This window comes from Nomascus leucogenys, chromosome X (genome assembly GCF_006542625.1).
Source record: "Nomascus leucogenys isolate Asia chromosome X, Asia_NLE_v1, whole genome shotgun sequence".
NCBI classification, from domain to species: Eukaryota; Metazoa; Chordata; class Mammalia; order Primates; family Hylobatidae; genus Nomascus; species Nomascus leucogenys.
The window spans coordinates 122,534,683-122,606,771 of record NC_044406.1 but is presented as its reverse complement, the minus strand read 5'-3'; the positions used below and the strand labels follow the sequence as shown (position 1 = coordinate 122,606,771).

General features: G+C 42.9%; 1 protein-coding gene across 1 annotated transcript; it reads left to right on the top strand.

Moving 5' to 3' along the window:
* The first annotated feature begins 49,648 nt into the window (after positions 1 to 49,648).
* Positions 49,649 to 51,208, top strand: GPR101 (G protein-coupled receptor 101). The gene has a single exon (XM_003272579.1). The coding sequence runs from the start codon at positions 49,649 to 49,651 to the stop codon at positions 51,206 to 51,208; it is 1,560 nt and encodes a 519-aa protein (XP_003272627.1).
* The last annotated feature ends 20,881 nt before the right edge of the window (positions 51,209 to 72,089 follow it).

Sequence of the window (72,089 nt, the reverse complement as noted above, 5' to 3'; positions counted from 1 at the left end):
AACAGTGCTCCAAACTTTCTGCTGCACTTTTTGTCACAACTTCCTCCAAAACTCACTTTTAAGCCACACAGGAAAGTCATTCCCAGAGAGACACAGCTCATTTCTAAATCCAAAACATTCATCACCGAGCATGATTACCCACCTTATCCACCAGTGTGGGCTCTGATGACTTCTAGCTGTTTGTTCAAATATAGCCTATTCTGAGGACAAAGATTTGTCACCACTGAGGAGATTCAAAGGAATGTGCGACAGGCTCTGAAGGCAATTTGACAATTGGGTTTCTTCCTCCTTTTCAACATTTAGCATTTGGTTTGCCTTTTCAAAATTTTGTGGTGAACAGACAATGAGAAATCAGGTTTCTTTCTGAATTGAAAAACTTTTCCTGAAAAATTCCTCAAAGTGTAATGATAAGTTCCAGAAAGTGTGCACTCTCCAAGAGACATTCATAGACCCTGGAAGGGCTATAAGTGGAAACCAGTTGCTATCTGGCCTTTGATTTGGAGTGGCCAGAATCCAGCTGGCTTCCTGGGGGTTATTCACAGTGAAACAGGAAAAAACTACTTCTCACTGCAACTCTCCTTCACTTTTTACTCCAGTAACAAGTTAATTTATGGTATAAAACTCTATTCATAATCTGTCTGATGTATGTCTGTGAGAGGAGAGAACAAGCTCCTTTGCTAGGTGGCCTCTTGGAAACAAATGGGCACTGGCAAACTGATTGCCAATTGGCCGTCTTTGCCACCACCTTTAAATACATCTTTCAAGCTGTCTCTCCTGCCCGTACTGATAAAATATTCTAGCATATTTATTGCTCAGGAAGTAGTCATCTCAATGTAAGCTTGATGTACCAAACCACATTGCTAAGTAAGATATATGTTTCATGGATCAATTACCTTCATGCAAATAGCACATCACTTTAATTTAACACTCTCATTAAGTGTCGAGCTTTTTGCATTTGAGTGCGACAAAGGACACAAGGAAAAATTGTTTTTTGGTGCTGGGCATATTATGCCAACCTAACATCCCCGGGCCAAACAATGAGACTTTCTGGATGTGGGAGTCGCAAAAAAAAAAAGAAAAAGGCAGGGAGGGACTTCAAAATAGCCTGAGCAAGCAATGGCCAACCTATGGCTAACCCTTGAGCAAGTGTGGAAGAAAACCAAAAGCCATTCTGAATGGGATTGATGCTATAATTAAACGTCATGTCATATCCCTTGGATTATATATTGCCTTTGAAATTCTGGGAGCACTATAATCAACAAGCAATGGAGAAAAAGGGTTTCATGATCTTTCTTTCCAGTAAAGCAAACAGTGGATTGAACCATTTGTCAAAGGCACTAGTGATGTCTAGCATTTGCCTGTAGATTCTATTGAAAATCTCACTCTGAATAATCCAGGAAACAATATTTTTGGCAATTTACTGTGGGGCTTACTGAACTCTTGAACTTTTCTACCACCTTTCTCTTCTCACTTTTCATTCCCAGCCTCCCACGTTTCTCTCTATCTCTGATAGCCAACTGAGTTAACTCTTATAGACCTCAAGAAGTTGGTCTAAGATGCTACTCTGTGTTAATATGCAGTCTTTTGTGACTGTCTTAAACCTGTGTTTAACTTTGTAAGGTGACAAATTGAAGTGAAACCCAGATGAGATACCCAACTGAGGATCTGGTGTGAAAAGCACATTATCAACTAAATGTGTCTATAATAGTCTCGTTAGTGAGTAAAATTCACGTCCCTATATAAACTGGAAATGTTCAATTTCTTCCCCAGGGATTTCCCTCTTGCTAGGTTGCCTTCAGCAAAGTTAAGGCACAGTAAAATATCTCTTATTTCTGCGTGTGAGTATGCAAGCCCCTAAGAGCTGTTTAGTCATTCTCCTCCTCAGTCTGGCTTTTAATATTCCTCAAGAGAGAGAAACTTGTTTCACATGTAACCTGAGAACATGACAATGTCCAGATCATTTTATATGCCAGTGAAATGTTGTAATAAGCACTGTTAGAAAGTTAGCAAGGTCCATAAACGTCACCCATGCTTGCTGCACATTTGCTCTATTTCCACGATCCATCTGCATCAAGAAAAGTTTTAGAATAGGTGCAGTGGCTCAGGCTTGTAATCCCAGTGCTTTAGGAGGCCAAATCAGGAGGATCATTTGAGCCCAGGAGTTCAAGACCAGCCTGGGCAACATAGTAAGACCTTGCCTATGAAAAAAAAAAATTTAGTTGAGCATGGCGGCGCATGCCTGTGGCCCCAGCTATTCAGGAGCCTAAGGTGGCAGGATCACTTGAGTCTGCAAGGTCAAGACTGCAGTGAGCCGTGATTGCACTGCTGCACTCTAGCCTGGGTGACAGAATGAGACCCTGTGACAAAACAAACAAAGAATGAAAGAAAAGTTTTAGCAATATTAATGTGGCATTATAACCCTGAATGCATTTGGTTTTCTTTGTTTATAAATAGAAACAGGAAGACCTAGGTTATAAGGCTGAATGCCTGGCTGTGGAAGCAGGTCCTTCTTTTTCTGCCGTGTTATTTTCTTCCCATAAAGACTGTTGGTTCTTGGGAAATTTGCTTCTTGGTGAGCCACATGAAAACTCAAATTGATAATGAGGAATTTGCATTTGCCCTAGCTCCCAGGAGACTGTCAGCCAGAGAGAGAGCATTCCCAGTTTGCCATTTTTCAGGCCAGCATGTGGTCTGCCACTAGTGAATCACAGATCATGAGTACAATTCCTCTCAACAGCTGCATTTGCTGCGGTGGAAGTTTGTGGAAACACCACATTTGGCAAAGAGTAATTCTACATAAAGTTCCCTGGTACTGAGACCAGATATTTTTCCCTGCACCTCTCTTCAAAATGTCTCATATTAGTTTAGAAATTCAAGTAGTGAAACAGCTTCTAATGGCATTCCCATAACCTGTCAGTGGCCCCAAAGTCAAGTTATAAGAGCCACTCGCAGAGCCCTTGTAGACTTGTTTAGAGAATTCCTTTCCTTTGTACTACAGCAGAGACCTAATCCCCATTTAGGTAAATTGCTTCCCCAGTTCAATATCCTGCCTGGATATTGCTGCAAATTCTCCCCGTGCCATTCTTTAGGAGGAGTAAGAAATTTATAAATATCAACTGGTAACCATTTAAAGCATGTATTGATGAAAGACTTTGTGAGTAATGGCTATGGGTACAGCCCTGGGAGGGTTGCTGAATACACACTTTGACTTGATGAAGTCTTTATGATTGTGAGACAAACCAGAAATCTATTCCCAGCCCGGAACCATTGAGAAGATGTGAGTACATCTTCAGTAAAGTCAATATAAAGTAATATAGTCTCGCTTTTTTAGTTGTTGCTAAGAGATTTCTCAGCCTGATGACATTCCTAATACTACTATTCATTGTCAGTTTAGAAATGAACTTGGCAAACATTTCTCCCTTTACTTGCAGAGAAGGCATCCAACTACTTATTGATGATAAAACTCACTGGTCAAAGAAAGTGCTCAATTTGGCTTTTTTTCTTCTCCCATTTTTGGGACTATGTCAAATGCCACATGGACCAGCATTAGCAGCTGTCTACAACTATAATCATTTTTCTCTAATAATACCTGCACCTACTCTTAGAGAAGAGGGGGCTGAGCAGGGAGGCAGGCAGGGAGAAGGGGAGGAGGAATGGAGTGACTTACATTATCACTACATTTTAGTGATGGTGTAAAAATGGAGAGCTTAGAGAAGCCCCTTGGAATAATGGTAATAGTGCTTACTCAACTCCTAGTATTGGCCCACATGTCAAAACCAAGAAAAATTAATTATTTCCTCTGTTCTTTAGGAAAATATGTGTTATTTTAAGTACTGAGATAGGTTTTCCACAGCCTGTAATATAGCTGAAATTGGCTTGTTCTGCACACTAGACCCCAGGACTCCTGTCACTTGGGTTTAAGTCCTAGTTCTTCTCCTTTCTAGTTGTATAATCCTGAGGAAAGTCATTTCACCTCTCTGAACTGTTTTCTATCAGGAGAATGTAGAAAATCACAGTACCTACTGCACAGGGCTGTTGTGACCTCAAAATCGTGATGAGAGGATAGGACACCGTAAAGTGCTCTATGCTGCATGCAGACACTAAAGCAGCCTATAAATGTAAAGTGGCATTATCTACAATGTAGTGGTAACCTCAGTTCATGTGGCTGCTGAGAGAAGCTGCAAGATCCCAAAGTGCTTTTTGAATCAACAAAGGCACATTCGATTGTATGGAATATAATTTTGCCATAAGAAGTTTGCTGTGTTCTTGTGCCTTTATGCATGTGCCATCCATTCATGTGGCACATATCCATTAAGCAAAGCACTTGGTTAACCAGAAACCCCACCTCCCAATCGGTCTGGGTAGAAGAGTTAACCAACTCTTTTTGACACAAAGCTGGATGCACCCCCTCATCTTCGTGCGTCTCTTACCCTTCCCAGGCGTCAGACACCTCCTGTTTTAACATGCAGGCTTCTGCAAGTAGCTCTGGCTTCCCAGGAGGAAATTGCATCTTTACCAACATGCACAAGAGAGATGGAGTGAAATCTATGCGTGGTATGACCCCTTTACTACATGCAAAGAACCAACTGGCAGCTACTTGGCTATTGGCCACTCAAACTCTAGAGACCATCTGGCAATGAGATTGCATTTACCCCTCCTGGGGCTTACAGATATATACTGGACAGCAATTAGCTCAATCCATGGCTATACAATTTCACTCCAGCTATCTTCCACAAAAATATTTATGCCTAATTCCAGCATGAATAACCAACGAACAACCCATTGTCATTGGTTGGTCACGTAAGTACTGTGTATGAGACAAGCATTTCACAGATATGATACTGGGTGTATTTGTATTATATTCTCGTGAAGTACTTTGCCTCACATTATTCTACGTTTCTCCTGGCAATAATCCTGGGGAGAGGGCTAGGCATAAATAGGTGCTACCCTCCACACTTTCTAAATGATGAGATTAAGACATAGGATGTTACATGACTTCCTTCAAGTAATACAGCTGGTTAATGAGAGGCCCAAGCCTCAAACTCAGGCTTCCTGACTCCCTGTGCTTTCTCTAGATGCTGATTTGTAAACATTTATGATATGGCTTAATGAGAAAATCAGTTGGAGTCAATGTAAGTGATGAGAAACAGAGAGGAGCTATCAGAACAGCCACATCACGACTACCATCTTTGTTGGCTCATCAACATGCGGCACTTCCAAGGCAAGCTCTTTGATTTTTTTCAATGCAAACCCTGACTACCTGCTTCAAGAAAGGAGAAGTACTCTATGTTAACAGGCACATTTCTTTGCATTCATCAAAAAATGCTGGCTGTAACGCAGCATCTTTTTCTCCCCAGAAACCCAGCTTCTGCTGACTCCTATCTGAAATTCACCAGCCTAACTTCCAGAATCACGTTGCATAACCCCTACAATTTTACTGTGACATCATTAATTCCTCGGCTTCTTGGCTTCTCTTTAGGAACAAGCAGGAGAAAAATCACACTGCGACACGAACATCTTGGATCATTCATTAGCAGTCATGGCAGGAAAAAAATCTCAAAGAAAAACAGGGCTGTCCTTAAACAGGTTGCATTTTCTTTCCTTTACCCTGGACTGGATCTCTGCTGAGCCTACGAAAAAAAAAAGAAAAAAAGAAAAGAAAAGCTATTTTGTTGTTTTTACAAACAGTAGTCCCCCCTTATCTGTGATTTTCCTTTCCACAGTTTCAGTTACTCGCAACCATGGTCTGAAAATATCATATACAATAAGATATTTTGAGAGAGAAAGGGAGCTCAAACACATTTGCACAACTTTTGTCACAGTATATTGTTATAATTGTTCCATTGTATTATTATTGTTGTTAGTCTCTTACTCTGCCTAATTTATAAATTTAAATTTATCAATAGATATGTCTGTATAGGGAAAAACATAATGTATACATGGTTTGATGCTATCTGTGGTTTCAGGCATCCACTGGGGGTCTTGAAACAGATCCACTGTGGATAAGGGGGGACTAATATAATGAGCATGCCTGTGGGACTGCAAACTTTTGCACTGGAGAAAAGTTGCAAAGAAAACAGAGTCATGCTATTAAGCCACAAACATTGGAAGTCATTTCCATACTCCCCAGCTCTACTAATCACCGAAAATAATTATGCAACAGTAAGAGCTTTCCCACTCATTGTGTCTGGGCTGATCATAATAGACCATCCTCAGGCAAATTTGAAGCCCAACAACTGCTTTGTTCCAAGTGGGAGACAACAGTAAACTGCGAGGAGGAGAGCATAGGGGCACAGCCAAGAACTGGAGCGATTCAGGTTCACTCAGAAACTTCTCACATCAGAAATAGAATCAATTTCCTAATGGTTCTTCTTGCATGTTAAGTGCAAAACAATAACAGCTCTTGTGTACCCCAATTGACTCTTAGGCTCTATCTGAGCTGGAATAGGTAACTCTTTGGTCAGGTAGATAAAGGTGATTTTCTTGCCAGAGAGAGACCACTCACTTTGGTGGCAATTCCCCACGAGGAATCTCAGAAGTCAGTTGCAACCAATGAATCCAAGCTGCTGCTTTCAGGGAGGGGCTTACCTAGACTCTACCATGCCCAACTCATTGCAATTGCTTATGGCGGGTCTCATCCTGGTACCTATATCCCATCCGTTGTTTGCTCCTTTACAATTGTTACAAGTAAAATTTATAGAAAAATGCACAAATCTTAAGTGCAATATTCAGTAAGTTTTGACAAACGCATATACTGGGATAGCCCAAACTCCTATCAAGACATAGAACATTTCAATCACCCCAGAAAGTTCCCTCATGCCCCATTATGGTGAGGACAAACATACTCAGAGGCAACCACTGGTCTGATTGTTTGCAACGTGGTCTGTTTCAACTGCTAAGGCAATTGGAAGCCTTTGTCAGGCAGTGCCATGATCTCCTTAGTGATTCAGAATGGGAACTGTGGTGGTTTTAAAATATGGCTGCAAATTCTTTGACACACTTCCCATTGAAAGGTGGAGTCTACGTCCCCTCCTGCTGAATCTGTGTGTCATGACTGCTTTGACCAGTAAAGTACAAGGGAAGTGATGCCATGTGATTTCCAAAACTACACATAGAAGGCCATTCAGTTTCCACTATGTTCATTTAAGTATTCATTATTGGGCACTGACCAGCATGTAAGAAGTCTGATTACCCTGAGGATACCAAGCTGTGAGGAAGCCCAAGCCACATGGAGAGGCCACATATAGAGATTTATCTGTTCAGTTGTTCATTCCTTTGTATTGCCGAGTAGAACGCCAATACATGACTGTACCACAGTTTGTTTATCCCTTCACCAGTTCACAGACATTTAGGTTGTTCCCATTTGGAGGTTATGACAAATAGAGATGCTATGAGCATGCTGTTACAAGTGTTTGTGTGGATGTATGCTTCCATTTCTTTTCTGTTGGGTAAATGCCCAAAAGCAGCATTGCTGGGATAGAGGGTAAAGTATGCATAGTTAAATATAAAACTGCTAGATTTTTTTCAAAGTGGTTGTACCATTTTACGCTCCCACCAACAGTGTATAAATATTCCAATTGTGCCACACCTTTGCCAACACCTGGTATTGTCAGTCTTTTTATTTTTGCCATTTCAGTGGTTGTGTAGTAGTATCTAGAGGCTTTGATTTGTATTTTCCTAATAAGTAATGATGTTGAGCACTTTTTCATGTGTTTATTAGCCATTTATTATATCTCTCTTGGGAAGTATCTGTTCAAATCACTTTCCCATTTTAAATTGGATTATTTGTCTTTTTATTATCAAGTTATAAGCATTCTCTATACATTATAGATATAAATCTTTTGTTATATGTATTGTAAATATTTTCTCTCAGTCTGTGGCTTACTTATCCATTTTCTGAATGGTGTCACTTGGTGAGAAGAAATTACAAATTTTGATAAAATCTAGTTTATCATTTTTTTCTTTTATAATCTTTGTTTTCTGTGTCCTAAGGATGTAATCCATTTTTAAGCTTACCTCTTTAGCTGATCTCAAATCTAGCCCCTCTTCTCCTCTCTTTCCCTTTTGCAAATGACCAACTCCAAGCTACCATCATCTTTTGTCAGGACCACTGTGAGAGCTCCTTAGAGATCCAAAATAGAACTCATAATATCCAACCCTCCATCCCTGTCCCTACCTGTCCCTCCCTCACTCTTCCCCACCTCTTTAAAAGCACTGCCATATAACTGGTCACTCAAGACAAAACCTAGAAGTCATCCTGGGCTTCTCTCTCCCTCACTCCCTACGTTCAGCTCATCACTAAGTCCTTTGGATTGTACCTCCTACTTATCTCTAAAATGCATGGGCATTTCTTCATCTCCTCTTCCACAACCTTAGCCCAGGCCACCCTGACTACGGCAGCAACTTATAATTTTTTTTTTTTTTTTCTGAGATGGAGTCTCACTCTCTCACCAAGGCTGCAGTGCAGTGGCACGATCTTGGCTCACTGCAACCTCGGCCTCCCATATTCAAGCAATTCTCCTGCCTCAGCTTCCCAAGTAGCTGGGATTACAGGTGCCAACCACCTCGCCCAGCTAATTTTTGTATTTTCAGTAGAGAAGGGGTTTCACCATGTTGGCCAGGCTGGTTTCAAACTCCTGATCTCAAGTGATCCACCCACCTCAGCCTCCCAAAGTGCTGGGACTACAAGCGTCAGCCACCACGTCAGGCCTACAGCAGCAACTCTTAACCACTCTCTCCAATTCCACTCTTGCTCCTTCCAAGCCATTCTCCATTGAGAAGCAAGAATGATTTTTCCATTTATCTACTCCTGCCTAACAAAGCACCCCAAAACACTTAGCAGTGTAAAACAACCACCATATTTTGTGCCCCGAGAGTCCAGGGGTCAGGAGTTTGGAAAAAGCACAGCAGGGAAGGCTTTTCTCTTCTCCTTGATGTCTGAGGCCTCAGCTGAGAAGAGATGAACAGCTAAGGACTCAAATTATCTGGAGGCTTCTTCACTCATAGGTCTGGCTCCTGGCCTGAGATCACTTAAAAACTGGGTTCAGCTGGGACTGTCTGCCAGAGTGCCTATATGTGGCCTTTCCATGTGGCTTGGGCTTCCTTACAGCTTGGTATCTCAGAGTAACCAGACTTCTTACATGCTGGTTCAGTTTCCAAGAATGAATATTTAAATGAATATAGTGGAAACTGAATGGCCTTCTATGTGTAGTTTTGGAAATCACATAGCATCACTTCCCTCATACTTTACTGGTCAAAGCAGTCATGACACACAGATTCAGTAGAAGGGGACATAGATCCCACCTCTCAATGGGAAGTGCGTCAAAGAATTTGCAGCCATATTTTAAAACCACCACAGTTCCCATTCTGAATCACTAAGGAGATCATGGCACTGCCTGACAAAGCCTTCCACTTGCCTTAGCAGTGACTCTCAGGTGAACATAGTCCCATCTTAATGGTGGCTCAGGATCTCCTGAGGAGCAGTGCAGCCTTCCAGAAGTTTATGTTCTTCAAAGTTCATGAGCTTATCCAACCAGGTAATTTTTATTCATGAGCACCAGAGAACATTAAAATCAAGTCATTTAAGACCTTAAAAGGATTTCTTTATGAAGGTTAAGCAGGAGGAAGAGAGAATGGCCTAACGAAGATGATGGAAAACTTTCTGAAAAGCAATTTAGCTCTCTGCATCATAAGCTTTTGACCTACCAATGTCTCTTTTAGAATTCAGTCTGGTAGGAGCTGGGGGAATCCAGAAAAAAATTATGTACTGTAATTTTCATTTATAATAGTAAAAAATGGACAACTGAAATGTCCAACAATTAGGGACTAGATGAGTACTATAAGGGAATACTATACAGTCAGTGAAAGTGGTTATTTTTAAGACATTTAATGACATGGGGAAATGCTCATTTAAGTTGGTAAAGCAAAACTCAGAAGTACATATGCAGTATGCATATTTTTGTTTTTTACTGCAGTATACACAGTGCCTAGAACAGTCCCTGGCAAATAATAATGCCTGGCTTAATAAATAATCACTAAATATATTATGTATATATATATACAATATCTGGTTATGTATAATATATAACATGTATATATAATTTAATATTTATAATACAGTAATTGAATAACTAAAATGATTGAGTGCCCACAATGTGTCAAGCTTTATGCTAAAGCTATATATGGTGTAACATAACATTTAATCTCATAATCCTTGTGAGACAGTTACTGACATCGTCCCAGTTTTTTCATTTTGTAGAGATGGAGACTCATTCTGTCATCCAGGCTAGAGTGCAGTGGTATGGCCATAGCTCACTGCAGCCTCAAATTCCTGAGCTCAAGTGATTCTCCCACCTCAGCCTTCTGTGTAGCTGGGATTACAGACACAAGCCACCATGACCAGCCACCCTCAGTTTTTCCAGATGAGGAAATTGAAAATCTGAAAGGATAAATGATTTTGCTTAAGGGCACATAGTTACTAAATGCCAGAACCAGGATTCAAACCCAGGCAGCCTGACTCCAGAGGCCAAGCTCTTTAACAATATAGTATTACTGGCCAGGCGCAGTGGCTCACGCTTGTAATCCCAGCACTTTGGGAGGCCGAGGCGGGTGGATCACGAGGTCAGGAGATCGAGACCACGGTGAAACCCCGTCTCTACTAAAAATACAAAAAAATTAGCTGGGCGTGGTGGCGGGCGCCTGTAGTCTCAGCTACTCCGAGAGGCTGAGGCAGGAGAATGGCGTGAACCCGGGAGGCGGAGCTTGCAGTGAGCCAAGATTGCGCCACTGCACTCCAGCCTGGGCAACAGAGCGAGACTCCGTCTCAAAAAAAAAAAATATATATATATATATGTATAGTATTACTTTATGCACAGTTTTGAACATGTAAGGAACAAGGACTGGGAGGAAAAACACCAGTGTGTTACCAGGGCCTTATCTCTAAGTGGTAGGATATGAGGGAATTGGTATTTTCTTCTTTTGCTCTTCTTTATTTTCCAAATCCTTTACAATAATTATGTGTTGTTTTTGTGTTCAGATTTGCAAAATAATTTTGCTTTTAACCAACCAGAGATTTTGGAGTTCTCAGTAATCATCCCCAGTCCTTGGGAGCTCGCCACTTGGAACAGATTCGCCCCCTCTGCAGTCCTAACCTGACAATATGCTCTGCTTCTCCCTCAGCAAACCTACCTTGACTGCAAGCTGCCAGTGTAAACAGCACTTCTGGCTGATGTTTGAGTTAACTGTGTCCCTTTGCAGCTTTCCTGCCTAGTCTCTGCTCTAAGTACCCTGTTCTGCCTTTGCCACCTAGGTGCTCTGCCTCCTGGCAAATCATATTCCTCATGCTCTATCCTCATCTTTCATTCTCTCAGAGCCTATAGGCTCAGGATGATGTCATAGCAACACCCAGTGCAATAGTTAGGGGATGAGAAGGGAGTCTGTGTACAGAGTCCTTGCAGCACACAGTATTCAGGGACAAGCCACGACAGCCTTCTCTTTCCTCTGACTTCTTCACATCTCTCTTCAATTACAGACCCCAAGCTAATCACACTACTCTAATAAGGCCCTGATCAATGCTAAAGGTTATTTTATGATTCCTGTAGGTTGTATTTCTGTTATTATTACACATCACGGCATTGCATTAGCTTTCAAAAAACAACCAGCATTGATTTGCTGACTCACTCTATGTCCTCCTGTGATGCCCAGATCTTTCCATTATGCTTGCATCTCTAGGCAAAGAGAGAATTGATTTCCTCTCTAGTCCTTTGTAAGAGGTTCCTGTTCACTAGCCACTCCCAATCTTCCTTCCAGCCTCAGTACTACAATTGGAGAAGTATGGAAAGCAACAAAACCCTGAGTCCATTTATCAAACCCCCAAACCACAAGAAAACAAAGCAAAACAAAAGCATCATAAGTAAACTAAAGACTCTGGCCTACTTTCCACCAGGTCTCTCCAACTTTTGTTTTAAAAACTTGGGTAGCCAAAAGTACCATTTATTTTATAGGTTGTAAACTAACGGAGTAGGATAGTCAAGAGTTTAAGCTATGGAGTCAGGGAGATCTGGATTCAAAATCCAGCTCTATAGCCCCATAGTCAAGTCACTTTTCCTCTTAAGCTCTGTTTTGCCACATGCAAAATGGGAGTAATTACAGTAAGCTAGTTCTGCTAAACTGTGACATATGTGTTCCTAAAAATTTCCACACTGTGCAGAATTGTGCATTAAAAGTCAGAGGGCTTATGGGGAAAAATGGCTTTAGAAGTACAACACTCAAAAACTTCATCAAAATATTTCAAAAGATAAGAACCTAATGAAAACAGCATCACAGTTTTGCAGACAAATTCACAATAAATATGGAACTTTAAAAAGACCTGAAGTTTGCTTGTGGAAGTGACTCTTGGAAGAGTCACAATTTGTGAGTTCTTGTGAAGTAGTGAAAGGATGGTGATCTGAAATCAAATAGAAGTTTTAACAGCAGATGTGGCCCAGTGTGGTTCATCCCACACATCTTGGTGAACCGAGGTAGCTGGTAAATGTTGGATGTGTGAGTATGTGTGTGTATGCACGCAGGAATGCCCATGATTTGTGTTTTCCTGTGTGGTTCAGTTCAGCTGGGTACAGTTTCTTGTGTTCACTTAGTGTTTCTTGTGTTCGCTTAGTGTTTCTTGTGGAAGAAATTGCCCATAAGCAAACAAAAAGTTCATGTTATGCTCAAATTGTTCCCAAATATTGTCAATCACATAAAGCAAATTCACATTTTTCAAAACAAGAGTTATAGCAGAACTAACTGTACCAACCTTCCCGGCTAGAGAAAATTACATGAAATAATGCCTTGGATAATGCTTTTAGCAAAAGGCCTGGCGCACAGTAAGCTCTCAATAAATGATAGCTGCAGGTATCAAAAGCAGCAGTAGAATGTTCAAACATATGGAACCCTCCAGTGCCTGCAGGTGGAACCTGGAACTGCCTTGATATGAGTTTTCCTTCACACATCTGATGAGAGGCAATGGAAGCCCTGTAAAGGTCAGCTCTGTTAGGAGTCACCTCTCTTCACACCCCGCCTGCCAGTCAAGTGCCTGTGACATTTGCAACGAATTCTGTGACTCTCTCCTTACGGCCCTAGTGTGCCAGACAGTGGCTAGGCAGTGTGGGACCTACAAGAGGAGTCAAGGGCTCAGCTTATTCTCTAATGATTGGTGAGAAGGATAAGGCATGATCAAGACCAGAGTGGGCTGGCTGGAGGGTCTCCAATAAACAATAGAGAGATGCTGTAGGTTCTGGAGCAGGGCAGTGACAGGATTAAAGCCATGTTTTACAGCAGATGTCAGCAAGCATTTTCTGTTAAAGGCCAGATAGCAAGTTTTTAGGCTTTGTGAGCCATCTGATCTCTGTCAAAAGCAATCAAATGTGCCACTGTAATGTGAAAACAGCAACACATACACCAGTGAACATGGCTGTGATCCAGTAAAACTTCATTTACAACACAGACAGTGGGCAGGTGTGCAGGCTGTAGTTTGCCAACCTTTGTTTTAGCAATCCTGTCTAATAGAAGTAGAATTTGTGCCACAAATGCAAGCCACATAATTAATTATAAACTTTTCTAGTAGCCACACTTTAAAAAGTCAAAAGAGACCTAGTGCAGTAGCTCATGCCTGGAATCCCAACACTTTGGGAGGCCGAGGCGGGCGGATCACCTGAGGTCAGGAGCTCAAAACCAGCCTCACCAACATGGTGAAATCCTGTCTCTACTAAAAATACAAACATTAGCCAGGTGTGGTGGAGGGTGCCTGTAGTCCCAACCACTCAGGAGGCTGAGGCAGGAGAATTGCTTGAACCTGGGAGGCGGAAGTTGCAGTGAGCCGAGATCATGCCACTGCACTCCAGCCTGGGCGACAAAGTGAGACTTTGTTTCAAAAAATAAATAAATAAATAAATAAAGTAGTCAAAAGAAAGAGGTGAAATTAATTTTAACAATATATTATATTTAAACCAATGTAGTTGACCCTTGAACAATGAATGCGGTGCTTAGGGGAACTGACCCTAACCACGTATAACTTTTGACTCTTCCAGAACATTACTAATAGCACACTTTTGATTGGAAGGCTTACCAATAACACTGACAGTCGATTAACCCATATTTTGTATGTTATGTGTATTATATGCCATATTCTTACAATAAAGTAAGCTAGAGAAAAGAAAAATTATGAATATAATCATTAAGAAAAAGAAAGTATATTTACTATTCCCTAAGTGGAAATGGATCATCATAAAGGTCTTCATCCTTATTGTCTTCACATTGAGTAGGCTGAGGAGGAGGAGAAAGAAGAGGGGTTGGTTTTGTCTCATAGGTGGCAGAGATGGAAGAAAATCTATGTGTAAGTGGACCTGTGCAGTTCAAATCAGTATTGTTCAAGGGTTAACTGTATACCCAAAATGTTATCACTTCAATGTGTAATGAACAAAAAATTATTAATAAGATGTTTTACATTTTTTATCATACTAGGTCATCAAAATCTGTTATGAATTGAATTGTGTCACCCCAGTAGATGTTGAAGTCTTAACCTCTAGTACCTGTGAATGGATTTTATTTGGAAATAGGATCTTTGCAGATGATCAAGATGAAATCATTAGGGTGGGCTCTAATCTAATATGACATGTGTCCTTATAAAAAGGGGAAATTTGGACACAGATACAGACATGCACACGGGCAGAACACCATGTGAAAATGAAAGCGGAGATCAGTGTAATGTTTCTACAAGCCAAAGAATGCCAAAGATTGCCAGCAAACCACCAGAGGCTACAGGAGAAGCATTAAACAGATTCTCCCTCACACCCCTCAGATGGAACCAATCCTGTCAACTCCTTGACCTTGGACTTCTAAGCCTGCAGGACTGTGAGACAATATATTTCTCCTGTTTTAAGTCACACAGTGTGTGGTACTTTGTTATGGCAACTCTAACAAATTAATACAAAATCTGAGTCTGTGTATTTTACACTTCCAGCACAACTTAATTCATCCTAACCACATTATAAGTGCTCAACGCCATCCGTGGCTAGCAGTCACCAGATTGGACAATGATGTAGCTTGAGAAAGAGCAATTTGGTTACCCCAAAAGCGGTGATTAGCATGAGAAGAAAAACGAGACAGAGATATGGGGAGCTTAGGTTTAAGTGTAGACAAAGGACTTTTTTAAAGCCTTAAATTTCCTTGAAAACCTATTAAATGAGATGGTGCTAGGAGTTTACTTTCTCTCATCTCTTTGGGAGCGCTCAGGAAGTGACCATGGCACAGGCAAAGAATGCTCTATTTTCTTTGGCCAAAATCATCTCATCTCGGAGCTCTGTTTTTGCTTCTGTGGTATGTGATCATTTTTGTATCCCAACTGATTTCCTGTGGACTTAATATGTGATTTTTTCTCTTGAAGTAATTTGGCAGTTTCATCATTTTATTCATCTTACATTCCCCTTTAACTGTACTAGTGCATGTAATACATCACCCAAAGTGACAGGGAGATTGTAACAAGAAGTCCAGCTCCATCTTTTATATTTAACCGCTGACAGCTTTTGAACTCCCCACTCCCCTTTTCCCCTTTTGCCCCACAACTAGACAAGTCAATAAGAAAGCCCAAACATTCCCTCCCTTTTCCTTTGTGCCAGTGAGGAAGCTCAAACCAAAAAAAAAAAAAAAAAAAAAAAACTCTGGCCCACATGCACGGAACTTCCCTCTGACTCCACTCCTAATCACACTAAAAACCAGAGCCATTCATCCCTCTTTTACTTCGGCCCAATGGACAGGCTTGAGTGCTTTCCCTAATCTCTCCAGAAAACCTCATGATGTGAATAATAAACCTTTTCATACCCTCGTGGTACATGTGTGGCATCATCAGTCTCAAGATCTAAACTCTTGGGTAGGGGTAAGGGACTTAGCCTTCCCCTCTGAGAAGAAACCTCAAGACCATTGGTGCTGAGAGCTGGATGGTCTAAGAGATGACTATTGCCTCCTAGAGGGCTTTCTTCTCTTGCTTTCAGTTTACTAACTGGCTCTGCAGCCTGCTGGCAAGCATGCACTCAGAGCTGCTGCCTGAGTGTGCTCTTTGAGCTGTGCTCCTGCCTGCTAGTAAGTTTGTGTTAGAGTTGTTGCCCTAATTCGGAAGTTTTGCATTTAGGGACAAGAGTACAGGATTGCAGCCCTCCTTAAAATGGCCCCAGTTTTGGTATCTCAGCCCAAACCTATCTGTTTCAGATTGAATCATGTGTCTCAATTTCAGCACGAACTGTGACTGATGCTAGACTCAGAGAGAGGACTCTTACCCTATGTTTATTGGTTGTGTGTTTCAGCCAGGCATTGGTCTCATTCTATAGAGTGTTCAAGAAAAAGATTGATATCATGTGCAATATGCAGGCCCATCAGGTGGTCATGGGTGATTGCTGGTGTGAAGAAGAAAATAGGCAGTCCCCATGTCCAGTGCTGAGGTCACATTCTTAAAAGAAGATGGCTCATTAGGACCCTAAGTGCTTCTAGTGCAAAAAAGATCCTGATCCTCAGAATTATGAGGAGAAACACCCATGACACCCCCATGACAGAAACCCTTATGAAAAGCACTCTAAATGTTTTTCCCCTACCCCTCTTAAAGAGCCAGAGGACACCATCATCCTATTGGATAATTGTAAAATGGACCGATGAAGACTCTAGGTCCTATTGAGAGCCACAGCTGATCAACATGCCAAGGAGTTAATTCAAACTTGACTTAAGTTTAGTGTACCTTTACCCAGTGAAACAATAATTGCCATATTAAAGGCCCTTAACCCTGATAATACTGATTTGGGACTCTCTGGAGGAAGAAATTTATAAACATGGTCAGAGACAACCCCTTTCCCCTCATAAGGTATATCTGGTAACCACCAAAACAAAAACAACAACAAAACAAAAAATTAATACAAGGCGAGGAAAGAGTAGCTGAAGCAGAGGTTTGCAATTTGACCAAATTGTATATCCAAAATTTACTAAAATAATTTATGCAATAGAAAAATGAGAGTGCTGATTGGCTTTTGCACCTGTAACACATAGGTTCTAAATTAACTTTAACATCTGCTGAAATGCACCAATTGGCAAACTTTCATGGCCTTAATTGATACTAGGGCTCAAATCACAGTTATACGTGGAGGTCCACTAAATTTAAATGTGGGATCTTCTATTCACTTACGGAAGTTACCAGATATAAAAATAGAAAACAAACAGGTATGTCTCACCTTAACCATCAAGAACTACTGCCCTAACTAAATTCCCCATGGTCATAGTGCCCATTGCCCTACATAGCTGGACCCTCTCAGCACCCACATCATTAAATGAAGCCCAACATCTTTCAGACATTTTTGGTTCTGTAGGTAACATTTTCTTTGTTTAAAATTTTTGCTTATGCTCACTTATACAATTTTTGCTTAAGCTCAGCCCATCTTGTATGGGACCTCCTGCTACAAAAGTCACCGGAATCTGTCTAAACTGCAATGGCAGTTCCATTAGTGCCCTCCAAAGAGTTCTTCACTGTAAAGGTTTTAGCAACCTCTTGTGTCTTGTGGAGTCTCTGGACCACCTATAACGACCATAAGTTGTCTGTGGGCTGCTGATGCGAAAGAAAAACCTACTCTCCTCAGCCCCACACTACATACCATTAGAGCAACAACTGCTGGCTGCATACTATGCTGTTTTGGAGACAGAGACTCTGACAGGGGGCTCTCTGCACCCAGCTGCCCATTATGCTTTTGATCGTGAAGGCCACACCCCTCCTTATTGAAATGAAAATGATACTTACATGATGGAGCCAAACCTGGGCCCTCTGGCATATTCCACTGAAAGGAAGGGGTGGCCTTTCCTGTCCCCAGTCCCTTAAGAGATGCAAAGGAGATTACCCATGTCTCAGATGCAATGACCACATGGGGAACCCCTTGGGATCAACTGGATGATCAGAAAAGGGAGTCTGTACACCTTCCACATGGCAGTGTTGCTGGAGAGCTGCTGCTGTCTATCTCCTACCCTGGATGTCCCTGATCAAGGATGTTACCAACAATCTGGCCATCTGGTCTAACCAATGGCACCTACGATCCCTTATCCAAGGTTTCCCCCTTTAAGGCAAAGAATTCTGGAAATTTATTCCCTCACAAATAACCAAAATACAAATCAAGCATGTATTTAACACCATAATACAAGGCCTCACCAAGGAACTAATTATCCCCTTCAGAGTTCCAGACATCATTGACAGTGACCAAGGCACTCATTTCACTTCTCAGAATCCACAATGCTGGTATCTTAAACAAGATATTCAAAGAAACATTCACCTCCCTTACTGGTCTCAGGCTGCAGGCCTCATAGAGCACCATAATGGCTTACTTAAACAAGTTCAAATTCAATTAAATAAAACGTAGCACAATTCAGTCATCAGTGAAACATCAGAGGTGAATTGCAACAGAGTCTCACTTCGATTTTGATGTTTGACTGCTAACAGCTTTCAATCCCAACTATCCCCTTTCCCTTTTTCCCCATATTTGAGCAAGCCCATAAGAAAGTCTAGGTAATACTTCCCTTGGAGCCCATGGGGAGGTTCAAACCATGCAAACTTCAGCCCATGCATGTGAACTCTCACCCCAACCCCATGCCCTAACTGCAATAAAATCAAAGCCACTGGCCCCTTCCTTCACTCAGCCTTTGGTGTCTGCTTTTGGACCTGTTTGGGGGCCTGCCCTGCCCTCCCAAGAAAGCCTCATGATGCAAGTATGCCTTTTCATACTTCTTGGTGCATGTGTGACATCATCAGCCTCAGCTTCCAAACCAGTTAGGGGTAAAGGGTTGATCCCACCCTCCTTAAGGCAACCACTAGACAGACATTCTAATTAACAAGCATTATAAAGCATACCATCATGTTTCTAATGAAAGCTAACCCCACCTCCAGCAGAAATTGACTTTTAGTTACAAAGGGGATTTTCTCAATTGTATTTGTGAAGGAAGAAGACATTTTGGAAGCTTACATAACATGTCACATAGCTCCCCCACTCCCACTTAGCTACAGATTAATTTCCCCTTAAATGTATTCCCAAAAGCTGACTTTTCCAGTCAGGCAGAAAAGAATACAAGATTCAAAGTCGTCATCTGTGCAGAAATCCTGATAAAGACTTTAAAGAACTGCAATGTCACAGCTCCCCTCAGATTGTTAATCCTTGAAAAAGGGAGTCTACGTTGTCCAAGCAAGCTTTGTTAATACTATAACCATCACACATTTGACCAACAACAACAACAACAAAAAGAAGCAGCATTAAGATTGAAGTTCTAAGTAGGTTTTATAGAACAGAAGGCTCTGTAAGACGTTGTATAGTGAAAATGATACTGACAAATGCCATAGCAACCAAAACTGCTTGTTGCCTTGTGAAAATTAAAATCTTCCTGATAGTCAGGCATTCGGTGTGTGCCCATAAATGAGTATGTGAATAAAAAGGCTCCCTTGGAATAAAAATCCATTCCATCATTGCTAACACTGTTCAGGAAAGGGGAAACTTTGATTCTAAAAATCTCTTTTTCTCAGACCAATCCTGCACAGAAGATATCAATTTTGGCTTTCACTGAAAACAGTAAGAAGAAATCTATTTATGCGAGAATGTGAAGCAGAACGATGCCTTCAGAAGCATCCACTTAACTGCCTGCCCATCAGCAGGGTTGTGCTCCCAGGCAAGGCTCTTTAGAAATACTGTGTTTCCACAGAATGGGATTTCATTTTCTCCCTTTGCTAAACACTGATTACAGCCCTCACTCACAGAGTTCTTTCTGAGTCTAACTTTCATTCTTCTTGCTTCTTCTGTCAGTGCTTCTCATTCTTTTGGAGATTGTTTTCCTTATACCCAATTGGTAGATTTGATGATGGTTTATCATCAGGATGATGACTTATCCTGTCAGTTTTGGGATAAGTCCTCAGCTCTTTAATCCAGCCTGGTCCATAGGTTAACAAACTCAGAAACATTCCTATTCAATCACCATGCTCACCCTAGCACTAGTCCCCTTGAACATGAATCCTCCTCTCTCTCTTTCCTAGGAGTTGCTGCACTTCACTATTCTCATGAAAAGGGAATTCTAGCGGACAGGTGTTTTCTCCTTCTGCTGCGCCCCCACCCCCATCTCAAATCAACAGGTTCTCAGGATCCACAATCTCACCAAAAGCAGAAAGAACAACAACTTAAACTCTTCTTATGAGCTTCCCACTTGATGAACCTCTGATCCTCACTCAGCCCTATAGGTGGTTGTTGTCCATTTCCACATGAGGAAACTGAGGGCTCTGAGTCAGAGGGAAACCACTCAAAGTACTAGTACTTGGGAAAAGGAAGAGTCCAAACTTTAACTCCTAGTTGCCAAATGTGCCCCCAGGGGCCTCAGGCTAGCCCAACTCCCCACCCACCATCCAGCCTGGAGATCTACATCACTCCTTCCCTCCCACCTTGAAAAGTGCTGGTGACACCAATGAGAATACCCAGTAGCCCTTTCTGGGAGCCCAGCCTACCAACCCAACTGAAGAACGCCTCGTACAGAAAACAAACAAACTAACCATGCAGAGGTACGCCCCTCAGGCCCTCTGCCTACTTCTCTCAGGGGTCTTGCCTACTTCCCTCTAAGCCAAAGATATATGAGTCTCTGCTAAGTCGTGAGCAGTGGGAATCTTCTTTGATGTTTGGCCTACTCTTCCCTCCCAATTCTTCTACTTGCAAGGAAGTTGCACAGTTGCAGAGAGGAGCAAGCATTTGAAAACTGACAGAAGAAATCAAGTTTGAACCTTGGATTTTGTACATGTGGACAACAGAATTTAAAATATAGAGAATATGTGCAGTTCGCTCCATAGCTCAGGGGTTAGAGCACTGGCCTTGTAAAATGTAGAGGATGTAAAAGGAGAAAAAGAAAAAGAAGAAAAACACACATTCAAGAAGACCCACACAATATGAGTGCTGCTGTAAGGTTTGGATTGTTTGAAGGTGGCATGCAATGTTTTCTGCAATTGTATTTCTCTTATCATTTTCTCTCTCCAGCCTCTTACAAATCTGCCTTTCACAGAAAACACATTTAGTGATGGGTACTGAATTGGAATGTTCTACTTGTGATAAACCTGTCCTACCGAGTTTACATAAAAGGAGAGGAGAGAAGGAAAAAAAAAAACTCAAATAAGAGAAGATAATGCCATAATTCAAACAATAATAATTCTTCTTACTTTGTACTTTAAAACATTTTAACATTGGAAGGGATGAATACATGGTCTCGCAGCCTCTGCTATTCAATAGTAAAACTCATTAGGTGGCAACAGAGAGAAACCTTGGTGTCATTAAGAACACAGAGAAGGGGGGAAATGAAGGCCAGTGTTACAAGCCCCATGGCCAAATTCAGAAATGAATGATAAATTGCCTTTCAAAGTGCGCTCGCGATCCAGACACACGTTTTGAATCCCATCCACATTTGCAGAGGGAAGAGGTAGACAACGCCTGGAATGTTGTCTTTCAGAAGTATTAACGAGCACTATAAATTTCATCCACGTATTAATGATAATTCAGTCCTCATTAAGCGCCCGTGCTGATAGCAACCCACATTTCGGCACAGCAGGTCCTGGCAAATGTATTTTCCCTTTGTTAAAACCAGTTTACTCTAACAGTTCGCCAAGCAATAGACAGAAGCTGCGCGGGTGGTAGAAATCGATGTCTAAGTCTGACCAAACACCGGGTTTTCTAAACCGACAGCGCCCGCGCGCGAGCGGCACGCGGGCGTCTTCCTGGCATCCGAGGAGATGGGGCTGCCCCTGGGGCCACCGGGTTACGTTTAGTGAGGAGTAGACTGCCCCTTTCTCCTCTCAGTGCTTCTCCAAACAAAAATGGTAGCGAGGGCAGCAGATGACAGCCGGGAGGGCGCTGCGAGATGGGGACTCGCACCTCGAGTTGAGTTAGGGGTGCGGGTGACCCCTGCTGAGTCCTATCGCAGGCGCTGCTCTCTGGAGGAGACGGCGCCCTCCGGGACAGGTGCCGCAAAGTCAAGAACCGACAGAGCCCCCGTTTTAGTAAACTTTTTGCTAAATAAATAAATAAATAAACAAACAAGAAGCGGTCTCGGATCTGCGTCTTATGGGTCTGTGGGGGGTGGTCAGGACACCCAGGAATGAAGATTGGGGTATGCGGCCGTGCCAAGGGATCTTCACAAACACCCTTGGTGGGGCGGGGAGAGCTGGGGCCGCGGGCACCCGCGCAGTGACAGCTCCTGGGCACTAGAGGGCGCCGTGCGCGCAGTTTGCCTTCGCCGCGAGCAGGGAGAGGGCGGGGTTTGGGGCCTCCCAGAGGGTGGGAGTAGGAGCGAGTCTACAAGCCCACTCCAACCTCCGCTAGTCGCCCGCACCGCCCGCGGGCCACCCCTGGGCGGCCCACGGGGAGGGGCCTGCGCTTCTCGGGAACATCCGACCAGATAATATCTGACGACAACTCAGCAAAACGCAAATGAAGGAGGGGGAAGCATCCATAACACCTACGGCAGCTCAACCAAATGTCATTTTTAAACTGCTGAGGATGAGCAATTGCCGTCAGACCCCATCGTGCGGCACCTCACAATCACCCAGAGCTGGCGATGTCCGGAGGTATGCCCGCCTGGAAGATGCGGAGGTCCCACACACCGCAGGGGGCTTCCTGTATGGGACGCCACGGAACCGCACCATCATCATCACAATAGTACCTACTGCTTGCCATCCGCTGCTGTGAGCACTTTCACACCAATCATTTGATCCTTAAAACAATGAGGTACTCTAGTTAGCCCCACTAGATAGTTCCCATGAGTTACTCTAGTTAGCCCCACTTTCCCCACTTACAGAAGGGGAAATTAAGGATCAGAGGGGTTCTAGAACCTCTCAAGTTCACACGGAACCCATGTTCTTTTTACTTCCCAGCACTGCCTCACTGATGGGAAGCACAGCTGTCCACATGGTTGCTTACACACTTCTTCAAACCAGCAGGAAATATGGGAGCTAAAAGTATGCATATGAGTTCATGAAAATAAAGCTGGCTCTAATCGGTGTTCACCTTGGAAACGTCCCCCCGCCCCCCAACCTTTCTCTGGTGTGCTTTGAATGCTGTATCTCAGGCTGGTTGAGGGAAGCCTTCTGCACTTGAGTTAGGAATTGATTGCACACACCAGGAGCTGCAGCGGCCCCAGACACCCAAAGCCTTTTCTTTCGGACTCGGGCATGGGTTTTCGCCAGGATTTGCAAGATCTGCTTTCTGTGCACAGAGGAACGAAAAGTGTCCAGTTGGCCCCGAGGTGTTACCAAGCACACTGGTATGAACTGCTGATGCTAGGGTCTTAGCTCCTCCCAGAAGCCCTCAGCCCACATCAGCTTCTTCTACCTCTGACCTTCCCCCAGCATTTGATGTATGAACCACCTTATAGCAACTTGCTTGCTTCCATCTCCTGTTCTCTGATTCTCTCCTGTGTGTCTGTCTCCCCAGTGGGCTGATGAGAACCACAGGAGCAGAAACCATGTCAGCACTGGGCACATAGCAGCTCTCAGAGAGTTGTGAAATTGAATTATGCTGCGTCTCTACTTAGAACATCTACCACTTTCCACCAAGTAAAGAAGATAGCCTGGTTTGCTTTTTTTCTGGTTTTTGAGCTTGTTTACTTCAAACAGTGAGGTCCGCTGACAGGTATAGTTTATAAAAAGACCACTGAATTTGTGAAAATGTGACTCATTTCCTTTGCACAGTGCCATGTTCATTTTATCCTCTCCTCATTTGCATCCCTGTTTCATCTCTCTTTTGCACCCGTGTTTTGATAAGAGGTACTCACCTATGCTATAGGAAGCCAAATACAAAGTAATGGGGTTTTTTGTTTGTTTGCTTTTTTGTTTGTTTGTTTGTTTCTTGAGACGGAGTCTCATTATATCGCCCAGGCTGGAGTGCAGTGGCGTAATCTCAGCTCATTGCAACCTCTGCCGCCTGGGTTCAAGCGATTCTCCTGCCTCAGCCTCCTGAGTAGCTGAGATTATAGGCGCCTGCCACAGCACCTGGCTAATTTTTGTATTTTTAGTAGAAACGGGGTTTCACCATCTTGGCCAGGCTGGTCTTGAACTCCTGACTTCGTGATCCACCTGCCTTGGCCTCCCAAAGTGCTGGGATTGCAGGCGTGAGCCACCATGCCCTGCCAATACAAAGTAATGTTAAAAGGAAACACTGTCATCCAGCAGATTCCCATCTTCTCCATCAGTTGCTAGAATGTGCTTAGCCTGTTCTGTAGCAATCAGACCTGCTGGGCTAGATACCCCCCAACTCCCCCATAATGCAGTACCCAAACTGGCTGTTACTGGTAAGAAATGGAAAGATGGGTAATGAATGAGGGGGAGTAAGGGAGGATTAATGAGGAAACAAAAAGACAAAAGGCAGAGTGTGGAGGGGATGGTGTGGAGAGGAGACATTGGAAAGTCAGAAAGCAACGAGGTGTATGGATTTTACAAGATCCAATAACTGAGGAGACTCAGGGAAGTTATAGTAGTATGGATATAAGAAGTTGAGTATGGAGCTGGGTGCAGTGGCTCACGCCTGTAATCCCAGCACTTTGGTAGGCTGAGGCTGGTGGATCACTTGAGGTTGGCAGTTCAAGACTAGCCTGGCCAAAATGGTGAATCCCCATCTCTACCAAAAAAAAAAAAAAAAATTAGTGGGGCATTGTAGTGCATACCTGTAATCCCAGTTACTCCAGAGGCTGAGGCAGGAGAATCACTTGAACCCAGGAGGCGGAGGTTGCAGTGAGCTGAGATTGCGCCACTGCACTCCAGCCTGGGTGACAGAGCAAAACTCCATCTAAAAAAAAAGAAAAAAGAAAAAAGAAGAAGTTCGGTATGAATATTACAGAACTCAAGAACTGGGCCTCTGGGAAGGCCTGGAGGGGCGGGACTTCTTGCTAGACCATGCTTACCGCCCAAGTAGCTCCATCCAAAACACACACATATGCACAGATGTCATGAGGATGGAGTTTCCAGATCCTCCCACCTGTCCAGAGTTTCCAGATCCTCCCCTCTGCACCCCTCACCAGCACCCCCAGCCAATGCTGAGCTGCTACCTCAGCTTAAACATGAGTTCCTCAGGCTAGTTAGGTCCTTTGGATTGAAAGGGACAGAGAGTCTCATTCAGGCTGCTTTCAGAAAGGGCCCACCTCATGAATGAAAGAATCTAGTCAATAATGCCCAGTAGCTGCTAACATCACAAAAAGAGAGATGACCAGACATCACGCATCTCATGATGACACTGTTACACATATCACCGTTTCTGAAGGAGTCTTGCCAGAAGGCAAATGTGAATCTCATCAAGCCTTAACCCAACTACCAATTTACAGGAAACACAACGGACAGAGGAACACAGTAAAAGACATCACACAGATGCAATTAGCAAGATCCAGACTATGGGAAACTCTACAGAACAAATGGTCTCATTTCTTCAACAAATAGATTGGATAGAGAGAGAGAGAGATGGAGGAAGGGGAACGTATAGATAAAAAAATGCTTAAAATGCATATCAACCAATCACAATATGTAGAGCTTATTTCAATCCTGATTCTAACCAACTGTGAAACAAAAAATCCTACGGCATTTAAGAGATAATTGGAAATTTTAACTTTCATTGGATTGTTTATGACAGTAAAGATTTATTGTTAATTATTTCACATGTGATAATAGTGCTGTGTTTGTCTTTTTAAAAGACTGCTGTGTTTAATGTAAAGGTACATACTGCAGTATTCACAGATGAAATGATATGATATCAGGGGTTTGCTTCAAACTGCTCTAGAAGTGAATATTTATAATAACATTGTTCATAATAGCTAAAAAGTAGAAACAACACAAATGTTCATCAACTGGTGAATGGATAGACAAAATGTGGTATATCCATACAATGAATTATTCAGCCATAAAAAAGAATGAAGCGTTGATAAATTCTATAAGGTGGATGTACCTCAAAAACATTATGTTAAGTGTAAGAAGCTAGATGCACAAGATTACATGTTGTATTACTCCATTTCATGTAAAATGCCCAGAAAAGCCAAATCTGTAGAGACAGAGAGCAGATAAGTGGTTGCCAGGGTCTCAGGATGGGAATGGGAGTGAAGGAAAATGGACACAGGGAATCTTTTCAACACGATAAAAATATTCTAAAACCGGATTGTGGTGATATTTGTGCAACTCTGTAAAGTTACTAAAAGACACTGAGTTTTACACTTAGAAGGGGTGAATTTTATAGTATGCAAATTATGTCTCAATAAAGCTGTTTTGCTTTTAGTGCTCCAGAGGATAGGAGGAGTGGGTGGGAATTAAATGAAACAAGATTGCACATGAGTCAGTAATCACTTAAGCTGGGTGACGAGAACATGGGTTTTGTTAAGCTATTGTCTTTAATTTTGCATATGCTTGAAAATTTCCACAATAAAAAATAAAAATTAAAAACTGAGATGAGGGGCTTGGAAGTTGAAAGTCGTCAGGAACTAAGTCTTCTCTTGAGGCCTGCTTCTCTGTTTCTCCCCCTCATGTGCCTCTCATGGTATCTCTACATCTCCTGCCCATTGCCTTCCCCCAACCAACTGACCAAGCCTCTTGGCATTCTCTAGCCCAAATGCCAAGGCCACTGTTAGGCAAAATCCTTGGTGCCAGCCTAGGTAGGAGCCAGATGTCCATTTCTGATCCAAACAGCCCACACCAAAATCAAAAACAAAACTCAGAAACATAATGATGTGACCCCAGTTTCCTGAGTAGGTAGCTATGGAATAGGCTATTTCATCTAAAAACAAAAGTTAAGCACAGCAGACATTAGTATGCCCCATATAGCCCCTATTCCTACCATCCCTACCATCCATGGATCATAAAATGAGCCATATCATTTCTGGAAATGCCTCTGCTGGACATGGCTCCAGCAGTTGAATCTGAGACTGAGCGCATCACCTGTGAAACAAGAGCGAACAAAAGTGATGGAAAGTGCCCCCAGCCAGTATTGGATAGCAAAGATGCTAAGAGAGGTCTAAGAAGAAAGAAAGGAAAAAAAAAAACTTCTAGGCTGGGCATGGTGGCTCACACCTGCAATCCTAGCACTTTGAGAGGCCAAGGCGGGAGGACTGCTTGATGCCAGGAGTTCAAGACCAACCTGACCAACATAGCGAGATCCCATCTCATAAAAAGAAAAAAAACATATAATTTTTTTTTTATCTTTAGGTAAATTTTATTTTTTTTCCTTTTTTTTTATTATACTTTAGGTTTTAGGGTACATGTGCACAATGTGCAGGTTTGTTACATATGTATCCATGTGCCATGTTGATTTCCTGCACCCATTAACTCGTCATTTAGCATTAGGTATATCTCCTAATGCTGTCCCTCCCCACTCCCCCCACCCCACAACAGTCCCCGGAATGTGATGTTCCCCTTCCTGTGTCCATGAGTTCTCATTGTTCAATTCCCACCTATGAGTGAGAACATGCAGTGTTTGGTTTTTTGTCCTTGCGATAGTTTACTGAGAATGATGTTTTCCAGTTTCATCCATGTCCCTACAAAGGACACGAACTCATCATTTTTTATGGCTGCATAGTATTCCATGGTGTATATGTGCCACATTTTCTTAATCCAGTCTATCGTTGTTGGACATTTGGGTTGGTTCCAACTCTTTGCTATTGTGAATAGTGCCGCAATAAACATACGTGTGCATGTGTCTTTATAGCAGCATGATTTATAGTCCTTTGGGTATATACCCAGTAATGGGATGGCTGGGTCAAATGGTATTTCTAGTTCGAGATCCCTGAGGAATCGCCACACTGACTTCCACAATGGTCGAATTAGTTTACAGTCCCACCAACAGTGTAAAAGTGTTCCTATTTCTCCACATCCTCTCCAGCACCTGTTGTTTCCTGATTTTTTAATGATGGCCATTCTAACTGGTGTGAGATGGTATCTCACTGTGGTTTTGATTTGCATTTCTCTGATGGCCAGTGATGAGCATTTCTTCATGTGTTTTTTGGCTGCATAAATGTCTTCTTTTGAGAAGTGTCTGTTCATGTCCTTTGCCCACTTTTTGATGGGGTTGTTTGTTTTTTTCTTGTAAATTTGTTTGAGTTCATTGTAGATTCTAGATATTAGCCCTTTGTCAGATGAGTAGGTTGCAAAAATTTTCTCCCATTCTGTAGGTTGCCTGTTCACTCTGATGGTAGTTTCTTTTGCTGTGCAGAAGCTCTTTAGTTTAATTAGATCCCATTTGTCAATTTTGGCTTTTGTTGCCATTGCTTTTGGTGTTTTAGACATGAAGTCCTTGCCCATGCCTATGTCCTGAATGGTATTGCCTAGGTTTTCTTGTAGGATTTTAATGGTTTTAGGTCTAACATTTAAGTCTTTAATCCATCTTGAATTAATTTTTGTATAAGGTGTAAGGAAGGGATCCAATTTTAGCTTTCTACATATGGCTAGCCAGTTTTCCCAGCACCATTTATTAAATAGGGAATCCTTTCCCCATTTCTTGTTTTTGTCAGGTTTGTCAAAGATCAGATAGTTGTAGATATGCGGCATCATTTCTGAGGGCTCTGTTCTGTTCCATTGATCTATATCTCTGTTGTGGTACCAGTACCATGCTGTTTTGGTTACTGTAGCCTTGTAGTATAGTTTGAAGTCAGGTAGCGTGATGCCTCCAGCTTTGTTCTTTTGGCTTAGGATTGACTTGGTGATGCGGGCTCTTTTTTGGTTCCATATGAACTTTAAAGTAGTTTTTTCCAATTCTGTGAAGAAAGTCATTGGTAGCTTGATGGGGATGGCATTGAATCTATAAATTACCTTGGGCAGTATGGCCATTTTCATGATATTGATTCTTCCAACCCATGAGCATGGAATGTTCTTCCATTTGTTTGTATCCTCTTTTATTTCATTGAGCAGTGGTTTGTAGTTCTCCTTGAAGAGGTCCTTCACATCCCTTGTAAGTTGGATTCCTAGGTATTTTATCCTCTTTGAAGCAATTGTGAATGGGAGTTCACTCATGATTTGGCTCTCTGTCTGTTATTGGTGTACAAGAATGCTTGTGATTTTTGTACATTGATTTTGTATCCTGAGACTTTGCTGAAGTTGCTTATCAGCTTAAGGAGATTTTGGGCTGAGACAATGGGGTTTTCTAGATATACAATCATGTCATCTGCAAACAGGGACAGTTTGACTTCCTCTTTTCCTAATTGAATACCCTTTATTTCCTTCTCCTGCCTAATTGCCCTGGCCAGAACTTCCAGCACTATGTTGAATAGGAGCGGTGAGAGAGGGCATCCCTGTCTTGTGCCAGTTTTCAGAGGGAATGCTTCCAGTTTTTGCCCATTCAGTATGATATTGGCTGTGGGTTTGTCATAGATAGCTCTTATTATTTTGAGATACGTCCCATCACTACCTAATTTATTGAGAGTTTTTAGCATGAAGGGTTGTTGAATTTTGTCAAAGGCCTTTTCTGCATCTATTGAAATAATCATGTGGTTTTTGTCTTTGGTTCTGTTTATATGCTGGGTTACATTTATTGATTTGCGTATGTTGAACCAGCCTTGCATCCCAGGGATGAAGCCCACTTGATCATGGTGTATAAGCTTTTTGATGTGCTGCTGGATTCGGTTTGCCAGTATTTTATTGAGGATTTTTGCATCAATGTTCATCAAGGATATTGGTCTAAAATTCTCTTTTTTGGTTGTGTCTCTGCCTGGCTTTGGTATGAGGACGATGCTGGCTTCATAGAATGTGTTAGGGAGGATTCCCTCTTTTTCTATCGATTGGAATAGTTTCAGAAGGAATGGTACCAGTTCCTCCTTGTACCTCTGGTAGAATTCAGCTGTGAATCCATCAGGTCCTGGACCCTTTTTGGTTGGTAAGCTATTGATTATTGCCACAATTTCAGAACCTGTTATTGGTCTATTCAGAGATTCGACTTCTTCCTGATTTAGTCTTGGGAGGGTGTATTTGTCGAGGAATTTATCCATTTCTTCTAGATTTTCTAGTTTATTTGCATAGAGGTGTTTGTAGTATTCTCTGATGGTAGATTGTATTTCTGTGGGATCGGTGGTGATATCCCCTTTTTCGTTTTTTATTGCATCTATTTGATTCTTCTCTCTTTTCTTCTTTATTAGTCTTGCTAGTGGTCTATCAATTTTGTTGATCTTCTCAAAAAACCAGCTCCTGGATTCATTAATTTTTTGAAGGGTTTTTTGTGTCTCTATTTCCTTCAGTTCTGCTCTGATTTTAGTTATTTCTTGCCTTCTGCTAGCTTTTGCGTGTGTTTGCTCTTGCTTTTCTAGTTCTTTTAATTGTGATGTTAGGGTGTCAATTTTGGATCTTTCCTGCTTTCTCTTGTGGGCATTTAGTGCTATAAATTTCCCTCTACACACTGCTTTGAATGTGTCCCAGAGATTCTGGTATGTTGTGTCTTTGTTCTCGTTGGTTTCAAAGGACATCTTTATTTCTGCCTTCATTTCATTATGTACCCAATAGTCATTCAGGAGCAGGTTGTTCAGTTTCCATGTAGTTGAGCGGTTTTGAGTGAGTTTTTTAATCCTGAGTTCTAGTTTGATTGCACTGTGGTCTGAGAGACAGTTTGTTATAATTTCTGTTCTTTTACATTTGCTGAGGAGAGCTTTACTTCCAACTATGTGGTCAATTTTGGAATAGGTGTGGTGTGGTGCTGAAAAAAATGTATATTCTGTTGATTTGGGGTGGAGAGTTCTGTAGATGTCTATTAGGTCCACTTGGTGCAGAGCTGAGTTCAATTCCTGGATATCCTTGTTAACTTTCTGTCTCGATGATCTATCTAATGTTGACAGTGGGGTGTTAAAATCTCCCATTATTATTGTGTGGGAGTTTAAGTCCCTTTGTAGATCACTCAGGACTTGCTTTATGAATCTGGGTGCTCCTGTGTTGGGTGCATATATATTTAGGATAGTTAGCTCTTCTCGTTGAATTGATCCCTTTACCATTATGTAATGGCCTTCTTTGTCTCTTTTGATCTTTGTTGGTTTAAAGTCTATTTTATCAGAGACTAGGATTGCAACCTCTGCCTTTTTTTGTTTTCCATTTGCTTGATAGATCTTCCTCCATCCCTTTATTTTGAGTCTATGTGTGTCTCTGCACGTGAGATGGGTTTCCTGTATACAGCACACTGATGGGTCCTGACTCCTTATCAAGTTTGCCAGTCTGTGTCTTTTAATTGGAGCATTTAGCCCATTTACATTTAAAGTTAATATTGTTATGTGTGAATCTGATCCTGTCATTATGATGTTAGTTGGTTATTTTGCTCATTAGTTGATGCAGTTTCTTCCTAGCCTCGATGGTCTTTGCAATTTGGCATGATTTTGCAGTGGCTGGTGCCGGTTGTTCCTTTCCATGTTTAGTGCTTCCTTCAGGAGCTCTTTTAGGGCAGGCCTGGTGGTGACAAAATCACTCAGCGTTTGCTTGTCTATAAAGTATTTTATTTCTCCTTCACTTATGAAGCTTAGTTTGGCTGGATATGAAATTCTGGGTTGAAAATGCTTTTCTTTAAGAATGTTGAATATCGGCCCCCACTCTCTTCTGGCTTGTAGAGTTTCTGCCGAGAGATCAGCTGTTAGTCTGATGGGCTTCCCTTTGTGGGTAACCCGACCTTTCTCTCTCGCTGCCCTTAACATTTTTTCCTTCATTTCAACTTTGGTGAATCTGACAATTATGTGTCTTGGAGTTGCTCTTCTCGAGGAATATCTTTGTGGCGTTCTCTGTATTTCCTGAATCTGAATGTTGGCCTGCCTTGCTAGATTGGGGAAGTTCTCCTGGATAATATCTTGCAGAGTGTTTTCCAACTTGGTTCCATTCTCCCCGTCATTTTCAGGTACACCAATCAGACGTAGGTTTGGTCATTTCACGTAGTCCCAAATTTCTTGGAGGCTTTGTTCATTTCTTTTTATTCTTTTTTCTCTAGACTTCCCTTCTCGCTTCATTTCATTCATTTCATCTTCCATCAGCGATACCCTTTCTTCCAGTTGATAGCATCTGCTACTGAGGCTTCTGCAATCTTCACATAGTTCTCGAAACTTGGCTTTCAGCTCCATCATCTCCTTTAAGCCCTTCTCTCCATTGGTTATTCTAGTTATCCATTCGTCTAATTTTTTTTCAAAGTTTTTAACTTGTTTGCTATTGTTTTGAATTTCCTCCTGTAGCTCAGAGTAGTTTGATCGTCTGAAGCCTTCTTCTCTCAATTCGTCAAAGTCATCCTCCATCCAGCTTTGTTCCGTTGCTGGTGAGGAACTGCGTTCCTTTGGAGGAGGAGAGGTGCTCTGCTTTTTAGAGTTTCCAGTTTTTCTGCTCTGTTTTTTCCCCATCTTTGCGGTTTTATCTACCTTTGGTCTTTGATGATGGTGATGTACAGATGGGTTTTTGGTGTGGATGTCCTTTCTGTTTGTTAGTTTTCCTTCTACCAGACAGGACCCTCAGCTGCAGGCCTGTTGGAGTTTACTAGAGGTCCACTCCAGACCCTGTTTGGCTGGGTGTCAGCAGCGGTGGCTGCAGAACAGCGGATTTTCGTGAGACCACAAATTCAGCTGTCTGATAGTTCCTCTGGAAGTTTTGTCTCAGAGGAGTACCCGGCCAAGTGAGGTGTCAGACGTCCCTACTGGGGGAGTGCCTCCCAGTTAGGCTGCTCAGGGATGAGGGACCCACTTTAGGAGGCAGTCTGTCCGTTCTCAGATCTCCAGCTGCGTGCTGGGAGAACCACTACTCTCTTCAAAGCTGTCAGTCAGACAGGGACATTTAAGTCTGCAGAGGTTCTTGCTGAGTTTTTGTTTTGTCTGTGCCCTGCCCCCAGAGGTGGAGCCTACAGAGGCAGGCAGGCCTCCTTGAGCTGTGGTGGGCTCCACCCAGTTCGAGCTTCCTGGCTGCTTTGTTTACCTAAGCAAGCCTGGGCAATGGCGGGCGCCCCTCCCCCAGCCTCGCTGCTGCCTTGCAGCTTGATCTCAGACTGCTGTGCTAGCAATCAGCGAGACTCCGTGGGCATAGGACCCCCCGAGCCAGGTGCGGGACACAATCTCCTAGTGTGCCGTTTTCCAGGCCCGTTGGGAAAGCGCAGTATGAGGGTGGGACTGACCCGATTTTCCAGGTGCCATCTGTTACCCCTTTCTTTGACTGGGAAAGGGAACTCCCTGACCCCTTGCACTTCCCGAGTGAGGCAATGCCTCGCCCTGCTTCGGCTCGCCCACAGTGCACCTCACCGACTGTCCTGCACCCACTGTTTGGCACTCCCTAGTGAGATGAAACCGGTACCTCAAGCAGAAATGCAGAAATCACCAGTCTTCTGTGTCGCTCGGGCTGGGAGCTGGAGACCGGAGCTGTTCCTATTCAGCCATCTTGGCTCCACCCCCCAAAATCATATAATTTTTTTAAAAACAAAAACCTCGAAAGAAGCAGGTCTGTCTCTGCCTACTTGTGGAGTGGCAAGTAAGTGATAGCGAGTGGATCATTAGCAGCAGTTCACCCTCGCCACCTCCGAAGTGATTGATTTTAAACCGTTCCCGGGGTTATTTCCCCACGAGCGCGTCCACAGCCACCCACAGAAACAGCATGTTGCCCTAGGCAAGGAAACAGCTACATTTCAGCAAAGAAAGCTATTCAGCCTCCAAGCCCCATTGATGTGTCCCACCTGAATACACGACTGGAAAAGTAGGACTCCTCCTGTCACAATTACACTACAGCTGTCACTCCTGCTCTTGGGATGGGCCAATACCAAGAGTAAATTCATGATGCCAAGTAGAGGCCCAAGGCTGACACAATTAATTTCAATTAACTGACCCCCCCTCTTCCTCTGCCTACTGTCTCCAAAGGAGTTTTTCTCTAATGGTACCAGACTAGCCAAAGCTCTTTCACAAGCTCCATGTCTTAGATCGTCACTCTCCATAATTGTTCAAGGTGGTGTGTCCATCCAGCAGTCAACTCAGCTCAGCCTTTAGAAAGGACATTCTGTTGCAAAATGGAACAAGCCCAGTTATGTTAAAGATGATCTGCCTACACCACACAACACCTCAGTGCTTTTTGCCCAGCTCCTTCAAATTTCCACTCTCTGGATCCCAACATCCCTCTCACATTTCTCCCACACAGCTCCATGGCACCCACAGGAAATCATGACATCTCCATCAAGAAATAAGATACCAGGGTGAGAGAGGTTCCCCCTAAGAACATTCCCTCTCTTCTATTATTTACTTTTTCTTAGGCTTGCTTCTTTTGTAGGCCACTGGCTTTCTAAGTCTATTCATTTCACCCTCATTCAGACTGCCACTTTGCATTTCAACATACTTCCCCCTCAAATAAGCATTTATCTTACTGTTCACTTGGCTGTTTTTTAATAGATTTTGGGGGTTACAATAGAAAGCAGTGGAATCTCCTTCCAATTTGCCAATGACAGAAGCACTTGCCAGCCATTCCATGTCCACCAGGCATCCTCCCACCAGAGAAAGCTCCTTGACCTGAGAGGTTGTGAGAACCTGCTCGTTTGGCCCTCATTCCCTCTCCTTTTTAATTGTTGGCATGTCTTAGCATAACTTTTCAGCTATAGAATTAGTGTCCAAGAGCCAATGGCTCCTTCCAGAAACAATCAAGGCTCTGAATCAATTCTGGTGGTTTGTTGATCAACCACACTTGTTCTTGTCCATGAAGTCAGAGTATAACCAAGCTGCAGGGGCGGCCACTGAGATCAGCGCAGGCTAGGAGCCATCTTCTAGAGCAAGGGTTTCCAACCAGGGTCCCTGGACTCCAGACTCTATGGATTGCCTTCATAGGTCCATGAACCCCTTGCAATTGAGTGTGTCTGTGTGTGTGTGTGTGCCCACACGCACGTGTGCTATGCCCACTTTTCTATAGCTAGTGTTCCTAGCTTGTATCATCTTCCCAAAAAAGTCCCTAATCCAAACATAAACTAAAAAGGCAAATTTCTATTCTCAAGAAACTCTAAGCTTGGTCAGCAGTACTTCCCAGCGCATTGTGGAAAAGGTTAGAGAGCCAGAGTACAGGGCTGGCCTGGTGGAACTGGGAATTTTAGGACCCTTTTCTCCACAGCCAGATAGTCCCAGCCACCAACCCAGATATGAATCCAGAGCTCAGGTTTCAGATACTGGAGGGGTCCAAAAATTTTGCCCAGGGCTGAGTCGATCTGAATCTAACTCCTTACTTATGGGGAATAATGAACATTAACAAGGCGGTGATGCACACTGAACCACTGAGACCACATTTCTACATCCCCATCCTTCCCGGAAGCCAGACCTTTCATTAAAATGAGGAAACTGAATCCAGAGAAGGAAAAGGACCTACCTTCTATCGTACAGACTGAATGTTTGTGTTTCCCCGAAGTTCATGTGTTGAAATCCGAATCCCCAATGTGATGGTATGAGAAGGTCATTAGGAGGTCATTTGGAGGTCATTAGATCATGAGGGTTAGGCCCTCATTTTAGTGTTCTTATAAAAGAGACCCCAGAAAGCTCTCTATCTCTCTTTCCACCATGTAAGGATACAAAAAGAAGACAGAAGTCTGCAACGCAGAAGAGAATCCTCCCCAGAGCTCTGTCATGCTGGCACTGAGATCTCAGACTTCTAGCCTCCAGAACTGTGAGAAATGGATTTCTGTTGTTTATAAGTCTCCCAGTCTACGGCGCTTTTCAATAGTAGCCTAAACTGACTAAGGCAGTGACTGAGACAGGCTAAAAGCCAGATTCTCGAACACCATAGATGATCTCAAAGCACCCACTGGCTTTATCCATCCTCTTCCTGGGCTCCTGTGGAATATGGAGGCCTATGATCAGTACTCATCAGGTTAATTGTGAATAAAGTCCTCAAAAATGCTGATCCCAGCACAACCAGGGCCAGCAACTCAGTGGGAAAGGGAAAGCCAAAGAAATCCACCACATGCTTATTTACTTCATTCTAGCAAATAGAACCTTGACCAAATGTAAACATTAGGAAAGAATTTGAAAGAAAGAGTTAAACAAACGAGTCAATAACCACAAGAGGCCTGTAGACAGTTTTAAAAAAACATCTTATGGACAATCCAGGGTATGCCGAGAGTCCAAAATCCCAGAAACGTGGAAACAACCATGTTTGAGCAACTAAATAGCCAAGTGAGACAGATGAGCAATGTGAAAGGAGCTCAAGCAGAGGGAACATAGACACTCCCCACAAATAGAAAGTCAGAGGCAAACTAAAAATCAGGGAACCCCAATGGAACTGGAGAAGAACCAGGCAAGGTACCTGAAAGCCAAAGCCTAGAGCCCATTGAGGTAGTCTAGGGAGAATGCCAGCAAGACAATCCATCAGTGGGAAAAATCAACAGCTGGGAAAGCAACTCTGCTTGGCAAGCCAGGAAGTGAACGGATACCAAACTGGATATCACTGGGATGTCCATTTCTCACAACTCATTGAAATTGTCCATGTACTGAACCAGATAGGGGCAAATGCTGTGGATGTCCAAGGCCTAAAGAATAGCCTAAATACGCACCCTTCACTAAGACTGAGGGCTAAAATGTTCTCATGAAACTAGGTCAACAGATACAGCTTGTCCTTACTGAGGGCCCACATGACAAAGACTGGAACCTTGCCAATATGAGTTCCATTCATAAGATAGGTTTCTAAAGAGACTCTAGGGTACAAGCTGGCAAACACGTGATTTTTGTAACAAAAGATGGGCTCAATGACCACTTGGACAACATTTTACACAAGTGGTAGTCATGCCTGACCTATCTATCAAAAAGTTTTAAATGGTGAAAACACACATAAATAAAAAAGGGAACATGAAAACATAGTGCCAAATCACTATGGGATTGAGGTGTGGTTGTATCATGAATAAGCAACAGGCATAGGGACAGGGAACAGAGGAATAAACCTGATCTTCTCTAGGGAGAGAAGTATAGACACTATGGCCTCCCATCAAAGACTGGTGGAGAGACATGTCTTATTTGACTTACTCAAAAATTATGTGGAAGAGAATAAGCCTAGTAAAAACTTCAGGTTTCCAGGCAACACCCAATCTTTCTGGGTAGTAGCATGTTAAGCTCTTTAGATTAAACTGCAGGAAGATGCTGAGAGGCTGTGTGAGTGGGCTGGAAAGTAGCAGGTGAGCATCAGTGTAGGCAAGTGTAACATAACGCACTGAGAAAAAGAATCCCATTAACCACTCAAAATAACACACCAAGCAATCAAGCCTCCTTTGTACAAATCCTCAGGACATCTGCATAAAAAATGAAAGGGCCAATTTTGCTATTAGATCAATTGAGTAATACAGAGGTCATCCAGCTCAGAGTCCTACCTTGAGAGATGAGGATATGAAGACCTAGAGCCAGAGCCAGGATTAGAACCCAGGCCAGAACACTTTGTTCAGGACCACAGTCCCTGGATGAGATTATCAGCCTTTAAGCATCAGCGGACAGATCAAGGGTCTTGGAAACAGTGGATGTAATGGAGGGATCATGGGTTGCCATGTCAGATATATTCAAATCCCAGCTCCTTTTCTAGCTATGTACAAGTTAAGCAAGTGTCTTCATCTCTGAGTCTCAGTTGCGTCAACTGTAAGATGGGAATCAGGACACACACTTTGCAAGGTTGCTATGAGGATGAGAGATATTTTTAAAGTGCTCTACCAAAGGATCTGAATAGATATTTCTCCAGAGAAGATACACAAATGGCAACACACACATGAAAAAATGCTTGACATCATTGGTCAGTATGGAAATGAAAATCAAAACCACAATGTGACTCCACTACACATCCATTAGGATGGCTATAATATTAAAAAGTGGAAACCAACAAGTGTTGGTGAGGCTGTGGAGAAGTTGGAACCCCCATACATTGCAGGTGGGCATATAAAATGTGGGAAACAATTTGGCAGATCCTCAATAAGTTAAACAGAATCATCATGTGAGCAAGCAATTCCACTCTTAGGCATATACTCAGAAGAATTGAAAACAGGTGTTCAAGCAAAAACTCATATATGAATGTTCAAAGCAGCACTATTCACAATAGCCAAAAGGTAGAAACATCCCAAATGTTCATCAATTGATGAATACATAAGCAAAAGGAGGCATATCTGTACAATGAGGCCGGGCGCAGTGGCTCAGGCCTATAATCCTAGCATTTTGGGAGGCCGAGGCAGGCAGATCGCTTTGAGCTCAGAAGTTCGAGACTGGCCTGGGAAACATAGCGAAATCCCGTCTCTACAAAAAAAAAATTAGCCGGGCATGGCGGCACACACCTGTAATCCCAGCTACTCAGGAAGCTGAGGTAGGAGGATGTTTTGAACCCAGGAGACGGTGGTTGTGGTGACCTGAGACCGCACCACTGCACTCCAGCCTGGGCGACAGTGAGACCCTGTCTCAAAAAAAAAAAACAAAAAGAATAAAGTAATAAAGTAAGGAATAAGGGACCACATGCTGTGTGGTTCCATTTCTATAAAATGGCCAGAAAAAGAAAATCCATGGAGACAGAAAAGATAAGTGATTGCTGGGGGCTGATGGGTGTGGGATGATAGGGGACCATTAGCTGAAGGGTACAGAGTTTCTTTTTGAGATTGTGAAAATGTTCTAAAATTGACTTTAGTGATGATTCCACCTATCTGTGATTATACTAAAGTCAGTTGAATTGTACAGTTTAAATGGATGAATTGTATGGCATGTGGATGATGTCTCAATACTGTATATAAACAAAAATAAAGTGCTCTACAGACAGCGATGTGTTGGTAAATGTTTAACATCTGGCTCTCAGATGACAAAAAGTCTTGACTTGTAGTGTTGGATGCTTTTCGTGGTGAAAATATTCCCATGGCCAATGTCAAGCAACCAATGTGCTATTGGTGAACGTGGAGCTGGGAAGAAATATGTAGAAGCTCACTGTTGTAAATTATTTGCACCACAAGATCACAGATAGTAATAAAAGGTGATAAAAATATTAATTAAGAAGTGATATGTTTTGAGTATTTATTTCCTTTGTTTTAATGTAATTTATTTAACTGCAATTTTATATAATTCACATTTTAACAATTGCTTGCAAAATTCCTGAAAATATAAAAATCAGCTTTCACCAACTGGTATGGACTGTCTCCAGGCACAATGCTGCTGTGACCACAGACCAGTCTTTCTGAAGAATTTCACGAGTATCTTCTAGAAAAGTGCAAAAACTTATATATGAATGTTCAAAGCAGCACTATTCACAATTCACCCTTTGCATTCCTCTGAGCAAAAACTCAAAACTTATGTGGCCATTCTAGTTTGGCTTAGACAGATTGATTTTTCCACCTCTAATGCTAATATCTGAGCATGGCAGAAATATTTGCCTAAATGTGGAAACATAATCCTATTTTCTGTAGTCTCCATTTTGAGGCATTTTGGCAAGATCTCTACAGCCAACAAACAATACCAACAGTTTAAGCAAAGCACCTGAGCACACTTGATGAATCACCTTTCTCTGGTTAACTCACTGGCTCCAGGGCACTCTGCTGATTCGTAACTGCCATCAATCTCAGTTCTTGTACTGTTTTATGAAGTCAACTTCCAAACATCCTAACTCAATGACAAACAATATATAAATGAGCCTTCTAAAACCCTGCAGTCCCTGATATTTAACACAGAGCCATAGGAGTTTTGCAGTGTTCGATACTTTGAATATTTAATACTGATTAGCAATATGTCAGTTCTAACCATCCAATCCCTCCATTCAAGAAATATATGTTGTAGAACAAGGTAGGCCATTCCAACGCTCCCAGCACCTGATATCACACCGAAGTTATGTTGTGAAATTCTTGAGCCTCTGGGCAACTAGATGGGAGAAGATCAAGCATGGTTCTGAGATGAGCGCGTTTAACGCTTTCTTGCCATGGACCTGGAGGTGACAGTAAGCAAAGCAGCTACAAAGAGTGGGCTCTGAAGTCAACCACACACTATTGGGGTGGCTTTGAGCAAATTATTTAGCTTATCTAACCAAAGTTTTCTCATCTATAAAATAAGGAATATTAACATTAACTACCTCGCAAAATTGTTGGAGAATTAGATGAGACAAGGAGTATAAAATTCCTTTCCAGGGATACATTTAAAAATACAACAAATTGCCGGGCGCGGTGGCTCACGCTTGTAATCCCAGCACTTTGGGAGGCCGAGGCGGGTGGATCACGAGGTCAGGAGATCGAGACCACGGTGAAATCCCGTCTCTACTAAAAATACAAAAAATTAGCCGGGCGTGGTGGCGGGCGCCTGTAGTCCCAGCTACTCGGAGAGGCTGAGGCAGGAGAATGGCGTGAACCCGGGAGGCGGAGCTTGCAGTGAGCCGAGATCGCGCCACTGCACTCCAGCCTGGGTGACAGAGCGAGACTCCGTCTCAAAAAAAATACAACAAATTTGGCTGGGCACGGTGGCTCATGCCAGTAATCCCAGCACTTTCGGAGGCCAAGGCGGGTGGATCACCTGAGGTCAGGAGTTGGAGACCAGTCTGGTCAACATGGCGGAATGCTGTCTCTACTAAAAATACAAAAAAATTAGCTGGGCGTGATGGTGGGCATCTGTAATCCCAGCTACTTGGGAGGCTGAGGCAGGAGAATCGCTTGAACCTAGGAGGTAGAGGTTGTCGTGAGCCGAGATCGTGCCATTGCATTCCAGCCTGGGCAACAAGAGCAAAATTTTGTCTCAAAAATAAATAAATAAATAAATAAATAAATAAATAAATAAATAAATAAATTCCCTATGATAGGAAAGCAAAATAGAGTAGCAGTTAAGCATCCAAACTTTAAAGTCACTGTCAGTCCTAACTTCAAAATCTAGCCTTCTGTGTTCCTGAGTGGCTCTATGTAAAACATTACTCCGTTCTGATCCTTGGCTCCCCGTTAATAAAACAAGGCTAATTATGACAGCATCTATCTCACAGCAGTCATTAAATGAGCTGGGAGAGGTCAGGTACTAGGTGAAGGGTAAATACTGAGTAACTGAGAGCTATTATCTGCCACGAGGTGATGACCAAAATTTTGCAAGTGTTTGACATGAGCTCACATTGGGTTCCCATCACAGAATGAAATGGAAAAAGGATGCTGATTACTACAACACAACAGTACTGTACTAGAATGCAGAGTAGACTGATGAGAGCCAAGACAGATGTGATCGGTGGCCTATGGTCCTCTCAGGGAAAAGCCAGTGTTCTAATACCAGGAATAGGATCCTGGACATGCAAATCATTGGCTTTGGGATTTTTTTTCCCCCAGTGATTATTTTCTTACAGTTTTATTTGGGTTTAAGAAAAGTAGATAAAACTGCACACGTCTAAAGAGTGCAGTTTGATGAGTTTTGAAATAGGTATAAACCAACAAAGCCATCATCCCAATCAAGATAATGAACACTTTTATCACCCCAAGAAGATTCTTTATGACCCTCTGTAATTTATCTTCCTCCCTCTCTCTTTTCCCTCATTTCAAGGCAACTACTGATTTGCCTTATGTCACATTAGATTAGTTTGAATTTCTGTAATTTTACATAAATGGAATCATACAGTATGTACTCTTTTTTGTCTGGTTTCTCTCATTCTGCATAATTATTTTGAGATCCATCCTTGCTGTGTACATCAATAACTTATTGTCTTTTTTTGGCTGAATATTATCCCAATGTGTGGATATTCCATTCACTTGTCGATGGACATTAGGGTGATTTCTAGTTTTTATCTGTTACAAATGAAAGTGTTATAAACATTCATGTACATCTTCACATGGACAGAGTCATACGGTAGGTAGATGATTACCACTTTTTAAAACTGGCCAAACTTTTTTAGTGCAGTTATACTATTTTCCATTTCAAAATCAGTGTATGAGAGTTATAATTTCTCCAAATCCTTGCCAAAAATATAGTGAGGATTTACAGAGAAACTACAAGCATTATGATGTGGCCTGGTATGGTTTTCTTCATATTTCTTGTGCTTGAGTTTTGTTGAGGTTTGTGAATCTGTGGGTTTTTATTCTTATTACATTTGGAAATGTTTCAGTCATTGTTTCCTCAAATAATGTTTCTGCCTCCCTACTTATTTCTGGGACTCCAATTAACATATATTAGGATACTTGAAGTTATCCCACAGCTCACTGTTGCTCTTCTTATTTACTTCTATCTTTGTTCTTTCTGTTTCATTTTGCACAGTTTCTATTACTGTGTCTTCAAGTTCACTAATCTTCTCTTCTGCAGTGTCTAGGATGCTAATAATGTCATTCAGTGTATTTTCTATACCAAACGTATTTTTTTACCTCTAGAAGTAAGATTTTAGTCTGTTTTATATTTTTATATTTTCCATGTCTCGCTTTTACATGCCCATAGTTTCCTCTACATTCTCGAACATATGAATTGTATTTTAAAAGCCATTTTAATATCCATGTTTACTAATTCTATCATCTGCATCTGTTTCTATTTAAAAATTTCTCTTCTCATTGGGAGTATATTTTCTTACCTTGCATGCCTTATAATCTTTTATTAGATTTCACATTTTGCAAATTTTAGCTTATTGGGTGCTCCTTTAAATATTGTTGTATTCCTTTATGTATTGTTGAATCTTGCTCTCAGTGCAGTAAAGCCACTTGGAAACAGTTTGATATTTTCAAAACTTGTTTTTAAGCTTTTTTTTTTATTATACTTTAAGCTTTAGGGTACATGTGCACAACGTGCAGGTTTGTTACATATGTATACATGTGCCATGTTGGTGTGCTGCACCCATTAACTCGTCATTTAACATTAGGTATATCTCCTAATGCTATCCCTCCCCCCTCCCCCCATCCCACAACAGGAAGGGGAACATCACACACTGGGGCCTGTTTTTAAGCTTTCATATGTGGGACCAGTGCATACTTGACACTAAGGCTAGTTTGGCTCCACTACTGAGGCAATCCTCCTCTGAGCACTTAGTCTGATGCACCGTATCTTATGAAGTCTCTTCTCTCTGACTACTGGGAAACTGAGCTATTCCCAGTCTTGTGTGAGCTCTACAAATCACTCCTCCTACTCCTTTTGAGTGGTTCTATCCCAACCTTGCATACTTTACATGCATGTGCTGATCAGTATTCAGCCTTGAGGGAAATCTTTTACAGAGTTCCAGAGTACTCTTTCTGTGCAGTGCCCCTCTGGCACCTTGCTCTGCAAATTCTGCCCACCCTCACCTCCTTGAATTCTGAACTTTGTCTCCTAAATTTAGGCGGACTTCCAGGCTCAGCCTGGATTCTTTCTTCCTGCAGAGAGGACTGGAAATTCTCTCTAGGTAGTAAACGGAGGCAATTGTAGGGCTCACCTCATTTGTTTCTCTTTTCTTGAAGATCACTGTGCTGTACTGTCTATTTTCCAATGTCTAACAACTATTATTTTATGTACGTTGTCCACTTTTTTAGTTGTTTATGATAAAAGGGTAAATCCTGTCTCTTACTCTTTCATGGCCAGAAGCAGAGTCCAGCTTTCAGTTTTTTAATATTTGGGTCAGATGAGTTTGGGGGTTTTTAAAATAACACTCAGATAGAAAGTAGATGGCATCAAAGGTCATGGACTGACAGGATCCCTAGAGACTACCTAACATCCAACCCCTAGCCCCACCACACACACACACGTTCATTTGGTGGATTACAGTAGTGAGATCAGAGAGAGGAAGGGGATCTTCCCAAAGTTACATGCAACTTAGCCACAGAATTAGGGCTAGAATTCAAGTCTTCTGCTCTCTGGTTTTAATCCATCGAGTATTTTCTGCTGATTTTCTCTTCCAAATCAGTTTATTTGGATAGACATAGCTTTGAAATCCAGACCTTCTGTACTGCCCAAGCCCACAGAATGTGCAATATTAGCTCACACCCAGGTGGTACTTGATTTTGTTTCAGTTTTGCAAACACAACTTCTAGGAGTTGGCCTGAAGTGAATTCCAGAGTAACACATAACACTGAAAAATGTAAAACACCTCCATGGGTAGGCACTCCAGAACAAAACCATATATTTTTCCCCATCGACTTATTATGAACTCGCTAAGCAAAAAGGAGTGTGACTTAGAACTTAGATTGACTGATTTAGTCTTTTTACCACCTATGGGAACCATGTGTCTGTCCTACAAAAAGAAACCATTACCATTGCAAATGCACTTGCCTTTTCACAATTCTAGCAATTCCTAGTCCCCTTTCACCTAGATTCAAAAATCTTATCTGAGCTGGGTCTGGGAGCCCTTCTGCCTTTTCTCTGCACTCTTCCTTGATGTAGCCTAGGAAATGCCCCTGTTTTGGAGTCAGAGTAGGCTTTAACCCTCAGCTCCAAAACTTATTCGCTGTGTGACCTTGGATAAGTTACTTAATCTCTCTGTAAAGACAAGGATGGTACCATCTTACATTGATTCTAAAGCACCTCTTTTTTTTTCACATTCTAGCATCTTTGAAATCAAGATGTATCTTGTTAGCCATGGTATGATGGTTAAATTTTCAGCGTTTTTCCATTTCCTAGTGGTATATACTGTGTCATGCTTTCAGAAAATACAGTATTGATTCCTAACTTGCAGAGCTTCCTCAAGGATTTAATACAATACAGCAAGCATAATGTAGGCACTCAAGGACTCTTGTACCCTTTATTACTAGAATGAATGACTAGAACTAATACCTGGCTGAGTCTTGGGTTTCCCAACTTCCCTCATCTAGCTATTGATACAGCAATTGAGGCAATTAGTCTGACAAGGTGAACAAGCCTGAGGCCGGCACACTACTGACCAGTGTTGCAACGTGTGATTGTCATTGGGACCTTGGGCCCTTTCTTGTTGGTAGCTTCTTGCCCTCTAGCCCTGGTCCATTAATATCATCAGCTTGATCGTACCTCTGCTGCTACTGAATTATGAAGGTAGGGAAAAGGACTAGATGACTTCTTAAGCCATCATCCCGAAGTCTCCCTGTTTCATCCCAAAGACTCTTCCCAGAATGTAATGAGGCTTGTCAGTTGAAGGGCTCCTTCAAGGCTATCAGAATCAGAGCCCGCGGGGCTGGAAGCCAAATCCACATTCCCCAAAGCTCCACCACATACTTCCAGTTGGGGAGCTGATATTTGGATGTCTTTGAAATCCAAGGATACCTACTCTGCTCACATCTGGAGGGAAAGAGAAGACACCGGAGGATTAACCACCCTCAAACATTTCCCTATACAGAAAAATAGCTGGTATTTATTTCCTAGCACTTCTCTGGCTTTTTTCCTATCTCCGGCTGGCACGCTTGTCTCAGTTGCAGAGGCCTCATCCCACCCAACCCCTTCCACTCCCTATCATCCCCCTTCGTGCCCGAAAGTGCAGCTGCAGACTCCATGAGCCCATCCCTCTGAGGCACCCATCTTTAATATGTGTCTAGAGGGTCCCCTGCTAGAACCTAGCAGTCTCGGGCATGCTTACAGCCACAGTAAAAATAGGAAAGGTCAAGAAAGACTGGCCCTTGTCTCTGGCCACTTCTAGCAGCTTCACTGCCTCCCAAGTGATTGTAAAATCATTGAGTCTGAACAAACTGCCGCTTGACAGTGCATGCCACCCAGGATTCTGTACCATGGCCAGCACGAAGCTAGGAATTAATAACTGTGAGTGATTATCACGGAAACTGTCTCTAGGAAAAATGACCAGGTTTTTACCATTCAACCTTGGGGAGATAAAATCCGGCGTAGCAGAAAAAGGACAAATGATCTAAGAGCAAATGCAGGACTCCAGATCCAAAGAGCATTCTTGAGGCCTGATTATACACCTGTCTCATCTCCCTGTCTCAGAGGTAGGTGACGAGAAGGGGAGGGGGTATCTCCATCCAGCCCATCAACCAACTCCAAACCCTGTGCTCATTCTAGACCCTCCCCAACACCTCCTTGCCCTTATTCCCTGTCAATTTGCCTCTCTGTAGGTCTCTGCTTGCCCCGCTCTGTTGGACCTGTCAAGACCCTCCTTGTCTCCTACCACAGCCTCCCTTCAGCTTTCTCCATCCAACACCAGCCCTGATTTTAGAATACCGCCCTACCTAAAACCCACCAATGAACAAGAATGGCAAACTATTTACCCTTGTGAAGGCTGGGTAATAGGAACATGGAGGATTATTTTATTATTCTCATTACGTTTGTGTATGCTTGAAGTCTTTCATAATAAAACAACTCTCCAACGACCTCCAGGGATCTCAGGGTAAAGTCTGAAGTCTGCAGACTGGCATTCAAGACCCCTCAGGATTTGCCTCTACCCAATTTAACCAGCTAACCTCCTGGCACTCACCATGCTGCAGCCTCTCTGTTTTCCCAGCCTTTGGAACCCAAGTCTCTCTTGCAGCCCTAGTTTTACCCCATGCATCTTCTTCTTACAGAACACATTTCCCCTTGTGCCCTGCCTGGAAAACACCTCCTAATCCCTTGGAAATCTAATGCAAATGATCCCTGGTCTGGGTCATCTTCCCTACCCTCTGGGGGCAGGGAAGAGGGTGCTTCCTCAGGCCTGATATACAACAAATATCCAGTATGTGTTTAGGGGAGACCAGAATGTCTTGGTTAATAGAACGTGTGCAATATTTACTTGAACTTAGGCAAGTAGGGTAATCTTTCTTGGCTTCTGCTTCTGTCTCTATAAAATGAAGATAATAGCGGTACTTATCTCACAAGGCTGGGGTAACGATTCAGCGGTATTCTCTGTGTAAACAGTTTAACACAGTACCTGGCAGAGAGAAGGGGAGAAAGACGGAGAGAGAGAGGGAGAGATGCTGACTGACTTACAGACAGACATACTTCAATCAAAGAATATAGTGGATAATTATGCGGCTTGTCTTAAATGAAATGCTTCCAAATCCTACAGGGAAAGCATTGCCGCTTAGCTCTTCCTGGGAGCTAGAGAAATTAGTGGAAAATCGTTGACATTAAAGTCACGATTCCTTTCTCGGGCTCAGGGGCTATTCATACTTTGGAGGGTTTTCAGAAGTCGAGGGGAGTCCCGGGCCCTCCTATTTGGAAGAATCGGAACGATAGTGCAGGGTCTGTGCCTGGGAGCTGGCCCGAAATCCGGGGGCTAGGAAGGCACCGGGTTTGCACGAAAATCTGCCCCGGTGACAATCCCCAGTCTGTGAGGTCTCGGTGGACTCGGGGCCCCAGGGGTGGGAACCCGGAGTGAAAAAATCTGAGTGGGGTCTGGTGCAGGGCCCCCCACCTGCCAGCCCCGCTCCCCTGGGCTGCGGCGGCCTCGTGCGTCACGGGCGCGGGCGGGGGCCGAGGGGAGGGCGGCACCGCAAGGTGAGGGCACCGCGCTGCCTTAAGACGCCGCGCGCCCCCGCTGCCTCTCAGAGCTTGCAGCGCGGCGCGCTGGCCGGACGTGCGGGCACAGACGCTGTGCCCCGCTCCTGCCGCGCCCGCAGCGCCCGCTGCCCGGTGCCAGCTCGCAGCCGCCCGCGCCCCGAGAGGCGGCTGGGACGAGCGCGAGCAGCCCCGAAGGACCTGCACGCGGCGCCCGCGACGCCACGTCCGCAGCAGCAACAGGTAAGCGGCCCGGCCCTACTCCGGGCTTCGTGGCCCCCAGCACCCGGCCGGGCCCCGAGCCTGGGAGCCCACGACGTCCCCTCTGAAGCGTCCCGACGGCTGCTGAGCTACCAGGCGCGGTGGCCCGCGGTGCGGCCCCTTCTCGCCTTTCCCTAGCCATCCTCCCGCCCTCGCGTTTTCTCTCTCACTTTTTCTCGTGCGTTCTTTCCCCCCTTCCTCTCCATTCTCTCGTTTTTTCCTCATCCTTTCCCTCTTCCTCTGCTTGTTCTCTTTTCTTACTCTTTTTTGCTTTTTCTGTCTGCGTCTCTCCCAGTCTGTCTTGCTCTCTCATTCTCTCTCACTCTCACGCTCCCATTTCTTCTTTTTTCTTTCTGTCTTTCTCCCTCTCTGTTGCTCACATTCTGTCTCTCTGTATGTATCTCATTCTTTCGCTGTCTCTCATTTCCTTTTTGTCTCTCTGCCTCTCAATCTCTCTCGCCCTGCCTTTCTGACTCTCCCCACCGCCCTGCACCCTGCCTCTTTTGCCTTTCTCCGCAGCTCCTTTCCCACTCCCCTCGGCTGCCACCGACACCAAGCAGATCGGAGAAAGCAAAGAGGACGCAGAATTGGGAATGGGGATGGGGCTGTGGAGGGTGAGGGTAGGGGAGCTCAATAGGCATCCTCTCTGCATTTTCCAGTCGCCATTGCTCTGCTGAGAAACTAAGGGTTTTTTTAGCCAAAGCCCGCGGTGGCCAGGGCGGCAGGTGGTTTCCACGGCAAAATAAAGTCCACAGGGAGACAGAGATCCAAAGAGACAGAGATCCAACCAGAGAAAAACCGAGGTGAGGGGCCATGGGAAAAAGATGTAGAGAAATAGAGATGCGCACACACTCAAAGATACAAAGCAAGTGTTTAGCCAGAGTCCTGGGGTGACAGGAAAGTGAAGGACAGAGAAACCAACCAGAGAGTGCACACACTAGAGAGATAGCTTGAGAGACAGGTGAGACAAGCAGTAGAGTGTTAGAGATCAATGGAGAGAGAGGCAGAGCAACGCAGAGAGAACTTAGGCAGGGAGAGACAGAAACCACACGGAGAGACACAGAGACAAGAGGGTCCGAGAAAGACAGAGCAAGCGCACACGTGCCAGTGAGAGACAGAAGGGGACACCTAGAGAACCCGAGGGAGACGCAGAAACAAGAGAGTTGGAGAGACACGGAGACGGGCAGAGGCACAGCGAACGACATTGAACAGGTGCGCTAGGGACCCACAAAGATGAACTGCTAGGGAAATAGACTGAGAGAGAAATGGAGAGACAGGAGAGCATTAGGGAAAGACAGAGACACACATGAACTAGCGAGCGACACAGTGACAGGCAGAGACACAGAGAGACAGAATGGATCAGAAAGAGACTGAGGGAGAGACAGGGGCAAGACTGTGAGAAAGATAGGGAGCGAGAGCGCAAGCCCTGCAGAGAAAGTGAGCTAGCGAAAGAGACACACACAGAGAGACTGAGAGACAGAGTGGAAGAGAGAAATGAGAGTAACAGAAAGGAAACAGACAGCGTGCACGTGCTATCGAGACGGAGAAACAGAGACAGACATGAGTGAGAGACAAGGATGAGAAAGAATCAGGAAACGGTGAGACACATACAGACAAACACCCCGAGAGATACAGAAAAAAAGTGCGCCAGCGAGAGACACTGGAGAGAGACAGAAACTGACGGTCGTAAACAGACAGAACCAGAGAGCGCACGCGCATGCGCTAGCGCTAGCGACCAAAACTCCCCGGAGCCAGAGACAGTGTGAGAGACAAGCAGAGAAAGCGCGCGCACGCACGCGCCAGCAGGAGAAACAGATGAGAGGAAATCAGAGCCCTGGAGAGAGGAGACAGGCAGACAGATCAGGAGAGTCCGGAAAGGAGTCAGAGAAGCAGCCCGTACTGGGGATGGGGCCGTGCGGGAACCCGGGATAGGGGGTCCTGCAGCGCCCTTGCTGGGCGCAGAGGCTTCTTCTCTTGACGGGTGACTAACTCTGCCTGCGTGTTTCTTTTGTCACCAGCATAGGCACTGAGTGCTGTCTGTGCACCCCTTTGCCACCCACCGGTGCCGGCACTGAGCCTGCACTCTGTCTCACGCCCTCTGGCTGTTGCCATGACGTCCACCTGCACCAACAGCACGCGCGAGAGTAACAGCAGCCACACGTGCATGCCCCTCTCCAAAATGCCCATCAGCCTGGCTCACGGCATCATCCGCTCAACTGTGCTGGTTATCTTCCTCGCCGCCTCTTTCATCGGCAACATAGTGCTGGCGCTAGTGTTGCAGCGCAAGCCGCAGCTGCTGCAGGTGACCAACCGTTTTATCTTTAACCTCCTGGTCACCGACCTGCTGCAGATTTCGCTCGTGGCCCCCTGGGTGGTGGCCACCTCTGTGCCTCTCTTCTGGCCCCTCAACAGCCACTTCTGCACGGCCCTGGTCAGCCTCACCCACCTGTTTGCCTTCGCCAGCGTCAACACCATTGTCGTGGTGTCAGTTGATCGCTACTTGTCCATCATCCACCCTCTCTCCTACCCGTCCAAGATGACCCAGCGCCGTGGTTACATGCTCCTCTATGGCACCTGGATTGTGGCCATCCTGCAGAGCACTCCTCCACTCTACGGCTGGGGCCAGGCTGCCTTTGATGAGCGCAATGCCCTCTGCTCCATGATCTGGGGGGCCAGCCCTAGCTACACTATTCTCAGCGTGGTGTCCTTCATCGTCATTCCACTGATTGTCATGATTGCCTGCTACACGGTGGTGTTCGGTGCAGCCCGGAGGCAGCATGCTCTGCTGTACAATGTCAAGAGACACAGCTTGGAAGTGCGAGTCAAGGACTGTGTGGAGAATGAGGATGAAGAGGGAGCAGAGAAGGAGGAGGAGTTCCAGGATGAGAGTGAGTTTTGCGGCCAGCATGAAGGTGAGGTCAAGGCCAAGGAGGGCAGAATGGAAGCCAAGGACGGCAGCCCGAAGGCCAAGGAAGGAAGCACGGGGACCAGTGAGGGTAGTGTAGACGCCAGGGGCAGCGAGGAGGTCAGAGAGAGCAGCACGGTGGCCAGCGACGGCAGCATGGAGGGTAAGGAAGGCAGCACCAAAGTTGAGGAGAACAGCATGAAGGCAGACAAGGGTCGCACAGAGGTCAACCAGTGCAGCATTGACTTGGGTGAGGATGACATGGAGTTTGGTGAAGACGACATGGAGTTTGGTGAAGACGACATCAATTTCAGTGAGGATGACGTCGAGGCAGTGAACATCCCGGACAGCCTCCCACCCAGTCGTCGTAACAGCAACAGCAACCCTCCTCTGCCCAGGTGCTACCAGTGCAAAGCTGCTAAAGTGATCTTCATCATCATTTTCTCCTATGTGCTATCCCTGGGGCCCTACTGCTTTTTAGCAGTCCTGGCCGTGTGGGTGGATGTCGAAACCCAGGTACCCCAGTGGGTGATCACCATAATCATCTGGCTTTTCTTCCTGCAGTGCTGCATCCACCCCTATGTCTACGGCTACATGCACAAGACCATTAAGAAGGAAATCCAGGATATGCTGAAGAAGTTCTTCTGCAAGAAAAAGCCCCCGAAAGAAGATAGCCACCCAGACCTGCCCGGAACCGAAGCCGGCACAGAGGGTGGGACTGAAGGCAAGATTGTCCCTTCCTACGATTCTGCTACCTTTCCTTGAAGTTAGTTCTAAGGCAAACCTTGAACTGTCCATAACATGAGAAACAAGAGGAGATTTCTTTTCAATGGACCCACAATCCATTAATGCCAAACCATACCATTTCAGGCAAAGGTGTTGCACACACATGCTCTTCACCACAAGGTAGATAAATATATAGAAGAGGCAGGAACTGGGGTCTTTCCATAAAAGCATGGACTTGAGGATTCTGACTGAAATTTTCCCCCCAAAGATTATTAGGCTCTACATTTCTTAAAGCAACAAGGGCTATCCATTTTGGACTTGTAGTTGGTATTCTGTCTTTCCAGAGCTACAACATGCCAACTTTAGCTCTGAAGGAAAGGGAAGATGATGCTTGTGAACTTAAGGACTTTTCGGCCCTTGGGTCGGGAGCTCATGGGCGAGAGCTACAGCTTATGTTCAACTGAAAGAAAGGCAATGGACCAAATCATTCATGGAGCCCAAGAAATAGAACCTAATGCACTGATCAACATATGAGCCAAATTCTGAACTGAACAGCCCCACAGTCGGGTGCAAAGACTGTTATGCAAACTAAAACAAAGGGCTTCCTGCAGTTAGAATCTCAAGAAGGTTTCTAGATCCCCTAAAGGGATCCGGGAAAGTAGAAGGACATGTATGAAATGGGAAGCTAGTCCAAGGGAAAAGATTGAGAAATAACACACATCCGGGGGGCTAAACAGTTGACTTTTTTTCCTATAAAATCTTGGGTTTATGCATGGGCTGGAACTGAGGTCATTAAGTGTAAATTTTCAATTGACACAAATATTTTCTGTCTCCTGTTTGAATAATAGTGGGGCAGAAATCATGCCACTATTTTACAACTTCCCTTATGTGACTGAATTGAGATGCTGGTAGGAATTCTCCAGATCTCTGCCAACACTTGTGTTTTCGTTTGGTTTGTTTTTGTCAAATAAGCCTTTTTTAGTCAAACAGTATTTACAGACAAAAAGAAATTCAACTAGAAGTGGCCTAAGTCCTACAAAATTCATAATGTCACTGAGGAACAATTTGTTCATCAGAAATATATTTTGTGTCCATGAGATCATAGACAATAAGTGTGATCTCCACATGGGGAGCAAGGAAGGCAGAATGAACATTTTTCTTCCTCCAGGCACACCCATGTGTCTTTTCCACCTGTGGCTCTCTTTAAAGCTTTTAAGCTCTCTGCAGATGTGAGAGAGAAATATCAGAGAGTCAGAAATGACAAAGAAGATGGTTTCACAATACCTGGAAAACATCTAACCTATTCCAAACAGTCCTAAAATCAGATCATTCAGGTCAGACATATCCTAATTAATGCTGTTGAAATAAATCACGTTGGGAAAACTTTAACAATATCTAAATTATCCCTAGGGTCAATTCACAGGAACATTCCTCAAATCCCAAACCGCAAAATAACTTTGGGCAGGGATATACATATACATTTCTAAGGGCATGGGCCGTATGTATGTGACCAAGTAACATGGAACCAAAAAAACAGTCAAGCCAGTGTTTTTGATCCTCCTATAGAATAAGTTAAAGCAACTCTAAAGTCAACCAACTGTTCATGCAGAAATCCACTGTCAATATGGGTGGAGGGAGTGTTTGGTTGAAAATGGTTAATCAGGTAGTCGTAAGATGACCATCTTCAGAGTTTAGCCTCATTCTTGTGTGATTGTCATGCCTTTATTAGAACTCAAGTTTCATTTAAATAAATGCCCAGCTCATTTATATTTTTTTATCTCTTCCTCCTCACAGATTTCAACATGAACTTCTCAAGGGGTAAACAGCAATGTATTTTGACTGTGAATAACTGCATGGGAATCTGGGATTGCCATGTTCACAATTTAGGAGAGGGAATAGAACCAAATAATATAGAGCTGACCCATCAAATAAAAATACCATGATAACCTTATTAATTCCAACTCCATTAATTTGGAACTTGTAGTTATTCAGACAAGGCATGGGGGCTGAAGTTTACCCTTACACTATCACTTATTTTTCTACCAAAATGTATAAAGTGAATTAACAGTCATAAATTTGTTCTACCAATTTATTGCCAAACTCTTGTACTGACCTGTCCTTAAAGGATATCTGGGTGAAGAAATGGCCTATGTGATCAGTCCTCCTATGGGGGAGGGGCAGTGCCTTGAGGTCTGTTCAAATTGTCAAAGGAGTTCAAGGTAGCTATAGCCTATCCTTTGAGTAGAAATGCTTACTTGGGTAGAAAACAGGATTTCAAACATAAATGCCTCCAAACATCGTGTTAAAACTGAACTTCTTGTTTTATTTTTAAAGCTCATCCCCTTCAAAGTGTATCAGAGAAAATTGTTTGCCAAAATCCCAAATCAAAATGGAACCAGAACCTGTACAAGTATGGTAAGTCCATTTAACAGCACACACAACATTCTCAAGGGCACTGAGATTCCCTGCTTTCCTTTTTGAAGTTCCTCTTTTCCCTATTTTAGTCATTGTCCATTATTTTAGTAAATTGGATTCCTCAAAAGTGAAGACCTTTTGAAAATATGAGCCTGGAAAAGAGGACCTTCTAATTAAGAGCATTCTGCTTTGATGACATTTTCTTCTAAATGAACAATAAGGCCTATGGTTAGCTTGGAGATAGCAAGTACTCGAAATTTTTTGCTATTTTGAATAAAGCACTATCAACTTAATGAGGTTTTACTGCACATACTGTTTTGTCATTTGAAAATCTGAAAGCACACAAAAAAAGTCATCATTAGCCTCACAGATCCTCATGTGCAATAGCTTTCCCTGAATGTTTTTAAAGGATGTATTCTTTTGCCAAGGCCACTTCATATGTGCAGTAAAAAAAAAAAAAAATCCCATTAAAGTACAGGGGCCAGACAAACCAGACTATGAAATGATGTGATTTTAAATTTAATGATTTTCCTTATTTACGAATAATAGAGCATCTAGTTTGCCAAGAAGTCGCAGGTGCTTTGACTAACACACCAATTTCCACAAGCTTGGGAAGACAGTAATAAGGAGCAAGCCCCAGGCTTCTGTGACTTCTATGATGCTAGGGTCCCTCTTCTCTGAGACACCACAAGTACCAGCTGCTTGGAAGGCCTCTGCACTTCCAGCTCCCTGCCTACATCTTGCCATCAGCCCACTGCCTTCACCTGCCTCACTCCCTCTCCCTCTGCTGCACTGGCCCTTCAGGAATAGTCCGTGCTTAAAGCTCTGCGTGTTCACCTACTCCCCATCCATCCCTTCCCAACCCAGAGCTGACAGATTCACAGGGACCTGGGGGCCTATGGAAGCAGGGAAGGAGAGAAGTGAGCCGTAGGAGTGACCAGCAATGAAAGGTATTTTTCTGTCTCCTACCCAACTCGAATCCAATTTAGAGATGATGGGATACCTACTTCAAATTCAACAGGTAAGGAAAAGTGCCAGTTATTATTTAGTAGAAGGTAGGCACCTAATTTTTTACCAAAAAAGCACCCGATATTACGCATCACTGGGGGAATAATCAATACTGTAGATACTGTCCAATTATTTCAGCAAAAATAAAACACTAAAAAATCTTTTACCTACAAAATTATAAGATGCCTAACATTGCCTTGTTTTATACATAATTAGCCAATTAAGCTAGGTAAAGTTACTTCCAGAAGATTTTTTCATACTACCTGAAGAATAATTTACATGATTAAACTAGGCTTACTTAGACTTTGCCAAAAAAGCTTTTAAAAGTGTCTGAAACACATCATTTGGAAGAAAAAAAAATACGCATCATCTGGTAATTTGGACTCTCAAGATAAAACTCTCATGGGTTGTTGGGATAAAACAATGAGTAACAATTTAAACTACTGGACAGTATTTTTCTTTCATAACCACCCTGCCCAAAATTTTGAGGAAAAAAACAATGTGTTTTCCCCTCATAATGTCTTTTCTGTTGTATTCCTCTTTAAGAAAGACCTCATGCTGTCAGGAGAGGTTTCTCTAAGCAAAATGCCATTTCCTTCTAGAGCAGACAAAAGATTACGGGAACAGTTGGCTGTTAGCCAGTGGCCAAGATAAGGAGAGAAAATCTGGCCACTGAATGGCTTTTAACCCTCTCCCTCCTTATCTCTCTCTTACTTTCCATGGGCTGGACTAGTACTCTTGGCCCCTCAAAGCCTCTCTAAGCTAAGGCATGAGGAGACAGAAGCAATGAGCTGGAAACAGCAAATGCGATAGTCTAAAATCCAAAGAGAAATCCTTGTCATAAGTTCTTTCCAATTACTTAGCAATGGTATCTTCCTCTACGGCAAATGCCCAGCTTGCTTACAGCAGTCTTTTGCCCTAAGCAACAAAACTGGCTAGAGGAAGAAACAGCAAAGCTAAAATCCACTGAAAGAGAAAGAAACAGGAAAGCTAAAATCCACTGAACCTGGCCACAGATTGCCAGGTCACTGACAAGTTCACTGCTCTTTGGTAAATAGAATAAGAATCCTCAAGGTAAATGAAGGTTGCTAATAGGTGTCAAGTGTTTCCATCATTGCCTCCCAAAGCCTCCATATCTCAGAGTACACACACCAAGGGAAAACCACAGTGACTTAGACACTCAGCAGGAGGTTTACTATGTCTGAGGAATAATTATTCTATCTGTCTTGTTCTAAAATGTAGAGAAAAACAAGATTGGTTTTAGTTTGATGTTTCAAACATGAGTGGATTTTCCCCCCTCTTCATCTGTGCTACAACTTTAATGTTAAAAGTTTGGTATTTTTGTCTTGTTTTAGTGATGTAGTATTTTTTGTAGTAATTCTCCTAAATGTAAACTATAACTGTATATAAGTGTTCTTGGAGATACGGTGCTAGATATTAGATTGTATGTGTTTGTAGATAGTGTCGTCCTCAAAGGTAGTATGTACATGTGAAGTTAGTTAATAAAATGCATGCCAAATTCTATGTGTGACCTACAACTTGGTCAGTTTCTGATGTAGAACATAGTACATTTGTTTTTTAAATTTATTTTTGAAGTATATACTACAGGATATGTAAAATGGCGCCAAGGTGGGATGGCAGGAAGTGTTGCCTTTCATTCCTTAAATCCCTAACATGATATATGACAGGTGAGAACTTATTCTGGTACAATTGCTCATTAGTGTGAACTAATCATCGTGGCTGAAGTCCTTGCTGACAGTTTTCCACAACACACTTGGCACTGGTATGCCTGTTTTCTATTCACTGAATATACAGAATGCAAACTCAAAGAAGACCATCCTTCTCCATTAAAAAGGAAGGACTCCAGGATAGGCAAGTAGAGTCCAGTTAGCAGGACTAAAAGAATACTGCACCCAGAAGACCCAACCAACACCTGACCGTGAACTGACAGGTTTTGCACTTGGCAGATCCATAATGTGACCATCCATGCCCTCCTAAAGCAGCAGCAAAACCCAGAAAAAGCCTGCTCTGTTTTTCCCCCTTTGGTTGGTTGTCTGAGAGACAAGATAGAGACAGAATGGATGGCTAACTAGATAGAGAGGTAGTGGGACTCCTCTATGGGGTCACAGCTACGGTGTTTGATAGTTACAGTACTGTATCAACGGAATTTGTGTCAGACAAGAAAAGAAAACTATAAGATGATTTTGTTATATTTTCAGAACAAACTATTACAACTAAAAAACTATATATACCCTCATTAAATTGCTTCTAAAACTGCCTTTAATACCAAATTTTGTGAGCTGCTTTGAAACTGAAAACAGAAAAATGTATTTAATCAATAAACAGTTCTCTTTAATATTTTAACGTTTGAATTTAAAAGTTTCATTTTTCTTTAAAAAAAAAAGAATTCGTAATTGAAAAGTGCCTTTTCAAAGGATTGTCAAACTACAGTCCTGGGGCCAAGTTCCCATTGGCATGACTTACCTTCAGGTGCACAAAACAGGTAGGCTTTATCTTCTTCCCCTCAACAAGAAGAGAACCCCACTCACACCCCAATCAAATTCATAAATCAACACTGTTACATGGGCCAGTAGTCCCAGAGACTCTGCCGAAGGCCAGGGTTTCACATATTGGTTGGCTTTAATTGGATCCTTTCTAAAATGGTTACAATGCCTTTTTTTTTTTCTTTTGCTGGAAAGGAATAACGGACTCCTGCTTGGGAAATGTGGAGAAATTGATGTTTGTGATTTAACTAAGTATTATTAAGTGATGTTTGTGTTTCTTAAATAGGTGCTGTTATTCTATCCTTGGTATATTCCTCTTTCATATTCTAAATAAAGTCGAATTTTATGTGTGTATCTTGTTTTTATGCCAAGATCCTTGAGGAAACAGTGAGGGAGACACATACCTTGGTCTCCATCCCTTCTCTTTTGCTTGAATGGAGGAGACAGGGGATGAACAACTAACTGCATTACAAAGTAGAAATGAAATATATGGTCTCCAGTATTTCATATTCCAGTATTCTAATATAAGGAATATGCAAGGGATGAAGGGGGGTCAGCAGGAGGGGCTTGCTGGAAGAGCATAAGCCTGGTCTTCTATGAATGAAAAGGATTTCAAAAGGAGGGAGAGGGTTGGCGGAGAGAAAATCTGGGGCCAGATGGTTTGTGGGACCCTCAAATGCCCAACTTTATTCTAAAGACAATGAAGTCTAGGGGCAAGGGATGGGGGGAGGATAGTGAGTAACCTTTGTCTTTAGGAAACAGTAATCCCTAGCACCCAGGTCACCACCACTGGGCTCCAGCCCCTGCTGCCCTACCACTCTGGCCCAGGCCACTTCCCTCCATACAACTCAGCCCAGCCTGGCCTAGTTTCCACACACACCTTGGTTCAGCCCCAACTCACCAGGGTTTATAGAACAGGAGGGCAAGAGCACGTTCCCTCAAGCCCTCCTTTCGGAAAATGGTTATACCTCTATTGCAACCATTACATGTGAAACTACTGTACACAGATGAGATAGGCAAATATGTCTAAAACCTAAGAGCCTCTAGTTCCTATCAAGTCGAAGTACTTGACCTACTAGTAGCTCTTCTTCTGATACTCTCATTGGTAGCAGAGGAACTGCATGCCTCCTGCCTCCAAAGTGGTATTCGTGGGCCCACACTGGGAGGCTCAGGGAGCTATTCAGCCCCATTGCAATCAAAGTAAAGTGCTCTTCTCCATTTTTCACTACAAAATCAAGCTAAATGCTGATTTACTATTTCAAGATGTTCAAAGATGGCTGCCATGAGACCTGCAGGTGGCTGCCTTCACTTTAATCTATGAACGCCATCTAGGCAATGACATTTCCCAGCTGCAGAAATAAACGTGCCTTTCTAGCAAACTACTACCATCAATGCACATAAATGGGCTTGGGAGCTCAGATAAAACAATCATGCAGCCAACCTAGTGGGAAAAGAGGTCCCTGAAGCTCAATATACCACTACTTACTTCAGAGTATTTAGAGGAGAATAGAATTGGCTCCAACGGGCCTCATAACTGCAGTTTCTCCTGTCAAGCAGGGCTAAGGGCTCAGCCCTAGGTTACGAGACTGAATGGGAGAGAGTTGAGAGGAGGTGAAAATTCCACTGTCAAGAAACCTTGTGTAGCCTTCTCTAGCCACTCCCTCCCCCACCAAGCTGCTCTAGGCCCCAGGCCCATTTGCCACCAGTCGTAGCCTTGACCCTTCCAATACAGACACATTACTGGCTAGTGAATTATTTTCTTCTTCCATGAGGTAACTAGTCAACTCCTTCTCCTCCTTGCACTCTATTTCAGAATGCAACTCTCTGAACCTGTCCCTCCTCCTTCCAATCTCCCATCCAGGGGCAACATAAACTCTTTGATCCCTGCACACACAAACAAGTACTCCTCAGCTTAAGGATGGCTTTGAGAATATTCCTTAATTGAAGGGTATGTGTAGACACTTTTCAAACATTTTCCTAAATGAGACCCATATTTATCAATATAATTTGATGTAGAAAATGTATGATTTTCATGACTGCTCCCCCAAAAATACAAGCTAGTAGAATACTTGCAATACAAATTCCCAGCATTTTGGGAGATGTGATACCTGACTATTGTTTAGGCAAAGCAAATAAACCCGAGAAAATTGACTCCAAAGATTTATTACTTAAACACGCCTAAGTCAAACTTGAACATTCTCAGCCCCCCAAGGAATGGCAAACAGAAATAGACAACCAACAACTAGAAATGTGCAGATTTCACTGAGGAATAAGAGCATTACCTGGCATTTCATAAACTGTATGTGCTAAACCAATATGCATTTTTAAATGATCACTCAGATACAAAAGTGTAATAGTTTGTATAATCAACTCCCATTAGAAAAACACACATTTTACATAAAATTTATTTGACAATAGTTCTGATGGAATTAGATGCTCTGAGAAATATGAAGGAGAAAAGGGAAAAGAAAGAAAATTTCATCTGAAAAAACCAGTATGGTACTCAACTTTAATTTTTTAAAGAAATACGCCTCCCTTGCTCTAATTGCTTTAATTTAAATCTTTTTAAGGTAGCTTTTCAGGAAAATATGATGTAGAGTAAATCTGTTTCCCAACATGTTTTCTTCCATACAATCAGTATTTTGTGTCATACAAACTGAGGCCAGACAATGAGATTTTACATTTTTATATATATATATATATATGCTTAAAATTATGTAATTAGGGGCACACATATATACCTCAATTGATGTTCATATAGATATACACATATTCAAGGGCAAGGGAGACATGTGCTTGGAATCCTTTGGGGAAATACTTTACTTCACCTTCAGCACACTGTAGATTTTAGCAATTAACCAGAAACAGGAAAAAAATCCAACTGTCCCTGAAACAAAATGAAAAAGATCTTTGTTAGCCAGACGTCATAGCAAATGAAAGTAGCTTTCTCAAAAACACAAAGCATGTCAGTTTTGAGGTGGGCTACTGATTCTCCAACTCTCAAGATTTGTACATTTATCAAATAAAAACCAACAGGTTCTCTTGCTGAGCAAACAGGAAGAGCAACAGGGCCAGAGGCAGTCATCTGCAAACGGGTGTGAGAATCCATCTGATTGAATTCTGCAGGTCTCTAACCAAAGCAAGAAAACAAAATTAGTAGCTTAACTTCTCCATTTCAAAAAGAATAAAAGAGGTCCAAGCCTAGTTTCTGATACAAAAAAACTTCTTATAACTTGCTTCAATTTAGAAAATGTAAATAACCCTTATCACTACACATAGCCAAAGGGGGTAATAATCTTATTTATTTGCATATCCAGAGCATATATTAGTTTTATAAATCAAAGTTTTGTATCATTAAACTTTAAAAACTTTATTAAACTTTTTTTTTTTTTGAGACAGTCTTACTCTGTCACCCAGGCTGGAGTCCAGTGGCGTAATCTCGACTCACTGAAACCTCCACCTCCAGGGTTCAAGCGATTCTCCTGCCTCAGCCTCCCGAGTAGCTGAGATTACAGGAGCCTGCCACCATGCCCGGCTAGTTTTTGTATTTTTTGTAGAGACGGGGTTTCATCATGCTGGTCAGGCTGGTCTCAAACTGCTCACCTCAAGTATCTGCCCGCCTCGGCCTCCCCAAGTGCTGCGATTACAGGCATAAGCCACTGTGCCTGGCCTTAAGCTTTATTTAAACTCTAAAACCATCTTGGAGTCCGGTACACTGGCACATGCCTGTGGTCCCAGCTGAAGAGGCTCCGACGGGAGATCGCTTGAGCCCACGAATTCAAATGCAGCCTGGGCAACATAGCGAGCCCCATCTCAATAAATAAGTGAATAAAGAAATAAATGAGAAAAACATCTCATTTGGAAGGATTCGTCCTAAAGAAATGGCCCCATATTCAAAAAATTACATGCAAAATGGTGATCATAATACTATGATTTATAAAAATTATATATATAAAAAAAGAAAATTAAAAACAAACCAAATGCTGCCAAAATAGGCAATTAGCTAAATTATGTCCCAAGTGCTCAATGAAATAATACAAAAATGACCAATGTAAAGACTATATATATAGCAGCATGAAGCAATCTTTATAATATGGTATCAGGTGATAAAAGGCCCTAAATGATTCCCGGATATCATACCAGTGTGAACATAATATAAGCATAAATATGTGGACCAGATAGAGCAGAGCATAGATAAAAGAAGGCACCTTTATATTTCAGGATGATATAATTATGAGCAAATTTTTCTTTAATACAGGATTTCATTGATGTTCATATCATTAAAAACTTTTCAGATGATATTATGGTTCAATGACTTAATCAAAGAAAATTCCAGATTCTATAGTCTAATGGTGCACCCCAGGACAATTCATCTAGGAAAACATCTTACTCAACAAGGAGATGGCAGAAAGTTTTAGGCAGCAGCTAGTACCTTTTTCCTTGCCAGATTCCAAACTTAGGATAACTTTCCATCCAATATATCATACCACTTCCTTCTACTCTTCAGTGCTCATCAGGAATCAGTATGGTACAGTGATTAAGACCATGGGCATAGAGTAACACAGATCTACTCTATTGGTTTACTAGATGTCTGATCTTGGGCAAGTAACAATCTTGCCAAGCCTCAGTTTTCTCAGCTGGAAAATGGGAATGATAATACCTATTCTTACTCTAAGCTTCCTTCTCTGAATCCAACTTCAAAGGTTCAGGAGATGGCAGGTGTATAGCTAACACATGTCTCAGAATCGAAAACATCTCTGATTTTGATTTGCTGCCGATTTTCCCCATAAACCATTGAAATGTTTATGAATTCTCAACTTTTTGATGCTTTACCTAAAATACACAATTGTCTCCTACCTAAAAAAGAAAAATCCATCAACCCTCACACTATTTTGGTAGTCAGCTGAGCTAGAGAATCTGGACTTGGGAGTCAAGCAGACACTTAGCTATATGATGTAGAACAAGCTACCTACCTCCTCTGTTTCTCAAATGTGAAAAGGAATTACACTCACGCAACTAAGGCTTTTCCTGAGAGAAAAAGGACAAGATATATTAGAGTGCCTGTCAGAGTAGGCGCTCAAGAAGTGATAGCTATTATTGATGTTCTGATTTGGGGCTTGAAATTTATGATCACATGGGGTTTATCTGATTAGTGTGATAATTCTCAACATTGGCCGCACATTGAAATCACCTGGGGAGATTTAAATACTACCACCTGGGTGACACCCCCAGCGATTCTGATTTAACTGATCTGGGATGCAGCCTGAGAGTCAAGATTTCAAAAAGCTCCCCTCTCAGCTAGTCTGCCTCTCCCTCCCTCCCTTTCTTCTTTCCTTCCTTCCGTCTTCCACTGAACCAAATGGCCACTGAACCATACAAGTTAAAAGCAACTTAAAGGATCTGGAGAGATTAATTTTTTTTCTACAGCTGAATTGTTTGCATCACAATTTAAGAGTAGAAAACAGCAGATAAAACAAAAACGGGGAGAATTATCACCCTGATATCTTTGCTTACTTTTGCTTCAGGTCAGAGAAAGCACTAAACCAATATTAAAAATGCCCTAGCTTCTTTATTTCTTTAAGATGGAGTCTCCCTCTTTCGCCAGACTGGAGTGCAGTGGCATGATCTCAGCTCACTGCAACCTCCGCTTCCTAGGTTCAAGTGATTCTCCTACCTCAGCCTCCTGAATAGCTGGGACTATAGGCACGTGCCACCACACCCAGCTAATTTTTGTATTTTTAGTAGAGACGGGGTTTCACCATGTTGGCGAGGATGGTCTCGATCTCCTGACCAAGTGATCCACCCGCCTCTACCTCCCAAAGTGCTGGGATTACAGGCGTGAGCCACTGCGCCCAGGCGCCCTAGCTTCTTTCTAAGCTTCAGAACCTTTTATAATGATACACAACCAAAAGACAATCCAACCACAGGATCCTAAATGAGGCAGTCCAAGAAAAGCAGAGAAACCCATTTTTCCCCTTTCCCTTCCCTAATTGCAATTCTACAATGAAAATAATTCAGTCTGATCCTGGGATAGGTATCCAATGTATATTTCTTCTAAGGGTTTCCCAATGTGGTCATATAACTACACTAAAAAAAGAAAAAGAAACTAGTTAAATAAAACATTTTGAAAGTCTACTACTTTCTATTCAACATAAACAAATCTTTTGGCAGGGGGTGTGGTGGTGCACACCTGTAGTCCTAGTTACTAGGGAGGCTGGGGCCAGCCTGGGCAATATAGTGAGATCTCATCTCAAAAAAATCTCTAAAGAGTCTTTCCACAGCCACTGTGGAGACTAAATTCCAAGAACTTGCAGCAGTGAATAAGACGTGCAGGCAAAAGATTGTCCATAAAGCTGGAATTTCAGCCATTGTGCAAAATAATAAAGGGAAAGCTTATTTGGGGATAAGGGTCTTGGGGGCCTTGACTCCCTTTAGCCATATTTGATTTTGCGTTCACTAAGCACTTTCTCTGGGCCTGGCACTTGCCAGGTAGTGAGGGATAGAAAAGGGGTTCTTGTAAAAAATAATCTGTTGGTGGCTGTGCTACACATCACTATTGATGTAGAGGTCAAAGTCGGAGACCTGGAAATCACCCTTAACTCCTCCCTCTTTTGCACCCACATCTTGTCAGTTACCAAGTCCTGCCAATTGCAACTCCTTAATAGCTTTTGAATCCCTCTCCTCCATATCCATCTGTCTATCTCCATAGCCATGGGATATTAAGCCACTCCCTCTTCATCTCTCATTTCACCAACTGTTTGTTGACTTCTCTCCCTACCTCCAGTCTTCCTCTCAAACCATACTCTACTCTGTCAGTGTGACTGTGATATTTCCAAGCCACAAAATTTGATTGTGATGCCCTTAAAAACCTGGCCAGGCATGGTGGCGCAAACATGTAATCCTAGCGCTTGGGGAGGCCAAGGCGGGCGAATCACCTGAGGTCGGGAGTTCGAGACCAGTCTGGCCAATATGGTGAAACCTTGTCTCTACTAAAAATACAAAAAAATTAGCTGGGCATGGTGGCAGGCGCCTATAATCCCAGCTACTTGGGAGGCTGAGGCAGGAGAATCGCTTGAGCCCGGGAGGCAGAGGTTGTGGTGAGCCAAGATCATGCCACTGCACTCCAGCCTGGGTGACAGAGCCAGACTCTGTCTCAAAAAAAAAAAAAAAAAAAAAAAAAAAAAAACTTCCCCATAGCAAAAGTACTCAAGCCCTGGAGTGTATTAGGAACCGGTTAAGCCATTAGAAATACAGATTAACAGGGTTTCTGCCCCATAGGCTCTTGGATAGTCCCTGGACATCAGATTTATTGGTTTTAGTTGACGTTAAATTGCCGCAAGTGAATCTGATGCACATCCAAGCTTTATCTGGCAAAAATGCCAACTCCTGGCCAGATGTGATGACTCCTGCCTATAATCCCAGTGCTTTGTGAAGCTGAGGTGGGAGGATTACTTGAGGCCAGAAGTTTGAGACCAGCCTGAGCAACATAGCAAGACCCCGTCTCTACAAAAAAAAAAAAAAAATTAATTAGCTGGGCATGGTGGTACATGCCTGTAGTCCTAGCTACTCTGGAGGCTGAGGTGGGAGGATCGCTTGAGCTCAGGAGTTCAAGGTTACAGTGAGCTATGATGGCACCCCTGCACTCGAGCCTGGGTGACAGAGTGAGACCCTGTCTCTAAAAAATAAAATAAATAATTACAACTCCTTAGTGTTGGCACACAAGGCCCCCCAGGGTCAGGTCATGACCTACTCCTTCAGGCCTTGTTCCTGCCAGTTTACACCTTAAATTTTAAACTCCAGCAACCCCAAGTTATCTAGAGATATCTATATGCCATGCCTTGCTCAGTTATCAACTTTACCTTCTACTTTTAAGATTCAGTCTTCCCTCAAACATAAGACACATCTCTATCACTTTCTACAGAAAAGTCTTTCCTTCCCTCTTTCCCTCTCCCCAAGTGAGCTAAGTGCCCTCCTCTGTGCTTTCACAAAACCCTGGGCTTCAATGTATCAGGCTCTGTGCCGCCATGCATGGAGATGACCCATTTAAGGGTCTTCTCTCTTAAGACTATAGCCTTCAGGCTAGGGATTAAGTCTTAATCTTATGCCCCCAGTGCTTAGCATAGTGTTGGGCACATTGTAGGTGGACAATGCATATTCGTTAAACTGAACTATTTAAATTAACTGCTTAGCAATGTAAGCTCCATGAGGATCAGGATTTTTATCCCTCTATAGTTTTGCTCACCACTAAAACCCCAGCCCCTACAGCACAGCCTGGCACACAGTTGACGTTCAATATGTACTTACTGAATGAATGAATGGTGGGACTTTGGAGAAGGCATCATAGAGTCAAGTTCTATAAAGCTGGGTTCAGACACATTTGAGGATGGGAGACAGCTATTCCAGAGAGAGGAATAAAGTTCCCATAAAGGCCTAAAAAAACACTCAAAGCCCTGGCAGTTTTAAGGAACAGTAAGAACCATGACAGAGGGACTGAGGCATTAAAAGTGTAAGATAGAGAATTAAGTGAGCATTAAAGAGGGCATATATGCCTCTACTCCTAGGCACTTGGGAGGCTGCAGTGGGAGGATTACCTGAGCCCAGGAGCTCGAGGAGGCAGGGAGCTATGATAGCACCACTGCATTCCAGCGTGGGTGACAGAGTGAGATCCTTTTTTTTTTTTTTTTGAGAGAGAGAGAGAGAAGTCTCGCTCTTGTCCTCCAGGTTCGAGTGCAATGGCTTGATCTCAGCTCACTGCAACCTCCGCCTCCCGGGTTCAAACAATTCTCCTGCCTCTGCCTCCCAAGTAGCTGGGATTAAGGTGCCTGCAACCACACCTGGCTAATTTTTGTATTTTTTAGTAGAGACGGGGTTTCACCATGTTGGCCAGGCTGGTCTCGAACTCCTGACCTCAGGTGATCTGCCTCGGCCTCCCAAAGTGCTGGGATTACAGGCGTGAGTCACCGTGCCCGGCCTAATTTCTTTTTTTTTATAGGAGAAAAGACTGCAAGAGTAGATAAGGGGCTAGATATTGCATGCCAAGTTAAGAAGTTTGGATTTGACCATGTGGGAAACTGGGAGCCAGTGAAGATACATAAGCCAGAAAATAAGACAATCAAATTTGTATTTCATGAAGATGATGATAATAATAATTAGCTTTTACTAAATTATATGCCTGTCTCTGAGTTACAGGCTTCACATGTGTGATGACATTCAGTTGTGCTTTTCTGAGGCAGGTACTATTATTTTCCCCATTCCGCGAGGAAATGGAGGCTCAAAGAGGTGAAGCGACCTGCCTTATAATACATACCCAATAAATAGCACAGATAGGAGTCAAAGCCGATTCTGCCCTTGACTGTTCTAGGAAAGATATCAATATGGGCTGACGTGATCAGAAACCACTTTGTGCAGAAAGACCTCAAAAAACAAGCAGCAGTTAAGACAGGAAAAGGTAGAGAGACCAACCCAGGCATGAGATGCCAGAGGATGTGAAATGCACAACACAAGAATGCCAGAGAATGCAGCTTCTGATTACCTCTGGGGGAATAGAATACCTCTTTAAGAGGAGACTTGCTGTTGAAACTTTTTAATATGATACTCAAAACTCGAAGAATACTGAACACCACAAGGCCCAGTCAGTCTATAACTACTTGCACTGAGTAAAATAGGACCCAGAGGTTTTCTGTATCCTTGAGAATAGGGATGACTGTGTCCTGTTCTACAGAACCTACCACTTTCTTTGGTCCATAAATGTAAACTGAGATCAAAATAAGCTGGAATTGAGGACATAATGGAATTATTCCAGAGGTTACACTAGCCTTGACTCCCTATATCCCAGAATCATGTAGTAAAACAGAAAGGATGTGTTTTTTAAAGAAGGGTTGAAGGGGCATGGGAAAGACCAGAGATATTCTATTGTCATCCTATATTCCTGAGGGTGATATTGTATTGCTTTACATGAACCAGTCTTAGCTCCCCCAGTTAAGAGCAGTCCACTTGGTCAAATAGAGGACTACAGAGCAGATTTTGGAGGCATCCTTTAGTTGTTGGTTTGGCTCTAGCTCGAGAAAGTGCCTCTCGAGGAGGACGTAGAGTTGTACTCTGAAAGAATGAGCTTTGAGGTCAGACCAACCTGGGTTTGAATGAATCATGGCTCTATCATTTACTGGCTGAGTGACTGTGAACAAGTCAATCTCTCTGGGCTTCAGTTGCCTTATCCATGCAATGGGAATAAGGTGACCTACAGTTCATGGCAATTGTGAAAATTAAGTGAGATAAATGTGTGCAAATAGCTGGCACATAATCAACTCAATAAAAATAGCATTATATCTTAATGTTTCCATATTCTCAATTAATATGTCACCAAGCCCATAGAAGATACTTAATAAATACTGGTTGGTTAACAATCAGCATTAATATATTTTTATCTCTTTTTGATCTTTCAGCCTTTAAAACTGAAGATTTTAATAAGGTAGAGCTAGCAACAACTTGGTACAATAAAACACAAAAGGCCCATTATAGCTAACATTTGTGTGTTAAGATAATTGGACATTTCCTTCAGTATACTATATTTCATCTTGCTCTGTGTGAAAACATGAACTCTTCTTTAATTTAGTGATAAAATATTACACAGTAGACTGTCTCAAAATACACTGAACTTTATTAGCTTCTTTTAATGAATAAAAATATATTCAAAGCACAGACAGTGAGAAAGCCAACAGAAAAGCACTCTTCATTTGGCTAATATTTCTTCTGGGTCTTAAAAGCTCTTTGTAACACACTGGCTTCAATCACTGCCCAGTGATTGGTGGTGCAGAGTCTCAGACTCTCAACATAATCTCTCAAAGTGATCAAAAATGTATTCTGAAAATAGCATTAACTCCCAAGTAAATGTAAGGTTCAAAAATAGTTCACCCTAGACCAGGATTTCTTGACAGCAGCACTATTGACGTTTTAGGCCAGATAATTCTTTGTTGTGGAAGCTGTCCGGCACACTGTGGGATATTTGGCGGTGTCCCTGATGTCTATTCACTACATGTCATTAGTATCCTTCCAGTCATGACAATCAAAAATGTCTCTATACGGTGCTAAATGTTCCCTGGGGGAGTGGGCAAATTGCCCTGGTTGAGAACCACTGCTCTAGAATAAGAGACTGTAGCTAAATGCAAATATTTTTAACTACTTCCCTAAAATATAGATCACTGTATAAAATATTTAATTTACTACCCAATGGCAATGGCACCCAATTTTTTTTTTTTGAGACAGAGTCTCGCTCTGTCACCCAGGCTGCAGTGCAGTGGCATAACCTCAGCTCACTGCACCCTCTGTCTCCCAGGTTCAAGCGATTCTCTGTCTCAGCCTCCCAAGTAGCTGGGACTACAGGTGTGTGCCACCACACCCAGCTAATTTTTATATTTTTAGTAGAGACAGGGTTTTGCCATGCTGGCCAGGCTAGTCTTGAACTCCTGGCCTCAAGTCTTGAACACCTTGGCCTCTCAAAGTGCTGGGATTACAGGTGTGGGCCACCACACCCAGCCCAAAGTTTATAATTAACTACAAATTCCATTATTATAGTACTAGACAGCTTTTAGGCTTTAAGAAAGGAAACCCAAGTGTTAGATCTTAATTGATTATTTTGATCTTATGTCCATTATATCAAAATAGAAATACATTATTTTAATTCACTTTCTTAAGATTTTAACTCATTTGTTGATATCTAAAACAAAATCCTGAATCAAATAAAAAATCACTATCCTCCAATCCAAGCACTTTGGGAGGCTGAAGAGGGCAGATCACCTGAGGTCAGGAGTTCAAGACCAGCCTGGCCAACATGGTGAAACCCCGTCTCTACTACAAATACAAGAAATAGCCGGGCATGGTGGTGGGCGCCTGTAATCCCAGCTACTCTGGAGGCTGAGGCAGGAGAATCACTTGAATCTGGGAGGTAGAGGTTGCAGTGAGCCGAGATCGTGCCACTGCACTCCAGCCTGGGCGACAGAGTGAGATGCTGTCAAAAGAAAGAAAAAAAAGAGAGAGAAAGAGAGAAAGAGAGAGAGAGAGAGAAAGAAAGAAAAGAAAGAAAGAAAGAAAGAAAGAAAGAAAGAAAGAAAGAAAGAAAGAAAAGAAAAGAAAAGAAAGGAAGGAAGGAAGAGAGAGAGAAAAGGAAGGAAGGAAGGAAAAGAAAGAGGGAAGGAGAGAAAAAGAAAGAAGAAAGAAAGAGAGAGAAAGAAAAAGAAAAAGAGGAAGAGAGAGAGAAAGAAAAAGAAGAAAGAAAGAGAGAAAGAAGGAAAGAAAAAGAAGGAAAGAAAAGAAAGAAAGAAAACTAGGATTTAGGGCAAGTCATCCAACCTTAATTGAAATTCATTTGTGTTTATCTATAAAAATATAGAATTTCACTCCTGGTACCCTTTCTTGGTATGCTGTGGTTTATCCTCCCTATTCCTGTCCCTTGAGTCATATTTCAACTTTTCATTACACATCTGTAAGTGTGCTACAAAATAAAAATTGGGTAGAGGAACACCAGCCAGAATATATATCACTTCCTTTTGCTTCAAAACCGAGAGGAAGAAAACAATGGGGTGCCATTTTAGCACACTGCATGAACAAAAAAGAAAACTGCTTTCTCTTTGTTTCTTTTTAAAAATAATACCCAATGCCAGGCAAGGTCACAGCAGAAAGGCATTTAAAAAAAAAAGTATTCATGTTTTTTTGACCCTGTCATCCCACTTCACAGACTCTTAAGGAAATAATCCAAAATGGGGGAAAAAAACAAGTTCAATAGTGAAGAAATGGTTCAGCAAAGTAATCTGCCCAATATGCAGCCATAAACATGATAAATATGAAGGGTATATTGCAACATGGAAAAGTACTTACTATATAAACAAAGTATCTTCCTACAGTCACAATACTCAATATTGAAAGGTGAAAGATATCAATAGCACAGTGCAGTGGCTCACGCCTGTAATCCCAGCACTTTGGGAGGCCGAGGTGGGCAGATCACCTGACATCAGGAGTTCAAGACCAGCCTGGCCAAAATGGTGAAACCCTGTCTCTACTAAACATACGAAAATTAGCTGAGGCATGTTGGTGGGCGCCTGTAATCCTGGCTACTCGGGAGGCTGAGGCAGGAGACTCACTTGAACCCAGGAGGCAGAGGCTGCAGTGAGCCAAGATCATGCCACTGCACTCCCACCTGGGTGACAGAGCAAGATTCTGTCTCAAAAAAAAAGAAAGAAAGGTGAGAGCTACGAAGTCCTGTACTTCTGCTGTGATGCTATGGATGAATTCAAGCACCAAAGGGGAATGTGGTGACCACAAGGAAGAGCTTCGAATGAATGCATAATTATTCTAAATAAGTTTGAATCAATAAGCATGAATAAGTGTGAAGCTCCTCAGCATGTTTTAAATGAGTAAGTATTGCTAATTTTAAAAATGTTTGTCCACAGGAAGAAAGGGTAATCACAAATTAATAATTGTACTTTTATGTACATCTATACTCTCAAGGCTAATTATTTAATTAAGGACTTCTTCCTCACAAGTGAAACAACATGAAAATAGGTAATAAGCCTTGCTTCCTGCTATGAACCTCAACATATAATGACAAAATATAAAGAAATGCCATTTAAGAGTCTGTAAGAAGACAGCTTCTTAAAGGACAGTTCTAGAAAACAGATGTCAAAATCACAGTTATTTTGTGTTTGTGATATGAACAGTACCCAGATTTACTTTGAAGGTTTCTCATACCCAGGATTTAATTTTAAAACTGATATGCAAAAATGATCCCATGATGTTATCTCCTCTCTTCCATACTCTATGAAGTCAAGAAGAATATGGGCTTAGCACTCTGAAGGACACAAAATAGGCATACAGTGTAGTCCCTGCTCTCAAGGAGATGCCGGGCGTGGTGGCTCACGCCTGTAATCTCAGCACTTTGGGAGGCTGAGGCGGGTGGATCACGAGGTCAGCAGATCAAGACTATCCTGGCTAACACAGTGAAAACCCGTCTATACTAAATATGCAAAAAATTAGCCAGGCGTAGTGGCGGGCGCCTGTATTCCCAGCTACTCGGGAGGCTGAGGCAGGAGAATGGCGTGAACCCGGGAGGCGCAGCTTGCAGTGAGCCGAGATCTTGCCACTGCACTCCAGCCTGGGCGACAGAGAGAGACTCCGTCTCAAAAAAAAAAAAAAAGGCAGGAGACAAGCTTGAACTTAGTAAGTAGTTCAGCTTTCAGAAGCTTAGAAAACACACTGAATAACGAGCAAGACCACATTATGGAAGCTCCCAACACCAAGGTGAGCTTAGGCCTTGACGGAGGAGGAAGTATGATGCTATTACAGTTTTTGAATAGGGAAAATGGCATTATCGCCCTGTTTTATTTTCATTTTATTTTTGAGGCAGGGTCTTGCTCTGTCACCCAGGCTGCAGTGCAGTGGCACCATCTTGGCTCACTACAGCCTTGATCTCCTGGGCTCAAGTGATCCAACCACTTCCTGAGTAGCTGGGACCAGAGGCACACACCACCATTCCTGGTTATGTTTTTTAAAATATTTTTTGTAGAGACAAGATTTCATCATGTTGCCCAAGCTGGTTTCGAACCCCTAGGCTTAAGTGATCTGCCTGCCTTGGCCTCCCAAAGTGCTGGGGCTATAGAAATTAGCCACTGTGCCCGGCCTATTACACTGTTTAAACCCTTCAACTTCCCATCATTCCCACAATAAAACAAATTCCTTAATATCATTTACAAGATCCTCATAAGATCTGACTGTTCCTTTCCTTTCCTTCCTGCCTGCTTCCCTCCCACCCTCTCTCCCTCCCTCTTTTCTCTTTTCTTTGAGACAGGGTCTCACTGTCATCCAGGCTGGAGCGCAGCAGTTCAATGATCATGGCTCACTGCAGCCTCAACCTCCCCGGTCTCAGGTGATCCTTCAAACTCAGCCCCCCAAGCAGCTGGACTACAGGCATGTGCCACCACACCCAGCTAATTTTTTGTAGAGAC

Excerpts from the sequence above, each read along its gene's own strand:
- GPR101 (XM_003272579.1), top strand. The coding sequence starts at position 49,649 with ATGACGTCCACCTGCACCAACAGCACGCGCGAGAGTAACAGCAGCCAC.